Source organism: Dasypus novemcinctus, chromosome 8 (assembly GCF_030445035.2).
Source record: "Dasypus novemcinctus isolate mDasNov1 chromosome 8, mDasNov1.1.hap2, whole genome shotgun sequence".
In the NCBI taxonomy this organism is placed as follows: Eukaryota; Metazoa; Chordata; class Mammalia; order Cingulata; family Dasypodidae; genus Dasypus; species Dasypus novemcinctus.
The window spans coordinates 30,530,132-30,595,912 of NC_080680.1; the positions used below are offsets into that span (position 1 = coordinate 30,530,132).

General features: G+C 45.1%; 1 protein-coding gene across 2 annotated transcripts; it reads right to left on the reverse strand.

Moving 5' to 3' along the window:
- Nucleotides 1–25,768: 25,768 nt before the first annotated feature.
- Nucleotides 25,769–51,488, reverse strand: PSAT1 (phosphoserine aminotransferase 1). 2 transcript variants are annotated; one of them, XM_071216666.1, is made up of 10 exons: nucleotides 51,009–51,353; nucleotides 49,966–50,089; nucleotides 46,581–46,641; nucleotides 45,529–45,598; nucleotides 44,135–44,340; nucleotides 43,269–43,441; nucleotides 42,663–42,832; nucleotides 36,651–36,779; nucleotides 27,595–27,732; nucleotides 25,769–26,887 (listed from the first exon to the last, which is right to left on the reverse strand). In XM_071216666.1, the coding sequence occupies exons 2-10, from the start codon at nucleotides 49,966–49,968 to the stop codon at nucleotides 26,782–26,784; spliced, it is 1,056 nt and encodes a 351-aa protein (XP_071072767.1). In that variant the 5' UTR covers nucleotides 49,969–50,089; nucleotides 51,009–51,353; the 3' UTR covers nucleotides 25,769–26,781. The 2 variants fall into 2 exon arrangements, with proteins under 2 accessions (XP_071072767.1, XP_004477570.1); XM_004477513.5 differs by lacking the exon at nucleotides 49,966–50,089 and having other exon boundaries at nucleotides 51,009–51,488.
- Between the last annotated feature and the right edge of the window lie 14,293 nt (nucleotides 51,489–65,781).

A 65,781-nucleotide genomic window follows, 5' to 3' on the forward strand; every position in this document is an offset into this window, starting at 1 on the left:
AGTGTGCACGGCCCTCAATTTAGGAATGCAATTTCCAAGAGGCTGGCTGCAGTGAGGTTTGTCTAAGGTCAACTTGCAGGCCCATTCCACCTGCCATGTGCAAAGCAACAGACCAGATACTGGGAGGGATGGAGAATGAAGGGATGGAAGGGTAAATAAGGGGTTTACATCTTGGTGAGACAGGTGTGTGAAATTAACTGTCAGGTAAGTACTATAACTGAAGTATGGAAAGCTGTACAGGAGCACAGAAAATTGGGTGGCTAATTCTGACAGAAAAAAAAAAGAGTTTACCTCGTTTCAGACAGAGACAGGAGAGGACACAGCATACCCAAAGAATGAAAGCCCATGGTATTTAGAAGACTGGAATGAAGTTGTAAATGTTGGTGAAGGGAAGTGAAGTTGGCTCAAGTGATTGTGCTCCCACCTACCACATGGGAGGTCCAGATTAGTTCCTGGTACCTCTGAAAGAAGACAAGCAAGACAGCGAGCTGAAGCAGCGGACTGGTGTGGTAAGCTGATACAACAAGATGATGCAACAAGAGACACAAGGAGGAAAACATAATAAGAGATATGACAAAGCTCAAGTGATTAGGCACCTGCCTCCCACATGGGAGGGCCCTAGTTCAGTTCCTGGTGCCCCCTAAAAAAAGAAGACCAGCATACAACAAACAGACACAGCAAATGCAAACAATGAGGGGGTGGGGAGAAATAAAGTAAATCTTTTTTTAAAAAATTGTTTATAAGTCAATATAAGTAAAAATCAGCAAATTTGTATTTTTTTTTTAAAGCTGGTGGAGACTGTGGAGGGTTTTAGACTGTGTTTTTTATGCAATAGCCATGAAGCACCACCAAAACTATTCCTGCATCCTAGGAATTAGAAGCTCTGAATACCAAGTAGTCATTCAGGATTCCTATTATACGTTTTTCCCACCTTCTCTGGATTGATGCTCAGTTGAATCTGGAGAAGCACTTGACTTGTTGTCCTGTTCCCTGGGGTGCCCTTACTGAATGCCTGGAAAGTCACTCAACATCAAAGATTACTTTTACTGAACCTGTGGTTGGCACTGGGGTTGGTGTATGCTCAGAAGACTTGAATCTCTGGACTGTCCATGTGCCAGCTGGGTCCTGAGCCTCAGCAGAGTTGCAGCTCCTACTCTCTGGTTCATTGGACTTACTCAGGTCAGCTAACAGGGAGGTGAAGAAAGTCAACCACCACACCAGGGAACTGAGAGTGCCTACAACTGCAAGCAAGAGAATTGTATCCATCATCCATGTGGAATCTAAGCCCCCTCTCGATTTAGAGGTTGAGTGGACATCACCATCCCAGGGTCCACAGGCTGGAATAATAAAATATGGATTAGAGTGGACTGACTGGTATTATACTATAGAACTATTGTGACTAGTAATGGAAGAAATAATAGCACTGATGTGGAGAAAGTGGCCATGGTAGTTGCTGAGGGCAGGCAGAGGAAGAAGAGGTGTGATGTGGGGGCATGTTCAGGACTTGGAGTTGTCCTAAATGATATTGCAGGGACAGATGTTGGACACTGTATATCCTGCCATAACCCACTGAATGGACTGGGGGAGAGTGTAAACTACAATGTAAACTATAACCCATGTGGTGCAGCAGTGCTCCAAAATGTATTCACCAAATGCAATGAATGTGCCACGATGATGAAAGAGGTTGTTGACGTGGGAGGAGTGTGGTGGGGGGGTGGGGGGGTACATGGGAACCTGTTATATTTTCTTTATCCCCCACTCCTTGCGGCTTGCTTGTTGTCTGCTCTCTGTGTGCATTCGCTGCGCACTCTTCTGTGTTTTTGCTTCTCTCCCTTTTTTGTTGCATCACCTTGCCAAGCCGGCTCTCGGCGGTGCTTGCCGGGCTGCAGCACTCCATGGCTCCCAGGCCAGCGGCTCTCTGCAGCGTGCGGACGAGCCTGCCTTCACAAGGAGGCCCCGGGACGGCAACCCAGGGCCTCCCATATGGTAGATGAGGGCCCAACTGATTGAGCCACAGCCGCTTCCCTGAATTTTTTAAAGTAACATTTTTCGTGATCTATGTATCTTCAAAAAATATATAATTAACAAAACTGATGGGGGTGGGGTATATGGGAACCTCATGTTTTTTAAAGTAACGTTTTGTGTGATCTATTAACTTTTTTAAGAGATAAAAAATTAAATTAAAAAAAAAGACAACAAAAAAAAAACATCAAAGATCACTCAGCCACTGTCACCTTAGAGCTCATGATAGCCAGAGTCCTCTGAAAGAATTCACTTCCCAAGGCACAGAGGTGGGGAAGGCTGGAGGGAATGAGAGGACGTGGGCTGAATACAATGGCACTTCTATGGGCACTGGCTCCCAAGCAGCCTTTTAGCAGAGATGTTTAATTGATCTTCACTGAGCAGAACCTTCCCTTCTGCTTATTCCCCTCTGGTTCTATCTGGAGAAGTTAATAGCCCCAGTTTCCTCTTGGAGCAGAGACGCTTAATGACCATAAATAGAGTTTATGGCACAAAGTACAAGCCACGTTCTAAGCAGCCTTCGCCACTGAGACTGTCTCTGGCCTCTCTGGGTTTCTGGAGGGGCTTTGCCCAGCAGTAGCTGTCAGGCACCTTGAACGTGCCATGCAGGGTCCACTGTTCAATTCACAAATGCCTTCGGCAAAGAAATCTCTAGACTTTTGCCTTGGGGACGCTGTAATATGTATCAATTTGCTCTCCTCAGGCTCTAAGTTAGAGATGAGGCCCAAGAGCTAGGCAAGAATCCTTTGCACACACTGTGCCGGAATGCTTTGCAGGTATAAAAAGGATGATTTCAATACTTTCAGGATTCAGTATAAACAGAGCTGCTGCTTGGTAGCTATGACGAGTGAGTGAAAGGAAAACTAAGTAGTTATAACTTTCCAAGTCACTTTAGTCCGTTTTCAAAGGACTTTCCTGATACTAGCATAGCTCCTTGAAATAATTTTCCAATATAACAAGCAGGTATCAAGGTTAGGTTTCCAATTCACAACTAGGCAAACATGGATTAAGTGTTCCTTCTAGTCTACAATTTGAGGACTCGACTTGGCAGTAAACAGGAGGTTTGTACTGGCTGCTCCAGGAAACTTTTTTGGGGGGGGTAAGGGGGGCTGTCCTCGACTTATAGATTTGCTGGGACTTTTACTTTCCCTCTTGGCCCTCCTGTCACTTGCTGCTCCCTCCCCACCTCTCCGAGTTGCTTTCTTGGCATGGAGACCCCACGACTATATTTTCCAAAACTAATATTGGAAGCTGTTGTCTGAAAAATGCAAGGGTTCTTGGGTGGATAAGAAGACAGAGTTTTTAAAGTCATGACTGCCCAGAAAAATCTAAGATCTATGATCATTCTAATAGTGTGGCTTTAACCTACATACCTGTGGCTAGAAAGGGAGGTGGGAAGGGAAGCACGCACCATTTATTGACACAGTAATATATTTAAGGCCGGTGAGCTATTGGCTCTCTTTTCACCTGGCATCATAGGTAAACTCAGGACCAGACTGACGTTATTACTAGGTACTTGCCAAGTTTTGTAGCCAGAGGTTCAGGATAGTTGGGAGGGAACAGGAAGTTATTTTTTTTATAAAGAAAAAAGAAAACTGGCACTGGGAGCTTCTCCAAGGACCTGCTGGCATCCTCCCTCTGATCAGGCAGTGTCCTCATCAGCTGGGTGGGGAGTTTGACTAAGATTCCTGCACTTGCGTAGCTGTCAATGTGTGTCAATTCTTTCCTCTGTTTACTCTGAAAGTACTAGAAGTTTCTGCCTGTTGGCCTCTTTCCATCTTTCACATCACCAGCCCCTTAAGACAGCTCTGCAATTGGGTTCATACTTTCAGCCAGTCACTGTGATTTAAATGTGTTATCTTTTTAAGCTTTTCCAAAACCCTGTGAGGCAGGAGCTATTATTAATACCAGAGGTTCGAGGTAAGAGTCCGTGATTACAGAGCAAACTGGAAACAGACTTGGGACTTGAACTTGTGTCTCTCTGGCTTTGTCTAACACCAAAGCTTATGTGCCCATCCATGACCTGGCAGGCATTTCTATAGCCTCTCCAGCAGTGATCCTCAAACTTTAGCAAGCATCAGAATAACCTGGATGGCTTCTTAAAATATATTAATAGATTGCCGGTACTCGCCACCCCTACGGTTTTAGTTTCAGGAGGTCTAGAATGTGGCCTGGTAACCTGCCTTTCCAGTACTCCCTCAGTTGCTGCCGATGCAGCTCGTCCAGGGTGACACCTTGAAAACCACTGCACTCTGGGCCGTGAGACAATGTCTTACTCACGGAAGTGCTAATATCGAGTCTCTTGGTTATTTGTCTCTTGCCCTCCCCCAGACTCTAAGCTCTTCCTGATCAGGCTTTGTGGTGCTCAGCATGTCCCTGCTGCATGACCCTCGGCCTGGCATCTAGGAGGTGCCCAAAGAGTGACTGTGGCAGGAAGCCTGGAACAGCTGGCATTTTCACAGTGCTTGCTATAAGCTAAACAATGATCAGAACCTGTCACACATATTAACTCCCTCAGTCCTCAGCACGACCCTATGAGATGGACACTACCATCATCCCCACTTTACAGATGAGGAAACTGAGGCACGAAGAGGCTTAGTGAACTGCCCAAGTCCACATACCTGATGTTTCGAGTATAGCAGGGAGCAGTGTAAGATGACAGCTTCCCACCAAATTGAGAGGGATACACCAGACCAAAGGAAGACCTGGACAAGTCCAGCCTGGTGAGCAGCAGTGTCTAACAAGGGGCTCCCGTGGGGAAGCTCTTCCTAGGTTAAATCCTCTCCATGGCCGCAGGTGGGGAACGCGGCGGTTCCGAGGCTCGAGTCCACACTTGTCAAAAGTGAGATCTTTTTATACTGCATGTTGGCGTGTGGAAAGGAGGGCACGTGAGGGGGAGCACGATTAAGGAGTGCTCAGGACAGATAATCAAGTGTTTCCCAGCAGGGCAGAAGTTACACTTTCACAGTAACTACATAAGACAAGCATTGACAAGGCTCAAGTTACATCTTTCTACTGATAGGAAGGTGGTCAAGCAGTTCACAGACCAGATTATTCTTAGAGTTTCTGGGAGAGGAGTCTAAGCATACTTATCAGTCGTGAGCTCAGAAGCAGCTATTTCCCAAGGCTTGCTGTGTAACTATTAAGAAATGAAGTGGGGGGAAACAGATGTGGCTCAACTAATAGGGCTCCCATCTACCATATAGGAGATCCGGGGTTCGATGCCCAGGGCCTCCTGGTGAGCTGGCCCATGCGGAGGGCTGGCCCATGCAGGAGTGCTGCCCCGCGCAGGAGTGCCAGCCAACACTGAGAGCTGGTGCAGCAAGATGACGCAACAAGAGACACAGAGGAGAGAAAATAAGAGACGTGGCAGAACAGGGAGTTGGGGTTGCGCAAGAGAGCAATCGCCTCTCTCCCACTCTGGAAGGTCCCAGGATCGGTTCCCAGAGCCGCCTAATGAGAACACAAGCAGACACAGAAGAACACACAGCAAATAGACACAGAGAGCAGACAGTGAGGGGAACATGGGGGCGGGTAGGGGGATAAATCTTTAAACAACAAAAAGAAAAGTTGCGATAAGGATCCTGAGAGCTAACAACGCCCTTGACATTCACACTTCTGATGACCTAACACTTGGGGTTGGGTGTGGAGTTGGTCTTCCTCCATCCTGGGGTAAAGATTAAGGAAATAAAACCCACGCTGATCCCTCTGATCTTCTAGTCCAGCCATTAATGTGCGACAGGCATGAGGTACTAATAAGTTTCTTCTTCATAGCTGAATCAATAGATAAAAGAGCTTTAGAGCTGTGTCCCCCTATCCTTAAAGCAGGCAGTATTAATTAGAAAATAAAGCAGTGTCAGGGTGTGTGTTAATGGGCTATTAATGCCTGGCGAGTGTGCTCGGCATGATCCGAGGCCGAAGGCCAAACTCTTCCACTGCCCGGTGAGTGCACTAATAGCCAATTACACCCCATCCTGAATCGACTCCTTTCTCTTGGTCAGGATTTTTTTTTTCAATTTAAAGTCATGATGTTTCCAAGGAAGCACAGGTTTGTTTCAAAACACATTCCTTCCCTCTTCTTGCAATAAAAGGCAAATCCACCCGTGGAGGATAAGGGGGTGAGATCAAAGGAAACGGCCGGAGTGACAGGGACTGATACACTGGCCCTCTGAGCAACCCTTCCATCCTATTTGCAGGAAGCAGGAGGTCCCTGTGCGGGGCATTAGTTTCTCCACCCATTTCTTTCCTCTTGCCTTTGTACACAGCGCAGGACACCGTGGACAGTTTGTAAAAGCACAATGACACTGAGGCTCAGAGTGGTCAAGCACCCAAGGTCCCAGAAAAGGGTGTGACCAAGGCTGCATTTGAGGCCAAAGCCCCTATGGGAAGGCCTCGGCACACTGCCACGTCACTGCAGGCCACACCGTGGGCCAGGAGCCGGGGGCAGGGCCTCCAAGCAGTGTCCACACCCCCCTCCAGATACCCCCGAGGCCCACAATATCAAAGAATATCACAATATCAGAGAAGTGGACTTGTATTGTGACGTTTCAGAATTCAGAGAATTGAAGAAAAGAAAGCTTTTTTTGCGCTGGCTGAAACGGTATTGCTTGGAGTAGAGGGAGGGAATAGAGGCTGGCTCAGGGTCCCTTCTGGACTTAGGATTTAATGTCTATTTACTGAGAACCTCTTGGTGCATTGCTGAATACATCAAGATGGAGCTGTTCTGTGTGCCCTAAAACCTTATGATCAGGGGAGTGGACGTAGCTGAGTGGTTGAGCGCCTGCTTTCCATGTACAAGGTCCTCAGTTCAATCCCAGGTACCTCCTAAAAATAAACTTAAAAAAAAAAACAACCCTTATGATCGAAACAGGCCAGAGAAATGGGTAAGACATGAAAAATGGCAGAAGAATGCAACAGCCTTAATCAGACTGTCTTTGCTTTTCTTTGCTTGCAAGTCACTGGCTTTACATTTATTATACATTAAAAATAAATAATAAAAATTTTTAAGGGAAACGGACTTTGGCCCAGTGGTTAGGGCGTCCGTCTACCATATGGGAGGTCCGCGGTTCAAACCCCGGGCCTCCTTGACCCGTGTGGAGCTGGCCATGCGCAGTGCTGATGCGCGCAAGGAGTGCCGTGCCACGCAAGGGTGTCCCCCGCGTGGGGGGAGCCCCACGTGCAAGGAGTGCACCCGTGAGGAGAGCCGCCCAGTGTGAAAAGAAAGAGCAGCCTGCCCAGGAATGGCGCCGCCCACACATCCCGTGCCGCTGACGACAACAGAAGCGGACAAAGAAACAAGACGCAGCAAATAGACACCAAGAACAGACAACCAGGGGAGGGGGGGAAATTAAAATAAATAAATAAATCTTAAAAAAAAAAATTTTAAAAATAAAAATGAAATTTAATATACTATCATGTCTTTATTTTTCTTAAAGTTTTCTTTAAAAATCATACAAATATTTTCTTCCATGGCAATACTTTTATTTTCCTTAAAATGGAGTATGGTACTGTATTAGTCAGCCAAAGGGGTGCTGAGGCAAAATACCAGAAATCTGTTGGCTTTTCTAAGGGGTATTTATTTGGGGTAGGAGCTTATAGTTACCAGGCCCTAAAGTGTAAGTTACTTCCCTCACCAAAGTCTGTTTGCCACGTGCTGGGGCAAGATGGCTGCCAACGTCTCCAGGGTTCAGGCTTCCTGGGCTCCTCTCTTCCATGGGCTAGTTTCCCTCTGGGCTCAGCTGCTCTTCTCTCTCCACAAGGCCATCTGTAGACTGTCAGGGGAACAGCTTGTCTCTCTTCCCAGGGCCTCTGCTTTGTCTAACACCTTCTCTCCTTCCTCACTAATTGCTTCTCTGTGTCTTTACTTCCTGGGCTCCAGAATCAAGACGACATCTCTGCGCTGCTGTGTGGTTTTCTCTGCGGGTCCCCGCCTACCAAGGGCCCCAATCAAAGCCTTAACCATAATTTAATCAAGTAAAAGTGAAACCTCTGAATCCAATATAATCCAATATGCCTGGGGAAAAGATCAGATCACAAACATAATCCAATATCTATTTTTGGAATTCATAAACCACATCAAACTGCTACAGGTAAGGTACATTTACCCTTCTTCAGAAAATTGCTTATAATTCACCTTGCTTTATTAAGAACGTGGCTAGCAGCTTCCAGACCCCTAGTAATAAAAGGTATTTTCAGGCCCATTCAAACCAATGTAAATCTGCATTTTCAGAGTGCAAGGTAATGAAAATTCTCTAGATTTTTATATTTTACTTCTTTTAATCTGTTAATAGACCCTGAGTATCTCAGATGAAAGACATTCTAGCATGAATTGCTATTGTTAATAAAATTCCACACAAGTAACTCTTATTTATTCCAATTTCTCACAATTTGGACACTTTCACCACCTTTATAATATCTCTAGAGGGTATGAAAAAAGAAAGAGACCTCTCAAATTTATTTCTCAAAATGTACACAGAAATATAATTGCATATTCATGAGGGGCGGGTATTAGTCAGCCAAAGGGGTGCTGATGCAAAATACCAGAAATTAGTTGGTTTTTATAAAGGGTATTTATTTGGGATAAGGACTTACAGGTATCAGGCCATAAAGCATAAGTTACCTCCATCACCAAAGTCTATTTTCACGTGTTGGAGCAAGATGGCTGCTGACATCTGCGAGGGTTCAGGCTTCCTGAGTTCCTCTCTTCCAGGGTCTTGCTTCTTCCTGGACTCAGGGTTTCTTTTTTCCTGGGGTTTACTTCTCTTTCCTCTGTGAGCTTACTTTCACAGTCTTCAGCATCAAACTCCAACATCAAAACTCCAACATTAAGAACCCTCAACTCTGTCCTTTATCTTTATCTGTGAGTCCCCATGCACCAAGGGGTGGGGACTCAACACCCTAAAGACATGGCCTAATCAAAGCCCTAATCATAACTTTTTAAAAAAGATTTATTTTTTATTTATTTCTCTCCCCCTCTCCCCCTCCCCTCCATTATCTGCTCTCTGTGTCCACTCACTGTATGTTCTTCTGTGACCGCTTCTATCCTTATCAGAGGCACAGGAATCTGTCTTTCTTTTTGTTGCGTCATCTTGCTGTGTCAGCTCTCCGTGTGTGCGGCACCATTCCTGGGCAGGCTGCACTTTCTTTCACACTGGGCAGCTCTTCCTACAGGGTGCATTCCTTGCGCATGGGGCTCCCCTACGCGGGGGACACCCTGTGTGTCATGGCACTCCTTGCGCTCATCAGCACTGCGCATGGGCCAGCTCCCCACGGGTCAAGGAGGCCCGGGGTTTGAACCATGAACCTCCCCATGTGGTAGACGGACGCCCTAACCACTGGGCCAAGTCCACTTCCCCCAATCATAACTTAATCACGCCCAGGTATAGACCAGATTACAAACATAATCCAATATCTATTTTCAGAATTCATAACCATATCAAACTGCTACAGGGGGGAACCTTATAAATAATGTATTAGGAGCAATGTAATGTCAATAATAGACCCACCCATTTGAAATGACCATGCTTTTCACAAAAATGTCCCTTTACCAACACTGGTAAATTATTAGGGACCCTCAAACCGGGGACAGAGTTTTTAGAGAAATCTGTGGTGTTTGATAAGTTAAAGTTTCTGACAATCTTTGGGGCAAGGTAGCAGTTGTCTTCCAAAAGCATAAAAGTGCCTCCAAATATTCTCCTTGTCCATGCCCATCACCATGTGACTCTGTAGCTCTTCCCACCCAGAGGTGGGGTCTATTTCCCCACCCCTTGAATCTGAGTTGACTTTGTGACTTGCTGTGGCCAACAGAATGCTTGCTTGGCAAAAATGACATGTGCCAGTTCTGAGCCTAGACCTTGGGACACCGCAGCTTCCACCCGCCCCCCACCCCGTGGAGCCTTGCCTCTGGCATGGGCACCAGCCCATGTGGCCCACTCGGCCCCATCAGACCCCCAGATGACCAGCCCCCAGCCAGTCCAGCAGTGGGGCTGAATCCTGAAGAACTAATGGGGCAGACCTAGAAAACGGCAAAGGGGAGGGGGTCATGAGGAGAGAGCTGAACCCCATCATATGGGAATTTAGTTTACATAAATCCAATCAATTTTTTCTGAATAAAAAAGAGAAAAAGCAATACCATGCCAATGATTGTTTTACTATCATTCTCTCACTGAGCTTATAGTCTAGAGTTAGAGTGTGAATCTGCCATTTTTTCAGTAACCAGGGGTGCCTCTCAGAGGGGAAGCATCTCATCTTTTGCATTTTTTTCCCCAGCAACATCATCCCTAGTATAAGTTGGCCCATTCATCAGCCACAGAGCCAGTAGTGTGGACCAATGCTTGAAGAACTGGCTAGTTCCAGTTTATTGATAAACAGAATATAGATCTCCAAAATGATACTTGCCTAAGGGATTTTTCTTTTTTTTTTTTTTAAGATTTATTTTATTTCTTTCTTTCTCTCCACCTCGTTGTTTGCACATGCTGTGTATGCTCATCTTTGTTTTTTAGGAGACACTGGGACCTCTGATGTGGGAGGGAGGCGCCTAATTGCTTGAGCCATCTCTGCTTTCTGCTTTGCTGAGTCTCATTATGTTTTTCCTCCTGTGTCTCTCTTTTTTTTTTTTTTAATTTCTATGAACTTCCTAGTTCACTCTTTTTTTTAAAGATTTATTTATTTTCCCCCTTTCCCTCCCCTGCCCTGTTCTTGCTGTCTGTGTCCATTTGCTGTGTGATCTTCTGTATCTATTTCTCTTTTTTGTCTTCTCTTCTCATTTTTTATCCTCTGTGATTCACTAGGATTCGATCCTGGGGAACTGTGATGTGGAGAGAGTTTCACTGTCAATTGCACCACCTCAGTTCCTGGTCTCTACTGTGCTTCACCTTGACTCTCCCCTTCGTCTCTCTTTTGTTGCATCACCACCTTGCTGTGTGGCTCACTTGCGTGGGCACAGGCTCACGGCACTGGCACTTGGCTTGCTGCGCGGGCACTGGCTCACCATGCAGGCACTTGCATGGGCACTGGTTCACTGTGCAGGCATGCTTTCTCTTCTTCTTTTTCACCAGGAGGCCCCAGGGATCAAACCCAGGTCCTCCCATATTGTAGGTGGAAGCCCTATCACTTGAGCCACATCCACTTCCCCCTCCTGTGTCTCTTGTTGCGTCATCTTGTTATGTCAACTTGCCACGCCAGCCCATCATGTCAGCTTGTGGTCTTGCTCATCTTCTTTAGGAGGCAAAGGGAACCTCTGCTCTCTGCTTTGTTTTGTCTCTAAATTATGTTTTTCTTCTTGTATCTCTTGTTGTGTCATCTTGTTGTGTCAGCTTGCTGTGCCTGCCCATTGTGTCTGCTCACTGTCTTCTTTTAGGAGGCACCAAGAACTGAACCAGGGATCTCCCATGTGGTAAGGGGGAGTGTAATCACTTGAGTCACATCTGCTTCCCAGGGATTTTTCAAGAAAATTAACCATCGTTAATTTTTGCCTTATGTATGATTTCAAGAACCTAACCTTCACATAATACGTACTGAGAGATGAGGGGAAGACAAGTTAATGAATCAAGAGCAATGGATCCAAAGAATCAAGGGGCAGTCCCTGGAGAGCCTATGAGGAAAGCTAGAGAAAGCGACTATCTAGTAGGTAGGATCTCCACTGAAAATTGGTCCTCCTTCTATGTAAGTCCAGTGCTCCTTGCACTCAAGATGCCATCTTCTCTTCCTACATCTTCACATTCTCCTTCTCTGCAATTCCTTCCCACCTACATTTAAATAGACACAAGGCTATCCCCCTGTGAAGAAAACACCCTCCCTCTCTTCTTATGTCTCTCTATCTACCCCTCTCTTTGTTTTGGTTTGCTAAAAACTACTGGAAGCAATATACCAGAAATGGGTTGGCTTTTTTAATGGGAATTTATTAGGTTAAAAGCTTACAGGTGTCTCACAAAAGGTTGGTGGCTGGTGATCCTGGACTTCTCTCAGGTAGCAAGGCACATGGAGGCATCTGCTTCTCTTCAGGATCTTGTTGCTTCAGCTTCTGGCTATTCCGTCTGTGCCTTCCTTTGTCTTGGGTTTCTCTCTCTCCTTTCTCTTGGGTTTCTCTTTCTCTTGGGTTTCTCTTGGGTTCCTTCTCTCCGTCTCTGCAGTTTTTTCTCTGTGTGTCTGCTGCTTTCAGTCCTCCATTTATGAAGGACTCCAGCAAGAGGACCAAGACCCACCCTGGATCACGCCTCACTGCAGTAACCCAACCAAAGTTCCCCCATCTGAATCCAATCCAATCAAAGGGCCCCATTCCCACAGGAATGGATTAGCTTTAAGAACATGATCTTTTCTGTGATCCACAGAAAGCTTCAAACTGTCACACTCATTTCCCTTCACTGTTGGATTTCTTGCCCTGCTGCCAATTCCCTTTCTTCCATTTATTCCTCAGCCCATTGCAATCTGGTTTCTTTCCCCATCCTTTTAATGAAAATGCTCTCCCCAAAACCCCCAAAGACCTCTTTGTTGACAAGTCCAAAGAAATACCTTTCAATCATTACCTTATGTGACCTCTGACAATTCTGAATTTTACCTGAGATCCTGGAAAATAATGAAGGTTAAGAAATCCACTGACCACCCCCCCACCTACCCTTTGTGTTCAAGAAAATGGCTTACTGCTAAAACCACTGTGTCAGTTTAATATTATTTATGAATTCCAAAAGAGATATCGATTATGTTTGTAAACTGGTTTGTTCCTCCGGGTGTGATAACCTTTGATTGTATTAGATTCAGCTGAGATGTCTTTGATTAGATTATGTTAAAATTCGGGCTTTTATTTGACCACATCGTTAGGGCTTGCAGGGTTGAGTCCCAGAACTCTTGGTGGGCTGACAAAACAGACTCTCCTTGGAAGTAGAAACACAGAGAAGATACACAGAGGATCCTGCAACCCCAAGAAGAGAGATGAACCCGATAGTTTATAGCTGACTTTGTGGAGAGACCAGAGCAGCAGAGAAGCCCTGAAAGACAAGCCTTATACCAGCCTACAACTGAGATCGGAAGAAGCTGGACCCAGAGAGCCTGAAGAGGGAGAGGAACGCTGAGCCCTTGCAGACATTGCCCGCCATCTTATGTCAACACGTGGCAACAGACTTTGGGTGAGGACATACTTCTTAGGGTACCTTGAGTTGGACTCTTCAGGACCTTGTAACTGTAAGCTTCTACCCCAAATAAATACCCTTTATAAAAGTCAATAGATTTTTGGTACTTTGCATAAGCACCCCTTTGGCTGACTAATACAACCACCCTTACCCATATGACTTAGACTGGACTCACAGATGCCCCTTGTTTACCTGTGACAAGGCCAGACATGGACCCTCCAAATTCCCATTCTTTACCCAATGATTAGCTGAACTGCTGTCCCCACGGATCAATTGGAACAATTGCTCATTAACCAAACTTGGGTTAACTCTCTCCTTCCTCCAGGTCCCTCAACTTTAGTCAACCCTCGGCCTAAGCCAGCCTCCAGCCCCTCCCGAAGGGCCCCTCCCAGAGAATAAGCTGGCTTTAGGGTAAAACATTTTCTGATCTACTCTCTGATGATGCCACCCTTTTATCCCACTGTCCCACTGCCCTATACCTGGTTCTTTACTCCTCTCTATAAAAGAAAAACCTCTTCTGCCTAACCCTTGCAAAGCTTGCAGACCTTAAGGTCTAAGTGTTCGCCCTGTTGCGATAGTTCCCCTGCCTGACTGTAGCAGTTCTCCCCCGCCCCTTGCAATGATCCGGTCGAATAAAGTCTCTCTACTAAGTCCAGACTTCTTTTCTGCTTGAACTTCTGAGCAGAGCTGACCAGGCAAACTCTGCCTCTAGCATGAACAAACTTCTTTTGTTGGTTTCTTTGATGCCAGCCCTTCTGGTATTTCTCTCGCTCTCCATATTCTGCCAGTCTTTCTGAGCTTCTCTTTCTTTTTCATGTTTCTCAGTGCTCTGTGTCAGGCCCTCTGCTCTTTTTACTCTATGTCCTTTCCCTGGAGGATCTCATCCACAACCCTACCATCAATTGCCATTTGTTTTAGTCTGCTAAGTCTGCTGATGCAAAATGCCAGAAATGGGTTGGCTTTTTTTTTTTTAAGATTTATTTATTTATTTATTTCTCTCCCCTTCCCCTCCCCTACCCCGGTTGTCTGTTCTCTGTGTCTATTTGCTGCATCTTCTTTGTCCGCTTCTGTTGTTGTCAGCAGCACGGGAATCTGTGTTTCTTTTTGTTGCGTCATCTTGTGTCAGCTCTCCGTGTGTGCGGCACCATTCCTGGGCAGGCTGCACTTTCTTTTGTGCTGGGCAGCTCTCCTTACGGGGCACACACCTTGCACGTGGGCCTCTCTGCATGGCATGGCACTCCTTGTGCGCATCAGCACTGCGCACGGGCCAGCTCCACACAGGTCAAGGAGGCCCGGGGTTTGAACTGCGGACCTCCCATGTGGTAGACAGACGCCCTAACCGCTGGGCCAAGTCTGCTGCTGGGTTGGCTTTTATAATGGTAATTTATTAGGGTAAAAGCTTACAGTTCCAATACTGTGGAAATGTCCACATCAAGGCATCATCAGAGAAACTTTCTCAACAACGATCTTGGAGTTCTGCAGGCAAAATGGCAGCTCTCCCCCTGGGTCTGTGCCTTCTCCTCCAGGATGCTTTCTATCCGAGCTTAGCTGTGGGTGCTCAAGCACATGGCAGGGCTTGTCTCTTCATCTCTGAGCTGCTCTGTGGACCTAGCCTCTAAGGGGCCCCTTTCTGTGCCTCTGTGCTCTGTTGATGTAGAGCATACACAGCCTCTGGGACCTCTCTCAGCTTTGGGGACTTCTTTGTCTTTCTGTAGTCCTCTCTCTCACACGGTAGGGTCAAAGCAGAGACCTAACCTGGGTCATGGCTCATTGATGTAGTCCAGTCAAAGGCCCTAAAGCAAGCTAATCAAAAGTGATTCCCATGCCGCTGACAACAACAGAAGCAGACAAAGAAGAACACGCAGCAAATAGACACAGAGAACAGACAACTGGGGCAAGGGGAGGGGAGAGAAATAAATAAATAAATCTTTTTTTAAAAAAAGATTTAAAAAAAAGTGATTGAGAGGAAGCAGACTTGGCCCAATGGATGGGGCATCCATCTACCACATGGGAGGTCCCTGGTTCAAACCCTGGGCCTCCTTGACCCATGTGCAGCTGGCCCATGCGCAGTGCTGATGCGCGCAAGGAGTGCCGTGCCACGCAAGGGTGTTCCCACATTGGGGAGCCCCATGCACAGGGGGTACGCCCTGTAGGGAGAGCCGCCCAGTGCAAAAGACAGTTCAGCCTGCCCAGGGGTGGCACTGCACGCACAGAGAGCTGACACAACAAGATGATGCAACAAAAACAAACACAGATTCCCATGCCTCTGACAACAACAGAAGCAGACGGAGGAACATACAGCGAATGGACATAGAGAACAGGCAACTGGAATGGTGGGGGGGGGAGGAAGGGGAGAGAAATAAATTTTTAAAAAAAGTGATTGAATCAAAGGTCCCTTAACAGAATCTAATGCAATCAAACAGGTCTCAAACTCAATGGATTTGCTATAAGAACATAATCTTTTCTAGTATGCACAAAAACTTCAGAATGTCACACCATCTAAATCAGTCTCCACCCAAGACCACTCTGCAGCTTTAGACCTCTCATGAGGGCACCTCAATGTCCATGTCAATGTATTAGTCAATGTCCAGTCAGAAAAACAGCTCATGACACATGGTTCAATAAAGGGAATTTAATATGGTGATGGCACAACAAATAGGCCAAACGGGTTGGCAAGACAGTCCATAGTGGCAAGAGCAGGAAGACACAGCCACCCTATGGCAAAGGGGGCAAAGAAGCAGGTGGTATTACCTCACCAGAGCCCGGCTGCCAGGCCCGAGCTGGAACCACAGAGGAAGTGGCTGCTTGGTGAGGGCAGGTACTCCCCTGCTACAGCTACGTGAATGGCCTGAGCAAAGAGGGAGCAACATCCTGGCTTCTCCCTTCCCCCTGCCCACCAGCCTCCTGCTGAGGTTTTCTGCTGGCTGACCCTCCCTGGGAGTTAAATGGCAAGGAAACCTGGGAAACAGGGTTCGCAGGTCAGCCCCCTGAGGCAGCACTGAGCAGTGGCAAGGTAGGGAGTGGATCGTAAGCAAACAGGCAAGTGACCAGCACGAGACCACCTCTTCCTGCATCTTCCATCATCCATTCTGTTCCCTAAGTCACACCTTCTCTTTGTCTCATCTCCCACATCTAATCATTCACTCTCTCCATAGCTCTCGAAGGCATCCTTTGCTCACTCTTCCTCACAGCCACCGTCACTGCTCATCACCATGACCGCAACAGGCTGTGTTCTCCGGTTTTCAGGATCCCCCCTTCTAATCCAGCTGCTGCACCATACCAGAAGGATTTTCCTCCGATGCATGTATTACATCACTCGGCTGCTGCTTAAAACATGACAGTGGTTCCCACTGAGCTTAGGATCAAGTCTGGAGTCCACAGTGTGGCTTAGGCATCTCTTCACCATCTGCCCCCAGGCTGGAATCTCCCTACTCTGCAAACCTTCTCAAGCAGATGTTGATTCACCTTCCAGAAGTCCCTAGTAGAGAACCAAGGCCTGCAGCACTTTGAGGGATTTAAGGAAGCTATTGCTAATTTGATCTGGGGGGAAATCTCATCAATATCCATCAGGCATGAATGTAGATCACTTTTCCAAGACTGTCAATATTGTCATCGATGTTTAGTCAACATTTATTGAGTTTCATATATGCAAGTATGAGGTCGAGAAGAATGCAGTGTACTCAGGGCTTAATTCCAGCAGGCACAACCAGCAAGTACTGCCAGACCAGTTATTTATATACATATATACACACATATGTTGAAACATATATATATGTTTATGCTTTCCCAGTAGAGAAGAAAATGCCCTGGTGTTATAACTATCAAAATTTTTGTGTGCTGCCTCAGCATCTCTCTTACTTTGGCTAAACCACTTGCCTCAAAACTGACCTTTGGCCTAATGAATAAGCTGCTTTCCAGCCCTGGGGCACAAACACCTCAAGGCCCAAACTCACGCCTGTGTCACCATCCACACCACCACACACCTAACACTCACCCAAAACCCACAGCTGGTTCCCCACGATACACTCACCTCCCACCTCCCTTAGACCTTCACTCCCTTTCCCTTTCTGTGGGTATTTGCGGTAAACTAGCCAATCCTTGACTCCCACAGCAAATCTAACCTCTACCCTCGGACCAAAATAAAGGCTCAAGCACACGGGGTCCCTCTTGCCCTGCCTGTGCGCTCCCCACCTGCTGGTTGAACTGATGCTGCTTCCTGTCAACCCCTCGTTGCCCGCCTTGCTCTGGGACCTATAAGTGAAACAATCTTTTCTTATACATTATGGCCTCAGTTTCCCATTGTGTCACACCTAACCTCCACCCAGACCCAAATTTAAAATCCAACTGCACCCATTTGGAACACCCAGGCACTATAGTGGGCTAATGCTGGGAGCTCATCTGATCCCCTTCTCCCCTGCCTCCCCCCCCAGAAGGCTTTGGCCACCTGGGGCCCGCTGGTGCTTGTTGCAATCGCCCTCCTGTGGCCAATGTGGGAAATGCAGCTTCTGTAGGGCCTCAAAGTGTTTGCTTGGTGTTTTCAATATCACACGCTGGCTCTTTGGGAAAAAAGTAAAATGATAAATGTTCCCCAAAGATGCCCAAATTGTTCTTGCCTCTCCCTAATCTCCTGCTGTACCCCTCAGATCTCAGCTCAAATGCCACCTCTGTATTAGTCACCCAAAGGGGTGCTGATTCAAAGTACCAGAAATCTGTTGGCTTTTAAAAGGGTATTTAAAGGGTGGAAGCTTACAGTTACAAGGTAACTGAGTCCAACTCAAAGATACTTCCTCACCAAGCTCTTGCCATGTACTGAAGCAAGAGGGCGGGTGATGTCTGTGAGGGTTCAGCCTTGCTCTTCCTCTTAAGGCTCTGTGGGTCCAGCCTCTTCTGATTTCAGGAGGCTGGAGGGCTCATTTCTTTCTGGGCTCAGCTGCTCTGGTCTCTTCTCAAGGTCAGCTGTAGACTATCAGGCAACCAACTCATCTCTCCCCCGGCCTCCAGGATCAAAGCGCTCTCCTGCGCCACATCTATGGAGCACGCGCTACTTCTCTGTGTATCTCACTCTGTGCATCTACTTGAGTGAATGTCTGTTTATGTAGCCCACAAAGGGGGCAAGGGCTCAAACTGAGTTGCCCTAATGACGGGGCTGAATCAAAGCCCTAATCGATTTAATAAAGTAAAAGTGAAACCTCTGAACTTAAAGCAATCAAAGGGGGATCACGCCCGGAGGAACAGACCAGTTTACAAAAATAATCGATATCTCTTTTTGGAATTCATAAATAATATCAAACTGCCACAGCCTCCCAGCTCCTACTCTGGAATGTGTCTGTTCCCATGGCACACAGTCTCCCGGCCATGTGGCTCTATGTTCCTTTATTTTGTATATTTTATCATTTGTTTACTTGCTTATCGTCTGCCACCCTGAGCAGGCTGTACGAGGCTCCATGAGGGCAGGGCTGGGGATTGTACCTCTGCCGTCGGCTGCCCAGCATCCCTCCGTCCTGGCAACAGAGAGCAGCATTTGACGTACCGCTTAGGTGGGAGCCCATATCCAGCTGCAAGTGTGCGCCCTGCCTTACTCACAGTCGTCAGCACAGCCCTTCCTCAGCGCCACAGTAATTGTTTCCGGAACAAGGACTGACCTAAGCCAGCCCAATCAGAACTCTTGCTGGAAGCGTTGAGATACAGGCCTAATTTCAAGGTGATGTCAAGAACCACAACCGCCCTAGTGGTTGTCATGAAGCAAGATGTGAGCAAGGGCAAAGCCGCAGGAGTCCTAGAAAGCTGGACCCAAAGGCGTGGTGATATCATGAGCCTTGGAGCCAACCACACCCGGGGCTGGGCCTGCCTTTGGGCCCACCTTTCTATCAGCCAGTAAGTTCCCTTCTTTTTGCTTTATTCAGTTTGGGCCACATTTTCTGTCTTCTAACCAACAGAATCCTAATTGATAGAATAGCTTGATTGTTTGGCTTGTACCTTTCTCATAGAAGGCACTGAATAAATATCTGTTGAGTAATGTTCAGATTATAAGGACATGCTGCTAGGCATCAAAGAACATAATCAAGAAAAGACAACATACAGAAAGGGAAAAATTATTTGGACACTATTTCTCTGATAAGGGTTTAATATACCAAGAACTCCTACAACTCAACAACAAAAAGACAAACAACCCAATTAAAAAATGGGCAAAGAATTTGAACAGACATTTCTTCAAGGAAGATACACAAATGTACAAAAAGCACATGAAAAGATGTTGAACATCATTAGCCATTCAAAAAATGCAAATCAAACCCACAATGAAAGACAACTTCACACCCAAGAGAATGGCTCTTAAATAAAAAACAGAAAATACAAAAAAATAACAAGTGCTGGTGAGGATATGGAGACACAGGAACACTCAGGCATTGTTGGTAGGAATGTAAAATGGTGCAGTCACTGTGGAAAACAGTTTAGCGGTTCCTCAGAAAGTTAAACATAGAACTTCTTTATGAGCCAGTGATCCCACTTAATTAAACAACTATTTGTACACCAATGTTCATAGCAGTATTACACACAATAGCCAAAAGGTGGAGGCGATACAAATGTCCCTTAGTAAGTGAATGGGCAAACAAAATGTGAAGTATTCATACAATGGAATATTACTCAGCCTTGAAAAGGAATGAAGTTCTGATACATGCAACCACACGGAGGAGCCTTGAAGACATCATGTTGAGTGAAATAAGTCAGACACAAAGGGACAAATTTGTAAAATCTCACACGAAATAACTAAAATATGCAAATTCATAATGACAGAAAGTCAAGTTCAGGTCATCAGGGGTGGGGCGGCAGTTTCTGTCGCGATAAAGTTTTGGTGATGGGAGGTGGTGATGGAGGCACAACATTGTGAATGTAATTAACACCATAACACTACTGAATTGTATATTTGAATATGGTTAAAATGGGGAATTTTATGTTGCATGTATGTTATCACGATTAAAAAATTTTTTAAAAAGGGAAAAAAAATTTAATTTAAAAACAATTGGGGATGGCCTGATGGAGAAGCTGACAGCGAACCAGGCCCTAAATTTGAACATAGTGCCTTAGAAAACAGATAATATTGCCCTAGATTTAACTGCATCAAAAATTCTGATTTTCCCCCAATGTTCTTTGTAACAGAATGTGTGCCACCTGAGGTTATCAACCTGCTTGCCTGTCGTTCCCATTAGCTCCTGAAGATTCCTGCTTCAGCCTCTGGACTTTCAACCTAAAGAAACTATGGTTTTCAGTGGGGGGAGGGAGCTGGAAGGAATGTGTAGGCTGAAGCCAGCTTTTGCTCTGCTGGAAAAGATAATCCCTGCCCCCTGCCGCCCCCCCAATCCCTTGTACGATTCAACCTCAAGTTTCATTCCTCAGGTATTTAAGATGACTTTGGCTTTTTACCAGGCTAGATCTAAGGTAAGATTTTATTTTTCTCTTGAGGGCTATTCTGCTACGCTAGAGTCGTAAGAGACAACTTTAACTTTAGACTGTTTTATGACATTTTTCAAAATATAATCAGACTGCGATTCCTGACCTAGCTATAGGATTAAAGATCTGTGTTACCAAAGGGCGTCACTTCTAAAAGTACTAAAAGATAAACAAACTTGATAGGAAAGGAAAACTCCACAGGTTGGTCCCTATATTCCAATGTTTTTTCAGGAGGTACTGGGGATTGAATCCAGGATCTCGTACGTGCAAAGCAGGCATTTCAACCACTGAGCTACATCAACTCCTCAATGAGAACTGGGGTTTTTTGTTTGTTTATTTGTTTTTAGGAGGTACCAGGATCAAACTCAGGTCCTCATACATGGGAAGCAGGTGCTCAACCACTGAGCTACATTCACTTCCCAATGAGAGTTGGTTTTTCCATAGTTTATTTGTTTTCAGGAAGTACAGGGATCAAACCCAGAACCTTATACATGGAAAGCAAGTGCTTAACCACTTGAGCTACATCCGTTCCCTGTCCCTATATTCTTAGGGAATTCCTTTCCTCATTTCCAGGCTCACCAAACAGCACCCTTGCCCACATTATCAAAACACATTTTCACTCTCAGGGCTCATAGAGTATATGCCCTTCAGCTTTTGGCTTGTGACCTCCTCATGTACATTTTTGCACACCTTTGCTTTTATTTTAGGGTTGGAGGGGGGAGTAGTTGTAAAATACTGGTGGAAAAATAGTGGAAAAATAGGCACTTAATCACGTCACCTCCATCAAATATTTCCATCTGTATTATCTTTTTTATGGAGCATATATGCAATTTCAAATTTTGATGAAGAACAAGGCATTTACACAACCTCAAAATACCTCCCCACAAATAACTTATCGATTTAAAAGGACAAATAATAACTGTACAGCAAAGAAACTTCATGAATACTACCTTAGCCAAGAGACAAATGGACGTCACGTGCCTCCTAACAGGATGCACTGAGGGCACAAATATAATTTCTGTGGCATCCCTGCCAAAAATGCATAACCTGACTTGATAATGAGGAAACAGCAGACAAACACAAACCAAGGGGCAAGCTACACAACAGTTGGTCTATATTCTTCACATGAAGAACAAAGAGGCTGAAGAACTGTTTTATATTTAAACTAAAGAGACCTGACAATGCGTAGAGCAATGCATAATTGTGGATTGGATCCTAGACCGGGGAAAAATATCTATACAAGAATGCTACTGGTATAACTGGCAAAATTTGCATATGGACTGTAGATTAGTTAATAGAATTGTATTAATATTAAATTTCTGATTTAGATAATTGTACCATGATTACATATGAGAATATCCTTTTTCTTAGGAAATAAGCAAATTTAGAGGTAAAGGGGCACAGTGTATCCAACTTATTCTTAACTGTCAGAAAAAAAAACGTATAATAAGAAGGAAGAGGGAATAGCAAAGCAAATGAAGCTAAATGTCAGTAATTGGCAAATCTGGATGAAGTATATACAGAATTCTTTGCAACTTTTCTGTAACTTTGAAATAAACCCCAAATTATACATACATATAAAATAAACACACAATTCAAAATAAATTCACAATCCAGTCATCCACGTAAAATCTAGTCTATTCCTTGGGTATCCTACAGCAAAATGTATAGAAATAAAGGCTAGAAAGCCAAAACAGACAGAATCAGTGGACTCATTAAATAGGGCCTTTTTGACATTTCTATTAATTTATTTTTTTCATCAGAATAAAGCTTTTTAGACTTCCTTAAACATACTGCCTGTAACTTATATGTTTAAACACTCAAAAGTAAAAGTTCCATACTTTTCCCCAAGTGAGACTCCAGGTTATCAATATTCTCATGTGCTAACCAGTAGGTGAGGCTAATTTCTACAACCTCACTAGAGAGCTTTCTGTGTGTGCACATTTTTTCTAATATATCCAGTTCCCTAGTTTGTTGGGGGTTTTTGGTTTTTTCCACCGGGGCTAGGGAATGAACCCAGGACCTAGCGTGTGGGAAGCCAGCGCTCAACCTCTTAGCCACACGGGCTCCATGGAGTTGGTGTTTCATTTGTTTTACTTGTTTGCTTTTGTTTTTAGGAGGCACGGGGTACCAAACCTGGGACCTCCCAAGTGGGAAGTGGGCACCCAACAGCCTGAGCCACATCCGCTCCCCTCCCTACTTTCCTAAAAATCCCATTTTCATCTCTGAGACTTAAAATACCAAAAGCTCTGCTCTTGTCACATCAAATGAACTATTTTATTCCTTAGCTTCTTTTAAAAATTCAGTAAATCTTTGCTCACTGCTAGCTTTTCTCTTTTCCAGTATCTCTTTGATCAAGCTTTTCCAACCACTCTGGAATAATCCAGGGGTAATTATTTCTTACCTTCTTTAGCCTAAAAGAAGCCAATTTATCACAAACTGTCATGGATTCTGATTTTAAATTGCCAAGAGCCCAATTACCAACAGAGGCAAGGAATTTTCTTTCCAATTAAAGTGATTGATTTCTTAGCAGACCCAGTAGCACTTCACTTTTTAATTATGCTCATTCCGATCAAACATGAGGAAATTCTTCCTCAATTTACTTTCCTTCCGACGAGCACGACACAGCAAACATTAAGCAAGGCGTGATCGTCTGAGTTCTGCCTTAGTGGCTGGCACAAACACGCTGGCTGGGCTGGCTTAAACAATAGGAATGGCCTGGCTTTCGGGTTCAGGGCCGGAAGTCCTAATCAAGGCATTGGCTAGAAGGCTTGTTTCCTCCTGGGTCTCTGACTGGCCGGCAATGTGGGAGTTCCTTGGCTTTCCCCACACATGGCAACGTCTTCTCCTTTCTCCTCGGGGTTCAGCTGACTTCCGGCTCCAGGCTCCTCTCAGTAACTCTCTGTATTTCTTCTGGTTATAAAGGATTCCAGTTGTCCTGATTAAGACCCACTTCATTCAGATGAGCCACATCGAAACTAAAAATAACATCTTCAAGAGGTCATTTACAGTGGGTTCATCCCCACAGGTTCACGGGTTAAGACATGACTAACTTGGGGTACATAATTCAACCACCATAGTGGTACAAGGCCAGCCCTAAGCCTGCAGCAGAACTGGGTGGTGTCTAAGCTGCTAATGGGTCTTGCACACTTTAATGGGGTCTTAGTGGTTCCTTCAGCTCTAAAGGGGGGAGGAGGAAATAATTTGCATCACGGATTTCACCTAGGAGTGCACCAAACTTCCCAGCTTTAGGTATGATGTGGTAAGATGGAATTAGGTATTTAGATAAACATAGGATTGCAGGGGAATGAGGAGATAAGGGATGAAAGGAAAGCCGTTTATCTTAAGTACACAATGAATAAAATTCCCATATGGAGAGATAGCATTGAATGTGTATGTAGAACATAGAAAGGTTTTTCCTCACTTGGATGCCATTAAAATGATGATTATATGTTGTAAAGAATCTAGAAAGACAAAAACTTTGAAATCAGTTTGGAGGGAGGGGCCCAATTTAGAGCATCCAACAGAACAAGAGACCACCCTTTACACAGCCTCCGCAAGGCCCCACACAAAGATTTTGTTTGTCTGCTTCACTTTGAACGTCAAGGCCAGTGGGTTCAGGCCCCACAGCTGCTGACCTGCATCCTTGTCTCCTTTCCCACCGCCACCCATGTGATCAGCAGATTGGCATCAGCCACATTCACTGGAGACATACAAAGGTCAAGTTCTTTGCTCTGATCAACATTTTCCAGCAACCTGTCCTCCATAACCTCCCTGCTCGGCCAGACAAGAGATCACCCCTTGTACACATGCAGTTGTTGACCATTTTGTTGACTATTTTCCAAAAGCTTTCACAGTTGTATAGAATGGTGCTAGGGGTCCTCCAAGATCCTAAATTTCCTTCATGCAACCACTGAATCATACCTGGTCATTTTGGTGCAGTGCAATTGTACTGTATACCAACTTTGGGGTGCGGGGGGAACGTGCATGAGATCCTCCAAGCTCAGTTAGGAACACTCAGGAAGACCAACACATACAATGCACAACTTTTCATTCCGTAGACAATTATTGAGCACTTCCTAAGGGCAAGGTGGGATGCCAAGTGCTAGTGTCAAGAAACAGGGTTCTTCCCATAGTACTTTACTAGGGAAGGCAGATGAGGCAGATACACAGGACAATAAAGAAAACGATGGGATAAAATGGTCCCCCCCCCCCCCCGCCCCGAGAACAAGAAAAGAGCAGTGTTCCAGTGGAGGAGATACAAACCAGGTTAGGTCAGCAGGAGTCTTGAAGCAGACTGGCCTTGCTGAGTGGGGGTGGATTTCTAGGCTTCGACCATAGCATGGGCAAACGCAGCCTACATTTGAAGAGCCTTCAACACAGGCTAAAGAAGCATGGGCTTTTTTTATGTATCAGTGAGTAGCAGGAGGGGGAGTAAACTGTCTAAATGGTGGTGGTATAGAGATGGATGGGATAGAGACGAGGCTGAGGACCCCAGACCAGTCAGGAAGCTCCTGAGATGAACGGCTGTGGCCTGGCCTAGCAGAACTGGCTATAGCAATGGGAATGGAGTAACTGGAGACTCAAGAAACACAGTGGTGGCAGAAACAGGGACTTGAAACCATCTTATGAAAGGGTAGAGAAGGAGAACCTACTTCCAAGTGATACTATAATATGTGAACACTTAGTTGGTGTCCATGGACTGGCTGTCTCTTGCTATTTAATTTGTGATTACTGTTCACATCCTTCATTGAACCCTTAAGACATCCCTTACGTAAGTGGGGAAGTTATTTTAATACTCCTTTGACAGACCAGAGAACTGACCTGACCAGGGCACTCGCATTGGTGTAAAGCTGGGGCGAGAAGTCTGCATAGGGCACATTACACAATCAAACAAAACATAAAGATAGCACAAAACTGTGATATGGGCATGCTTCTGGTGTAAGTGGAGCAGAGTCGATAGAACTTTATACCGTGAGCTGTGTTGGAAGCTGGTCTGCTGATAAAGTCCATCCCAAAAGCAAATGGAAAGCTAAAACACTCTGTTAACATTTTAAAAATGGATGCACAGGACTCAAGTCGGTTGAATTAAGTTATCCTTACCGGGTGCTATTTTTAAACTCAAGTTTTCCCATCATGAAGTCTAAAGAGCACACAGAGAAATTCACAGACAACGGTTTAGATGGTTTAGTACTTTAATGTTCTTCACACAATTCGACATAAATACCCATAATGGAAAAACAAGAGGGGAAAAGGCTCTTCAGCAAAGGGTCTGGAAGTCCAAGTTTCACTTTTGTTTACACAATAACAAAGGATAAGGTAGTTTAACAAACAATTTCAGTTTGAAGGCGTAATTAGAAAACAAACAAGCAAACCAATCTTCTCCTCTAAGTATTGAAAAGCCTAAGAGTGAAGCACAGAACTTCTAAATCTCATTTCTTAAAGCAGCTTAAAAAGAATGGTTGCAACTGTTGCTAATGTAATGTGGTAAGGCTCAAGGTCAAGGATTGTAAGAAATTCTAGAAGTCCACATATACCGCTGAGAACCATATTATTAGAAATATGGATGCACAATGTTATAAACTATATGGTATTAAAAACAGACCTTGCTATATAAACATACAGTATATGTCATGTTTATCTCTTTATGAGAATAACAGTATAAAGAAAGATCTACAAAACCCTTTTGCCTGGAACTTTTAAGCAGTCACCAAATGGTCAATATTTGACCTTACTCAATGGCTACTGAGCCCAGAAGACTCCATGCTGTCGTTCTGGAAGGCTCTGGACTCAGCACCTAGCAAATGCCACCCCACCCCACCCCCAGACTGTGCATTTGTATTTCTGCAGAAATAATGGAAATTTGCACAGTATTAAATCACAGGCAATTTGAACATGGAGATCTAGCTAGAAAAAGTAGCAGCAAAGATAAAATAAGCTGGAATTCCTCAGAAAAGCAACAGGAAGATTTTTTTTTAATGCTGCTAGTTTTAAGTCAGAGTTAGAGTGGCCATTAAGTCCACTAGCTCCACAGAGCTGTTGATGTTTTGTTGTTCTTCTTTGAAAAAAAGAAGAATCTACAATAAGCACGTTCATTCGAGAAAAATACCACGTTGGTTAAGTTTGTGTAGCCCTTCCCAAGTTACTTTACGTTTTGCACACTGCTCCACATACAATGGTTAGGCTGTGTTCACAGCTGATGCATCTCTAAAAAGTTTTTCATGAAGGCCGCCAGCTTCTGAACGTCTTCGATTGTGACAGCATTATACAGAGAGGCCCGGATGCCTCCCACAGACCTGGAACAACCAAAGAAACCCTATTTGCCACCATTAAGACAAAAGCATCTCATTTAGCATCAAGACACCCGCTCCTGTATCACTGCACCTAAAGGTGTCATGTCCAACCTCCCACCTAAAACCCACGATGGGTGGCCAGGAGACAGACATTTCCACCATGAGGAAAGTCTCCCTTATGCAGTGAAGGTCTATCATGCTCTTAACTTGGCAAAGAAAGAAGATGTGGGGGAAGAAAGGATGCGTTAAATAAAGTGGGTGGTCCAGCTCACCTCACCACGCACAGGGGGGGAGCAGGGGATGAAGGTGCTACTCTCCTGTGTGAGGCCATATTTTTCATAAAGCATGAGAGATTAACTACTTTATCTGATGTTCAGGTGGAGTAATCGTGATCTGACCCACTCTGGAATGGAGAAGAGATGGCAAACTACGGTCTGAGAGCTGTTTGAGAAGATTTTCAATGGCAATTTTGACAAAACCCCCAGAGAAGATGTGGTTCCAGGCACTCTGTAGGTGAGAGAATCACCTTAAGGGACATTGTAGGTCAGAGAATCGTCTTAAGGGATCTATGAGGAAAAGGAAGGTTTACCTCTGTGACAGCTGATTTTTCCTAAGAAGTTACATAACTGCTATTCCAGGCTGAGCTGGCCCCGACAAAGTTCATTCCACATTTGAAAAACTAACCCAAACTGGACTGGATGTGCACTCACCTATGCCCTTTCAAGGAGACCATGTTGAGCTCAAGAGCTTTATCGAGAAATCTTTTTTCTAAAGCATCGTCTCCTTTGATGCTGCCAATGCGGAATGGAATATTCATCTTGCTTCTATTCTGGGGCTCCACTGGACATCTGAAAAACATGTTTCTTATTCCGGCTTCTTTTCTGAAATGGGGGGCTGTCATTAACAAATCAACAGACAGTTTTGTTTCGTTTTGTTTTTTAACTTTTTCCAGATGTGAACAGATTTTTTTTAAAAAGTAGAATCTGCCCCCAAGATATTTATAATTTACTTGGGGTGACCAGACACTTGCATATAGAATAGTAAGTTAAAGTTCTCTTGTGTGACCTGTACTTAATTTGTATAAGCCCAAGTATCCTCATCTAAAAATTAGGAATAATAATTATACCACCATTTCAGACTCATGAGAAATAAACAATAAGCTGGTCCTAATAGTGGCTGTAAGACTTAAAAATAAGGACTAGCAACTTTCAAAGCACTTATCACAGTGTATTGTCCCAAGCAGTGTGGCCTTGAGCAAGTTGTTTAACCTCTTGGTTGTGCCTCGCTTTCCTTATCTGTAGAGTGAATATAACAATGGAACCTACCTCACACGGCTCTTGTAAGAACTAAATGAGTCAGTATAAAGAATTTTTTAAGGAGGTACCAGGGATTGAACCTTGTACATGGGAAGCAGGCACTCAACCACTGAGCTACATCCACTCCCCAATGAGAGCTGGGTTTTTGTCTGTTTGTTGTTTTTTTTAGGAAGTACCAGAGATTGAACCCAGGACTTCATACATGGGAAGCAGGCACTCAACCACTTGAACTACATCTGCTCCCAAAGAATTTTTGTGGTATGTTTAAAAATGGCCATGAATTCTCCACAGCCCCTCCCAGTAAAAGATGGGTCTACCTCTCCACTCCATCTTTTGAACCTGAGATGGTCTTGCGACTTCCTTTGACCAATAATATGCGACAGAAGTGATGCTGTGCAACTTCAGTTCCCTGGCCTTAGGGCCTCGCAGCCTCACCTCGTGTCCTCGGTGGTGGACTGACTCGCAGCTCCCACACACATCCAAGTTCTAACCCCCAGTCCTGTGGGTGACCTCGTTTGTAAGTAGAACCTTCCAAGATTCTATTTGGATGAGGCCAAATGAATCAAGGCCTTAATCTTCTAACTCCTTATGATGCAGGCAATTGGATGCAGTTACAGAAGCCAGAGAAGCAGCAGGATCAGCACGTGACAGAGGACTTCTAGAAAATCACCATCAGAAGGCTACAGGCTCTGAAGAAAGCATGGCTTTGCCGTTACTTTGATTTTGGACTTCAAGCCAAAATCAGAACTGTGAGACAGTAAATTCCTATTGTTGAAGTCAGCCAGGGTGTGGTGTTTGTCACAGCAGCCCTGGCAAACTAAGACTCCCTCTTAAAACAAGGGCTGCTATGTCAACAGCCTAAGCTAGCCTGAAGGTGCTACGTGGTCCAGCCAAAAGGCACCACCAATTATGCCACCAGATAACTTTAGTTGACAACTTCAGTCGCTGGGACCAGCAGCAGAAACAGCCAGCTGCATTCAACTCCAACTGCTGACCAAAGAATCATGAGCAAATAAAACACTTATTGTCTTAAGTCACTACGGTTTTATGACTGATGAAGAAACAGATAACTGATACAAATTGGACAAGTTTCTGGAATATATTCAATGATACATACCTGATAAATACAATAAATTCACCTTTTTCTTCCCAATACCTTGCTTAGGGCCTAGTGCATACAGGCTCACAAAAAATGGATATGTGAATTTTTATCTAGAAAAGGTTAATATATGACTTCAGTTTCTGATTTGAAAGACAACCAGGTAAAGTTATTTTTTGTTGACAAGCACAGGAGCCAAATGAAAGAAGAGCCAACCTGCTACTCTGTAATAAAAATAAAGGACAACGTGTAATAAGCTTTTCTGTAGCACACCCTATTGTACACTTCCACAGGATCAAATTAAACAGCCACTAACATCCATGTGAGTAAGGGCCCACCAACGAGGACGCTCTCCCCTAGGACATATACACAAATAAAGTTAAAACGAGTCCAGTGCACACCTTCAGGCAAAAGACTTACAGGAAGTCCACCAAATAGCTGGTAATGGACTGTGAGACGGAATTCCTGCCCCCAGCCCCTCCTCACCACAGTAGGTTTCAGAGCTGACTAATACACTTGCCAACGCGAAATGATACCTATCAGAAGCCAAACTGTATCTCCTGGTTTTAATCTGCATTTCCTAAAGAACTAATGAAACTGGGCCTCTTTCCTCTTTAGCCATCTGCATTTCTTCTGAGTCTTTTGTTCATGCTACACAACCCCATTTAAAAATGCTGTGATCCTTTTTCCTTGACTTACGGGAGGCTGCCTATATTAATGATAGAATTGTTCATGTTGTCTAGTGCAAAATTTTTCTCCAAAATCTTCCACTTGTTTTCTCTTTTATGAGGTCTTAAGCTGTACAAATTTCTATGTATTTTTATGTAATTAAATATGTCCATTTTTTACTTTACGGAGTTTTATGGCTTGCTTAGGATTACTTTCTATTCTTAGATTTAAATAACCTTTTTCATTTAATTTGAAATGCAATTCTCAAGTCAACATGGACCACTTTCTGGACTTTCCTCTGGCTCCACTGAGCTGTCCCTGTGCCTATGTTTAAATTAATATGGCTTTACAGTGTTTTAATAAATCATACGTTAAGCACCCTATTATTTTTCTTTCTCGAAATACTTTCAGCTATCTTGTGGCATTGACTTTTCAAGATAAACATTTGAAAAATTTTTTAAATTCTAAAGTAAATCCTTTAGAGATATGGAGAATACTTTTATCTTTATGAGTTTGGAAAGAACAGACATCTTAACAATTTTGAGTCTTTTCTTTTAGAAGCACAGTGTGTCCCCCCAATATTCAGGATTTCTTTCAGATTTTTAAAAAAGTTTCTTTGGTAAGGTTTTATATTTTTATAAAGTTTTGTAATTTTTTAAGAGTTTTATTCATGTTAGGATTCATAAATTTCTTACTGGTCTATTTCTAGATACTTTATCATTTTTGTAGCTATTGTTTACTCCTGAAGTATTATGGATATGCACTGATTTTCATATATTTAGCCGTAACTGGACACTAACTCTGCAGTTGATCATTTCTAAGTTTTTCTGTTGATTCTTACACATTTTTTTTTTTAAGTACAGGTGCTGGGGATTGAACCCAGGACCTCATATATGGGAAGCTGGCACTCAGCCACTGAGCCACATTGGCTTCCCTGAGTTGGCCCCTTCATTTGTTTGTTATTTGTTTTCAGGAGACATCAGGAATCGAACCTAGGACTCCCGTGTGTGAAGCAGGCGTTTAACCGCTGGAGCCACACCCACTCCCTAATTCTTACACTTTTAAAATGGAACATGGCATCCCCTGGAATCTGAGATCTTTGTCATTTCCTTGGTATAGTTGTTAAAGAGCAGAGACTCTGGAATTCGGGTCCCCAACGAGCCTCTCCACACTCCCGTCCTGGCTGCTCCCACTTACTAGCTGCAATCTCATCACCGCCTGTGTCTCTGTAAAACATGTTAGTACAGGCAAAGTGCTGAGGACACTGCCTGGCACAGTGCCTGGCACATTTGGCAAACGTCAGCTGTTATTATTCCTTTCCAGTGCTTTATTTGATTTCAGAGTCTTAACTAGATTCACCACAAAGGTAAAAAAGATGACCTCAGGTCGAGCTATAAACTGTCCCGGAGCCGTCCTTGTAACAGTGAAGTAATACCTAACATGCATTAAGCACTGTGTGTCAGGAACATCTGAGTACTTCACCTACTAACAACCTCAAGCGTGCTAACTTAAGGAACGCTGGCTACGTGCCAAGCGCTGTGTGTGGTACTTCATACGAGCTCCCCAGCACCCCAGCCCATGCTCCTAACCTCCCGAGGTGAGCCTCTTGATTTGTACGCATTTTTATTTAATTCTCATGACAGTCCTAAGAAGTATGATTATGATATCCATTTTACAGATGAGGACTGAGGCTTAGAGCAGCTCATTTGCCCAAGGTCACGTGCTCCTAAGCGGCACGGCTGGACTTCTGAGCCCAAGGTGCTACACTACCCACACACATGGCCTTACCTTGGGGCAGCCAGTGCCATGTGGCAGATGAAGTTAGATGGATATACGGTGTGTTAGTCAGCCAAGGGGGTGCTGATGCAAACTGCGATACAAACTACCAGAATCTGTTGGCTTTTTTTTTTTTTTCTCTTCCTTTTCCCAATCCCACCCCGCCACCCCCCACTTGTCTACTGTGTTCATTTGCTGAGTGATCTTCTGTGTCTACTTGTATTCTTGTCAGCAGCACCTGGAATCTGTGTCTCATTTTTTATTGCATCATCTTGCTGCATCAGCTCTCCGTGTGTGCGGCATCACTCCTGGGCAAGCTGCACTTTTTTGTGTGCTGGGCAGCTCTCCTTACGGGGCGCACTCCTTGCATGTGGGGTTCCCCTACGCGGGGACACCCCTGCGTGGCAGGGCACTCCTTCTGCGCATCAGCACTGCATGCATCACACAGGTCAGGAGGCCCTGGGTTTGAAATTTGGACCTCCCATGTGATAGGTGGATGCCCTATCCATTGGGCCAAGTCTGCTTCCCTCTGTTGGCTTTTATAAAGGGTATTTATTTGGGGAAGAAGCTTACAGTTACCAGGCCATAAAGCCTAAGTTACTTCCCTCCCCAAAGTCTGTTGCCCCGTGTTGGGGCAAGATGGCTGCCGACGTCTGCCAGGGTTCAGGCTTCCTTCTTCCCTCTTAAGGCTCTATGGGTCCAGCTTCTTCCTTTCTCCGCTGTAGGCTTGCACAGGGCTCATCTCTCTCCCAGGCCTCATATGTTTCTGGGCTTAGCTGCTCTGGTCTCTCTACAAGGTCAGCTCTAAACTATCAGGCAAATGACTCATCTCTCTTCCGGGGGCCTCTGCCATGTCTATGGAGCTCAATCTTTTTGCGATCTTCTCTTGTGTATCTACTTCTGTGTGTGTCACTTATACAGCTCACCAAGGGGGCGGGGACTCAACCCTGCATGCCCTAATGGGCGAATCAAAGCCCTAATCTTGATTTCATCAACTAAACGTAAAGCCTCTGAATTTAAATCAGTCAGAGGGTATCATGCCCAAAGGAACAGACCAGTTTACGAACAACCCATATTTCTCTTTGGAATTCATAAATACTATCAAACAGCCACAGTGGGGTTCTCTTAGCCAGTCTCAGAGTTCTCTGCCAGGGTCATGGGAAGCCTCCCACAGTGGCAGAGGTGCTGCACCCATAACCAACCACCCAGAACTCACGAGTCGGGGAGGCATGGAGGAGGGAAAGGCCAAAAAACAAAGCACAAAGGGGTGGTGAGTGGCAAATGCTAGATTACGAGGCCCTCCTCTTTAGAATGGTACCTCCCCTTTGGAGCCATTTGACTGAACCGTCTCCACAGACTGAAAGAAAAGTGAGGACCTTCCTGAAACGTCACCCGGATCAGCTGGTGAGCAGCTGTCTACTGAGGAAGAGAGGAAGCTAAAGCCTGCTCTGGGAACTGTGCCACAGAAATATCTGAGCGCTGGATGACGTTTTCTAGGCAGGCGGCCGTGAGGGCAGAATGGACACAAGAAGCTCCCAGAAGGAGATTTATTTAAGAGGAGGCGAGTCCTGGGTCAAGGCTGTTCCTCAGTGGGTGCGGTGTTTGGGGTGCGAGGGGCGACGGGAAGAGCATCCGATTCGCCGGGAAGGCAGCCTGCCTGCTGCGCTAGCCTCAGCAAGCTGCCTCCTGGGGAATGCCTAGGCAGGGAGCCGGAGGGAAATGAAGCTCTGGAAAGAGAATTCAGGGGCTTCCCAGCCATCCCTCTCCATTCTCTTATTTCATCTGCAATTCCCAGGATTTTTTCCAGCAGTACCTTCATTCTTTCTGCCTACAAATGTCCTGAGAAATACCTGGAGCCAAAAGCTACTAGAAAAACCGGTCTCCCCTCCACAACAGCCCCCCAGTACTTTCAGTCTCACTCAGGTTCTGAACAATCCTGGGGAAACAGGCAGGGTCATTTATTCTTCTGTGTTTCCCTGGAGCCTGCGACAAGGCTAACCCAGAGGGTTAGCTCAGGAGCCTCTTGCTGAATGAATGGATGGGTGGAAAATTAATGAGCAGATGAGGAATGGATGAATGGATGGAGGAGTGAATAGGTGACCTAAACATGGCCTCAGACCATTCTGCAGGCTTTCTTTCTAATTCCAGCCTAAGCCACCCCCTCCAGCCCACTCTCTGCTCCCTGTACACACAGTGCCTTGTTCCCTCTAAGCTCCTGTAGCAGTTTGATATTATTAATGAATTCCAAAAATATTAGATTATGTTTGTAAGCTGGTCTTTTCCTCTGGGCATATTAGAGTGTTTGTGATTCAGAGGTTTTATTTTCACTTTATTAAATAATGATTAGGGCTTTGATTGGGCCATGTCAGTAGGACGTTGAGTCCCCGCCCCCTTGGTGGGAGGGGACTCACAGATGAAACTACACAGCAGAGCAGTTAGTTAGAGTTAGTTGGAGTTTTGAGCTGGAGCCCAGGAAGTAAGCACACAGAGGAGCAGAGCAGATGAGCCCAGAGAGAAACGAGGCCCTAGAAGGGAGGAACCCAGGAAGCCTGAACCCTGGCAGACATAGGCAGCCATCTTACTCTAACATGTGGCGATAGACTTCAGTGAGAGGAGTAACATGCTCTGTGGCCTGGTAACTGTAAGCTCCTACCCCAAATCAATACTTTATAAAAGCCAGCAAATTTCTGGTAGTTTGCAACAGCACCCCTGTGGCTGACTTATACAGTTCCTAAAACTACTTCTATCCTCTTCTCTGCCTAATTCTACTCATACAAGATCTGGCTCATTCAAAAGCCTTCCCTCCCTTCCAGCCAGAATAGTATCTCCCTGTTCCAAGCACATGGAACATTCTTGAGCACTTGGCTCTGAACACCTTGGACCGTTTCCTGTTAACTGTGCATGGCAAAATGGCTGCAGTGTGCACTGGTGGGGTACGCAGGCCTTCCCGCTCACATCCAGGGCCTAGGGTGGAAGCTTCTCTACGACTGAGCCCTCCGCCTGCACAGAACAAGCAGGCAGGAATATAAAGCGTGCACCCCTGTCCCCAGCTGGCACCCAGGCCCTCGGACGCCAGACGTGGGAGAGGAGCCCAAAGGCCAAGACGTCTAGCCAAGCCCAGCTGCCCCAGGGCCTGAGGCTGGACAGTCACTGCATGCCAAGAACTCTCAGGAGCCCACAAGAAGCATTTTAAGGGCAGAGGTAACCATAGCATCCCAATTTATCCTAGATGTACAAACAATACAGCCCTCTGCATGAGTGACTATGTAGTGTGTTAGGAAGTCTTAATTAAAGCATACCATTCTATGTTAAGATTGGGGCTTCCTTTTGTCTTTCCCCCATGTGGCCCATGAAATCTCAAATGGAGTGCAAATTCCCATTGCCTGCTGGACTTCTTTGTGCTTTACAACAAAACCAAATCCCAAAGAGCCGTGGCCTCTGAGAAGGGGCCCTGCCTTTGGTTACTGTGTGTAGGCGTTTATGTATAGGTGTATTATGTGTATATAGCAGTTTGGAACTGTTTATGAATTCCAAAAATAGATACTGAGTTATGCTTATAAATTGGTTTGTTTTTCTGGGCATATTAAGTTGTATCATCTTCAGAGGTTTCACTTTTACTCGATTAAATTATGATTAGGTCTTTGACTGGGCCACATCAGTAGAGTGTTGAGTCCCCGCCCCCTTGGTAGGAGGGGACTTACAGAGAAAACTACAAGGCAGAGGAGTTGGTTGGAATTTTTTGATGCTGGAACCCTGGAAAGTAAACACAGGAGAAGAACACAGAGGAATAGAGACAGCTCCATAGACATGGCAGAGGACTCCGGAAGAGAGACAGACAGATGGTCTACAGCTGACCTTGTGGAGAGAACAGGGCAGCTGAGCTGGAAAGAAAAGAGCCCCGGGAGATGAGAATTATCCCAGCCTACAGCTGATATTGGAAGAAGCTGGGACCACAGAGCCTTAAGAGGAAGAAGTAGAAGGTTGAACCCTCATAGATGTCGGCAGTCATCTTGCTCCAACATGGGGTAACAGACTTTGGTGAGGGAAGTAACTTATGCTTCATGGCCTGGTATCTGTAAGCTCCTACCCCAAATAAATACCCTTTATGAAAACCAACCAATTTCTGGTATTTTGCATCAGCACCCCTTTGGCTGACTAACACAGTGTATAAATATGCAAGCACACACCCGTTCATGGACACACACACATACAATGTCGAGTTTGGTCTTTGTACGCCTGTACCCCCTTGAGGGAAAGGGAGAGCAATGAAGGCCTCCTTTGTTAAGCTTCTGTGTGTGCCAGGCACTGGGCCAGGGGCTTCCCATCTGGCATTCCGATGAGAGGCCTGTACATTTCTGTGCCCCTCACGTGGACTGGCCCAGCGGTCAATACAGATTTGTGAATCATTGGGTCATGAAAATATCTACCCCATCCCAGAGCCAAATCCCTTCACAAATCACAGGCCTGTCCTGTCTTAAGGGAAGCAGTGAACCTTCTAAAGAGGGTAAACAACCCAGAGGAGGAGGCCGAGAGTGAGGATTTACCCCCAGGGTCTCCAATAGGAACCCTCGGGTCAAGCTGAGCGCTTCCAGCAACTGGACATGTCTTCTCCAAGCGGAGAGACAGAAGAAGCAGGAATGGGGGACGGGAGTGGGTCCAGCGAAGACCTGAGGTTCTTCCCAAGGGCAATGCTGGGGGAGGCATCGCCATCCCCTCCAAGAGGGGGCCAAAGCCTGGGCCTGCCGGGTGGGGATGCAGGGGGACAAGTGTGCGCCTCCTGCTCGTAGAGCCCCGGGACCACCCGGCCAGAAGTGGAAGGGAGGCACCCATTTCTCCAAGGTGCACAGCGTCCACAGGACATATTACACCCCAGGAGACAAACGTGAGATAAAACCCATCAACTCACACGTAGAATCCCTGCGAGTGATCGATGATATCGTAAATCATTTGCGATTTGATGGTGCTGAGCTTCTCCATGGTCGCTGCACCGCCGTTGTTCTTAATCCACTCCAGGACCAAGCCCATGACGTAGATGCTAAAATAAAGATTGAACAGAGAAAAAGGGGAAAGTCATTCCATTTTTGTTTACATTGTACTGAAAGACTTAAAGACTTGATTAGAGACGGACAAGATGAGAGCATGTCATGAAGCAAGGAGTAGGATGAATCCAAGCTTAGAGGCGAGGGCCAGTTAGGAGGTTTCATCAGATGCCTTGCTGGACTCCGCAGCAGTCCCTTCCTGCCCAGCTCAGGTCCTGAGGCAAACACTTCAGGACAGCTGGAACGCCCTCCCACTTCCACCTGCTGAAATCCATTCCTCAGACTCCCCATCTCCCCACCTTCAGATACAGCGGTCACGCGTCACTTCCTTAACTCGCTTGGCCAGTCCTTTCCTTGCGGCTTTTTTTCATTTGCTCCTTTATTGTACACTTCCGTGTGCCTGTGTTTTGGATGCTGTCCTCTTGGAGGGCAAGAGCCCACGTGATTCACCTTGTGCACGCTAACTCAGGCCCTTCCACCCAGCCGGGGAGGCAGCAGGGCTGCCTGTCAGGAGAGCGGGCTGGTGTCCCAGTTGTCATTCTAGCTCCCTTTCCTAGCACTGGCTTCCCCATCTGAGAACAGGGACACCTACCTACCAACACCCACCTGCTGTGGACACCTGGCACTCGGTCTGCTCTTCAAGTGCCACCTCCCACCCAACGTGCGGACCCCACTGAACCAACCAACCACCCCCCACCTCGCTCCCCTGGGCTCAGAGGTGCACACGGGAGACAAGTCGGAACAATCAGAGCCTTCCCAAGGATTTTCTGAGTTGCAAGTGAAGAGAAAGGGGCATACCATGTGCTGGTGAAACTGTGAGGGCATGTGTTTCTAGGAAACGTATGAAGGTGGCACAACTGAAATAAATAAGCCCCAGTTGCAGGGGGCAGAGATCAGAAACAGAGTGGGATCTGCTTGCCTGGGTCCAACTGCACCTCTCTCTTTCCTGCAGCTCGGGATCATTCCTTTCTGAGCCAAACAGCTCAACTTTCTGTCCCGTGCAAGACCTCTGGGCTCTCCGTGGGATTTCAAGAGTTGGGTTGGGTCACCCGTCGAGCACAGGGCCTGGCACGTGGAAGGTGGGGCAAGTGAATGGAAGTTACTAGAACCTTTACTCTCAGGTGCTCAGTACTGGGGAAAACACCCAATGTTGAAGGGCAGCAGATGATATTTCCCCAGGGGTCTTCTCAAGGCCTCTCTTTAAAAAGGCGCTGAGGTCTCCGCTGAACATAGAAAGCCAGTGGGGTGGGAGCAGAGGTCACCTGGGGAAGAGGCTGGGAGTTTGGGGGTCTGCTATCAGCCACAACCGCTCCACAAGGTCCCCTCTGGGGATTGCTGCAAATTAAGTTACCAGGAGCCAATGCTCAGCAAAGGTCTGGGTTGGGAACATGGAACCCAGCTGCCTGTGTTTTAAAGGGTTCATGCCTTTGCTTCTAAAATGCCATAAGCAAACCACATAGCATAGGCTTACAGACCTAAGTCCATCTGTTAAATGATTACGTAAATCCCAGTTCATCCGTTCTGTGGGATATCATGCAGTTATTAAAGGGAAAAAAAGAAGGTAGGGAGTGGAAGTGGCACCTCCGCATGGGAGGTCCTGGGTTCAGTGCCGGTACCTCCTAAAGAAGACAGACAAACAATGAGCAGACTTCAAGCAAAAAAATCAAGCAGACAATGAGCAAAAAACAACAATCAAAATAACAAACAGAAAACAAACAAGCAGGGAGCAAATGTGGCTTAAAAAATTGAACGTCTGCCTCACACATGGGAAGTCCTGGGTTCAGTTTCCAGTGCCTCCTAAAGAAAAACACAAAGAGCAAAAACAAGGAGCAGACAATGAGCACTGACAATGAGCACAAACAATGAGCAAACAGACAAGGTGCCATCTTTCTAGGGGCAGGGAGGGGCGGGGCAGAAAGGCAGGCTTTTGAGCTGGCATGGAAGAATGTCCACTGGTGTAGTAGAGGATAGAAAAGAGGAAGTTCCAGAGCAGTGTGTATGTATGGTAAAGTTCAAACCCACGTGCATAATTCAATATATGGCTCCACATATTTGCAGATGGCTGGCTAAAGGTCTGTTTAGGACATACAACAAGCAGTTAACAGTGGTTACTCGGACAACTTGACACATTTCAGAAGTCTCTGCTGTGAATATGCATTACTTTATAATTTTCCTTAAGCCCATATCAAAATATTCTGTTGATTAATGCTTAGAAGAGTACACAAAGTCCCCAGGAAACCTCTCTCTGGCTATTCTGAAGACTCTGACTCTGCAGGAGAGCTTCTGGTGTTGTGACACAATTTTGCCAGGAATCGGTGAGCGTTTGGGCTAGTCTACTGTCCACCTCTGCAGACCCCCAGGCAGCTAAACCCCCTGGGCATAAGCCCCATTCTAATAATGCAGCCAGGGGTAATGGTTTTCTGTGTTGTCTTTTTATTAGTTACCCTACCACACAGTGTAGGTCAAACAAATTTAAACCTGTGGGTTAGTTCACCATGTTAAGTAAAAAGTTTTTGTGTTCAGAAGGGGCGTTCAGGCATCTTTTTCTCTCTTCATTATTTGGGCTTAGTGTGTTCCACTGCAGGGTTAAACCAAAACGACAAGTTGGTCCTTTATTCTACCCCAGCTCATCGCTCAGGGCTAGAGCCCAACTATGTGAAGGTCTTTTATCCAGCACAAGGAAAATAAACTTCCCCGGGCTACTGCCCTACCCTCTGATGGAAAAAAACAAAAACAACCAAGAAAACCCAACTTCTTTTCAAACTTGGGACCTTTCCAAGGACTTCCATTTTGTGGCAGAAAGCTCTGTGGTGTACTGGGTGCCTTAATCAGCCTGCATTCAACGATTGAAGAGGGCATTTTACACAAATCTTTGAGTCTATTTGGAAGATGCTCTCTCTGGGTGAGCTACAACTTGTAAACTTGAATGCTTAAGTACTGTAAATGACCTTTTAATATTTCAAGTAATAAATTTATAGTAATTCCCCAATTATAGAGAACTTTCTTCCTTCTCTTCTTTCCGAGTAAAAGAAAAAGCAGCAACTGCCAGAAGGTAGCCTGGGGGCAGAATATATTTAATCCAGTGCCCTTCATCTCCTAGTCTACACGATCCTAATGAAATGTGATATTCTAATCGGTCTGAAAAAGAAACTTCACCTGACCCATCTGGTCAAAGTCAAGGGCAGGTTAAGACAGGGGCTAGTTTGAGGAATGCCCCAAAACTCTGCTTTGACGATTTCTAAGCATCTTGAGCTGTGATTCCAGACACTTCAAGCTCACACTGTGTCCACTGGCCACTGTTCAGCTTACTATTAACAGTCATTTTAACAGCTCAAAACAGCCATTTCATTTTTTAAAAGTTTGCATAGAATTACCTCTAGGAGAAGGCTCACCCACTCCTCCCTGATCAGAACTGGTTCACCTTGGGTCACACTCCACAGACAATGCTCCCTCTGCCCTGTCGGCCTCCTCACTCTCCTAGCCTCTGCCTCCCCCTGGAAGACTCGCCTGCCGCGGCCCCACCTCCGCAGGTGAGCACAGCCTCTCCTCTACCACCTGCAGCCTCACCTCTTCCCAGCAACCCTGCACCCGAGGCTCACAAACCACCTTCACCATTTAATTCACCCAGTTCTCGCTTCCCAGCTGGCCAGGATCGCTGGTGTCCTCCCATTGCCCAGAGCCCCCAGTGTGAGACGGTGAGTGAGGAGTCGTTCTCAGGGCCCCCACATCTCCAACATGCACCCAGGCTGAAACGCAGTGGGCTTAACGGGTTAAGTAGAAGAGTTAAAGACGCAAAAGGATGAGCTGCCCTGTATCACGTCGAGCGGTCAGGGAAGTTTCCATCTGAATTCTACGTTTGGAAAAATAGCCTTTCTCTCCTCTGGTAAATTGTGTGGAAGGGATTTTCTACAGGCAGCACTGGAAGAAAGAGCTCTTAAGTCCTGATCCAGAGGGAATTGCCGACCACATAAGCCCAAAGCCCCTCTTTTATACTTTTATAAGATCTTTCACCCAGCGTGGAAAATGCCTCCCATGTGGAAGAGATGGATTCCAGTCTGAAGACAGACTCCTTCAAGAACACAGCCATGCTGGCTGCTTGACTGCGCAGCAGTGAGGAACACAAGCCTCTGTACCCAGGCTCTGGTGCCAGGGGACCCCGGTTCAAATCCCAGCTATGCTGCTTACTAAAAAGAGGACCTCAGATTTGTCACTTGCAAGTTGGGAGTAATAACAGTACCTACCTCTTAAGGTTGTTGGGAGATTAAAGCGGTCACATGCATAGAGCATCACTGTTCACATCGTTAGCTCGTGGCTGCCCTGGAAAGAACATCATAAACCCTGCCTCTTCCCGAGCCCTCCCCTGTTGAGGCTCTGGGAACTACAACAATAATAATATAGCTGCTAGGATGTATCTACCACCAAGTGCCAGGCACGAAGCGCATCACCTGCATCCACTGATCGAACCCTCACAACCACCCAGCGAAGGGGGTGCTAGTCTCCTTCCTGAAGGACACAACTTGCCCAAGGTCACACAGCTGGTCGGCAGTAGACTCTCGTGGGCAGTTGTGAAACCCTAGGTGTCATGATCTTTACCAAAAGTGCTGCCCTGCAGCCTCCCACGCAGCTAACAGGAACCAGGCTAGCAGGACCCCTGCAGACTGGGTTAAAAAGAGAAAGGTGTTCAACCATGCAGATTTGCTCTATAGCAGCCAGCTTCATGCAGCTCTGGCAAGGAAAAAAAAGAGAGAACAGGGGCCTCTGAATGTTTCTCCAAAGCAGAACTGGTCATCTGACAGGCAGGCCATGGCACTTCACCTTCAAAGTTCATGCTGAAACACCAGGGCCTGGACTGCCAGGACCAAACAAAAACATCCGTCAGAAAAAAGGAGCAGAAAGGGCAAGAAAATAAACTGTGGTCCTGACGGGGGATTTGGGGCTACTGGGTCACCCGTTCATGGAAACATGAACTGAATTATGAACTCCAACAAAAGGCACATGCTTAATCTTCATCTACATCTCTGTATGAACCAGTCTGTAAGGAGGACCATGTCAAGATTTTATGAGTTAAGGTATGGCCCAACTGAAGCAGGGTGGGTCTGAACCAGAGAACTAGAGGCCTCATAAGAAAACAGATGCCAGACCTTAGACAAGCTGGTGGAAACTAGAAGAGCAGTCACAAGAAGAGAAAGGTTGCCATGTGATGGAGACAGAGAAGCAAGGCAAGGAATCCCAGGACTACAGCCAGTCAGGGCCAAAACGCTCCAGACTTCGGGTCGAACAGACAGTCTTGCTAATGCTTTCATTTTGGACTTCTAGCCTCCCAAACCGGAGGCAATAAATGCTAGTTGTTGAGAGGGGCGGCAGACCTGGCCCAGTGGTTAGGGCGTCCGTCTACCACATGGGAGGTCTGTGGTCCAAACCCTGGGCCTCCGTGCCCCATGTGGAGCTGGCCCACAAGCAGTGCTGAGGCACACAAGGAGTGCCGTGCCACGCAGGATGTCCCCCGCACAGGGGAGCCCCACGCGCAAGGAGTGTGCCCCGTAAGGAGAGCCACCCAGCGCAAAAGAAAGTGCAGCCTGCCCAGGAATGGTGCCGCACACATGGAGAGCTGACACAGCAAGATGACCCAACAAAAAGAAACAGAGATTCCCGTGCTGCTGACAACAACAGAAGCGGACATAGAAGATGCAGCAAATGGACACAGAAAACAGACAACTTGGGTGGGGGAGGAAGGAGAGAGAAATAAATAAATAAATAAATCTTTTTTTTTTAAAAATGCTAGTTGTTGAAGCCACCAATTGTGTGGTATTTTGCCATAGCAGCTCTGGTAAACTAAGACGGATGGGAAAGGGTGAGGCCCTGCCTCCTCAGCTGGTTACCTGAAGCTCGGAGGCGTGTTGTACAAGGAGTTGTTCCCAGCTTGCACTTTGTACTCCAGGACAGAGGGGCACTCTCTCAGAGCAAAGTCCAGCAGGTCATCGCGGACGATCACCACCGTGACCCCTGCAGAGCCCACATTCTTCTGAGCACCAGCAAAAATCACCCCAAACTGGAAAAAAGAAAAAGGTGCTGTTTGGGAGCACTTGACCATTGTGCTTAAACTCATTCAAACTTCCCACTGTCTTTCCATCGCAGTTTCTACAAGGAAGTGACTCTATCCCTGTTTCCAATGCATTCTAGTCTCTAAAGGAATCCCCACCTGGACAGCAAATCAATATGTCGCATTCAGAGGCTGGAGAGTGCATTAGACAGGACACAAATGGCCATGCAACAGACGCATCAGAATTACGTATTGCTACAAGCCACCACCAGAACACCACAGGCTCCAACGACTCACCTGCTCAGGAAGAGCTGCTGTGCCTTGGGGGCTCTGCTGGCCCAAGACGCCCACGGCCTTTCCTAGCCTAGTATATATTAACATCTCCATTCCCCCCAAAGAAATCGAGACACTGGGTTCCCCCAAAACAGCGTCTTTTACACCTTACCTTAGAAACATCCACTGGCTTGGACAGGAAGTTTGAGGACATGTCACAGACCAACACTGCTCCTTTGACATCAGGTATAAAATCAAACTCTACTCCGTGCACAGTCTCATTCGCACAGTAATACACGTAGGAGGCATCTGGGTTGAGGTTCCAGGTGCTTGGATCTGGAATTTCTATCACAGAAGACAGGTTTGAGACTTTCCACTTCTACTCCCCTCTTTCCTTGCGTAAATGGGAGTCACCAGATTGATAGACGTCCCCTAGTAGTTACAGAGAAGCTGCTTCCAAGGCATTTCACATGTAATCATGACCATTATTTGGGGCAAAAAAAAACACAACCTCGAGAACGGTGTGACGGATATTTGCTTTTTCTTGTCACCCAGCATCCATCCATCCTCCCTCCTTCGGGAGCCCCGGCCCTCCCCCACTCTTAGCCCACGTGGTTCCAGTGCCGCCAATTCCACCCCCAGCCCCACAGGAGAATATGAGGCACGGCCGCAGCAACTGATTCCGAATCAGGTATATGAGGCATCGGACTGTTACTGGAAATATTTGGACAAAAGCATTAAAACTGTAGTGGCTGCAGCCAAACCAGAGAAAACGGTTCTCCTGACGGTTCTCCTGACTGGAGCCACAACAAACACACCAGAACAAGGAGATGTTGTTGGGACCCTGGATTGGGTCATTTCAGTTAGATGAGCCTATAAACCTTCTCTCTGCATAAGCCAATTAATAGTCTTAACTAGGACGGCCAACTGCCCAACCTAAATGTTATCAAAGAAACTACTCTGGGCAGGGGCCACCCAACAACCGAGGAAGGCCCTCCCAGTCGACATTCACCAACCAGCTCAGCTCCCCTCACTTACTCGTGTAACTCCCAAGTTTGGGGTAGACAGTATTCACAGTCCCAAACTTCTTGGCTTCTTCTGCAGCCTTAGCTGACCAAGCTCCCGTCACCACGTAGTCTGCACACCTTCCAGCTTTCAGGCCGATCAGGTTTAAGGGGACAGCGCTGAACTGGCCAGACCCACCTCCTTGCACAAAAATCACCTTGTAGTTGTCTGGAACGGCTCTGAGCAGAAGCAGAGGTGGCGGTTATTACACAGACTCACATGGCCAAAGATTGAGAATGAGTGATCCTCTACCAGTGCTTTCCCTTCGGTGGATATACTATAAGAAATACGGTAAAATCCCATTACCACTAACTGTCCTCCCCGATCCAGTCATTTATCGATCCATATCTTTGGTTGATCCTCAGAGCCTCCTGACCCTGTGGTGAGCTGGCCCACGTGCAGAGCTGTCGCGCGCAAGGAGTGCCGTGCCACGCGGGGGTGCCCCACACGCAAGGAGAGCGCCCTGCAAGGAGAGCCACCCCATGTGATAAAAGCGCAGCCCACCCAGGAGTGGTGCCACACACACGGAGAACTGATACAGCAAGATGACATAACAAAAAAGAGATGCACTTTCCCGGTGCCACCGAGGGTGCAAGCAGGCACAGAAGAACACAGTGAGTTGACACAGAGAGCAGACAACGGGCCGGGGGGAGAAATAAATATAAAACTTTAAAAAAAAAAAGAACCAATGTAATAAAATATAGTTAATTATAATGACAATGATCATTTTTTTGTCACTTAAATCCCTTTTAAGCCAGTTAAACTTTCACAGTCCTGAAATGCTTAGAAATATCACACAAAATAAACACGAAAATGCAAGATGGGCAACAAGTAAAAAAGCATTATACACTGGGAAGTGGGTGTGGCTCAAGCAGTTGGGTGCCTGCCTATCACACAGGAGGTCCCAGGTTCAGTTCCCAGTGCCTCCTAAAGAAGAAAAGCAAGACAACAAGCTGGCATGACAGGCTGGTGTGGCAAACTGATGCAACAAGATGACGCAACAAAGAGTCACAATGAGAGACACAATAAGTAGTAGCAGAGGTGGCTCAACCCATTGGGCACCTCCCTCCTACATGGGAGGTCCCACGTTCAGTGCCTAGTGCCACCTAAAAAAGACGAGCACATAACGAACAGACACAGAGAGCAGACAGTGAGTGCAAGCAACGAAAGGGGGGATATAAATAAATAAAAATCAATCTTTAAAAAAAAAATTATGTACTAACTGAATTTCAGAGGCTCTTAAAAATCTTTCTTTTAATTATGGAATAGTCTAAACATATGAAGGCATTAATAATGGAACAGACACCCCGGTATATGGAGTATCAAACAAGAGTAACACAATTGAGTCTTCAAAGTTTTAAACTTACAACAATTCCCGCACAAGAGTCTCTGTGGTGTTAATAATCTTCAAGAAATCTGATGACCTGTGGCTCATTTCTGTGGAGAGAAAGATAACCAAAAAAGTTCCAGTTTAAAACCAAACTTACCAAAGTAACTTTCGAAGAAACTATAAAATTTGCAAATAAAATAACACAAAGAAGTTGCCGTTATTTTGCATTCAAATTTTATTTGAGTCCCAAGACTCACTCAGGTTAGAGGAAGATCCAAATTAACTTTCAAATTGCAAATCTGTTAGCCTAACAGTCACAGCAGAATAAATCCCCAAATGGCATCACTGAATGAATCATTAACTAATTCATCATTGGATCTCCATGAGTCTTCTCACTCTCTTTTTTTCAAGACTAGGAATCGATGTGCAATAGCTGCCATTTAGGACAACAGCACAGAATTCCATGCTAAGCTCTCATGTCACAGAAACCTAAGCATATGTCCCAAACCCACAAGGACAAACTCGAGAGCAACAAGCATACTCTATGGCCTCTTAATACTATGTGCCCTTTGGAACTACCAATAAATAATAACACAAACAAGGAAAATAAATTTGAGACTCAGAGGTCTGTCTTCTCTGATAATATAGGGGAGAGAAACCTAACAATGAAATTATTGACGTGCAAGGTCTTCTCAAAAAGCTTGCGCACTCTTAAACTTCGATAAGTTAATATTCTGGTATAATAAAAACTGTACACTGAAATAGGAAGCAACGTTACCAATGCTTTAGGGCACTACTATGCAAATGCACAATATCTTCTGATTTCAGATCTTGAGATTAGCAAAACCCAATCAGCCAACAGGAGGCTGAGATGCAGGACAGGCTCACCAGCTCAGAGAGGACGTTTAGCTAGCCTTTAAACGCTGGTTTCAAAATTGTTTCTATCAAGTATGCCATTGAAATGATTAAAGTTTAAAAGAGTAACTACAAAGGCCCATTGGAAGAGCCTGTAGTAATTCTAGGCTGGATGAGTTTTAATTGGTTCCCTCTGAAACCCAAACATTCACAGAATCCAAAAGTAAATCTTACCAAGAACACTTATCCCAACTCCTTTGTAGTCTAATAATTCTTTCTGTATCTCTAACAACACCTAAAAAAATAATAATAAATGATAAAACATCTCAGCATGCCACGCGCAGCTCGCTCTGTACTGTCCCCACCACTGCCCAGCCCCAATCCCTCTCTTCCCACAGTGCCCTCGAGCCTGCTCCTGCAGCTTCCACACAAGCTGGGTGTGAAAATGCGCAGCATCATAACGTTTGTTCTTACCGCATCAATTTAATTAGATATAACAATTCACTTGAGGGGAGTGGGTGTGCTCGGTGGCTAAGCACCTGCTTCGCATGTACGAGGTGTCAGGTTCAATCCCCAGGACCACCTAAACAGTTTTTTTCTTTAATTAAAAATTACTTGAATTTTTGAAAAAAGATCAAAAGATGAGACGTTAGAAAATGCCCCCTCTAAAATCTCCAAGTCTGTCCCCTGTACAAATCTCCAAGTCATCACTCTCTTAAAGCTAAAGTACAGAGTGCATAAAGCTCAGGGAATAAAAAATCTATTAGAGGGTTCAGGGAACAAGAAAAAATCAATTAGGGGGAGTGGATGCAGCTCAAGTGGTTGAGGGCCTGCTTCCCATCTTCCCATGTACGAGGTCCTGGGTTCAATCCCCAGTACCGAAAAAAGAAAAAACCAATTAGGCCTAAATCACCTATATGGATAACTCAATTTTCAAAAATCGTTTTTATCTAAAACGCTGGACCTGGAGAGGTGGGGTGGGCAGAAAGAAGGAAGTACCTGTTGTGAGGTAAAATCTGACCAGGGATACTGATCCTAACAACAGAGCTGCAAGGATGAAATTTTTTTTTTCTTTAATTTTTTCTTTTATGGTTCCCTTATCTGTTTGCTTGTTGTTTTTGCTCATTGGTTTTGTTTGTTTTTGTGGTGTTTTGGGGTTTTTTTTTTTTGCTCTTTGTCTGTTTTTTCTTTCAGAGGCACATGGAACTGAAACTGGGACCTCCCATGTGAGAAGCGGGCACTCAACTGCTTGAGCTTTATCTGCTCCCTCCTCATTTTTGTGTGTGTTTTTTAAGATTTATTTATTTATTTATTTATTCCCCCTTTCCCCTCCCCCTCCCCCCACCCTGCTGTTTTTGCTATCTGCATCCATTCACTGTGTGATCTTCTGTATCTATTTCTCTTTTGGTCATCTCATTTTTTCTCTAGGATTCATTGGGTTTTGATCCTGGGGACCTCTGATGTAGAGAGAGGTTCTCTGTTAGCTGGGCTACCTCAGCTCCTGGTTTCTGCTGCGCTTCACCTTGACTCTCCCCTTCGTCTCTTTTTAGTTGTGTCATCATCTTCCTGCATGATTCACTTGCACAGGCACTGGTTCACCGCACAGGCACTCAGCTCACCGCACAGGCATTCAGCTTGTCACGTGGGCACTGGCTCGCCACGCAGGCACACTTCCTCTTCTTTTTCACTAGGAGGCCCTAAGGATCGAACCCAGGTCCTCCCATATGGTAGGCACAAGCCTTACCACTTGAGTCACATCCACTTTCCCCTGCTCGTTTGTTTTGCTCATTGTCTGCTAGTTGTTTTTGTTCATTGTCTGTTCGCTGTCCATTCTTTGTTTTCTTAGGAGGAACCGGAACCAAACCCAGGACCTCCCATGTGGGAGGCTGGAGCTCAACTGCTTGAGCCACATCCACTCCCCCTTGCAAGGATAATATTCTTATTTCCAATTTGCAAGTGAGGACTCTCAGCTGAAGCTCAGAGGGCCTGAGTGAAGTGACCTTGCCCAGTGCTGGGCTCTAATTTGGACCTGGCCATTAGTTACCTGCAGCTTCCTGGCTCTACCATGTTGAGGTGGTTCCTAATCACCTTCTACATCCCAAGGACAATTGGGCAGGCTGGACTGAGGTGACTGGCCAATCCCACAGTGCCAGGCCATGGGGGATAAACCACGACTTATTGTTTCCCTTGCAAGGAACAGCTCACTTTTTCAAGGTTAAGTAAGACTCATAAAATACTACCTAAAAAAAAAAAGACACCTATCCTTATTTAAAAAGAAAAAAAGGGGGGGGGGGGTGGGACACAAAGCCCTTATCAGTTAAAGATGTATGCTGAAATATTAATGTGTTAAATGACATGCTATCTGGAATCGGCTTGAAAATCCTTGGGGGGAAGAAAAAAGGGAGGATGGTATGTGGGGCGGCGGGGGAGGGGAGAGTGCTGATACAAGATTGGCAAAATGTTGATAGGTGTTCAATCTTTGGAGATGGGTCTGTGGAGGTTTGTTATATCATTTCCTCTCTACGTTTGTATATCTAAGAATTTCCATAAAAAGTAAAGCGAAAGAAAAGTTCTAAAAATGAATACAAAATGGGTGTAATAAGTCCTCTGCAGAACTACTACACCATCAGAGACAGTCCTTAAGGTTTCCTTAAACAATAAAGGCTAAGGAGGGTGGAATTAAACATATAAGTTGGGCATGGCTCATCTGGAAAAGCTGTATTTTAACAATACAAGAATTAGACAAAAAAAGATTCCCTGAGCAATGGGTTCAAATTTATCAGTGTTTTACAAACTGTTGAATGTTTATTCCCACTGCCTGATTAAATAAACTTTAGTGAATGCTTTTCTTGAGTAAATGGAAATATTCTTCTTTTGACAGAATCATCTTTGAACTTCTGATTTCATTTGTCTTATATAAAGTATTCCCTAAAACGGCATCTATAAAAGTTCATAACTAAGTGAATCATTAGTTTTAGAAGACTTCAACACACACACACAAATGCCCCTCTAAAGCAGCACTGTTGTTGGTTTATTCCCCCAAACTCCATCCAGATTGAAATCCTTTTGTGGAACACAACTAATTTTTTTTTAATGAAGCAGAACAGATTAGAATGGAATGGAATACTGGAATACAACATAGTGTATATCACAGGTAGTACTATTTCATAAAACTTTTGCTTAAATTATAAATATTATGCACTGCATCCTTTTGTAAAACGTTTTTCATTGTAGGGTACAGTCGAAAAAGCTCAAAGAGCCTCTCCTTATAATCAATTTAATAAAGAAGACACATAAAAAGTAACATCTGCTACCCAGGCTAGAGAGCATATCTGAGGACAAAATTTGTTATGAAAACAAATAAAAATGGTCCTACTGATGATAACTGCCATTAAAATAAGCACAGACTACTGGGAGATCCCAAAAACGTAGCGGCGGCGGGGGGGAAGGGGTGGTGGTGGTGAGTGGGAGGAACAGGAAAGGTTCCCCAGCTCTAGCAGAAAATCGCACCTAAAATGAACTGCAATAAATGAGAAAAAAATAAGCCCTGCTCTCTCAGCCTACCCACAAAGCTCTCCCTAGAAAAGCTCTCTAAAATTGTAATTCTCTCTGTACTTACCATAACACAGAGGCGACTCTGTAGTCCAGGGACATTTGTACTCTGTTCTACGCTGTTCAACAATAGATTACTGTAAAGTACTTGGCTATGACCCCTGTTGCTACAACATATTATCGGATTTATCCTGGTTAGAAAAATAAAAACATAACAGCAAAAGTGACAATTTGTCAAGGAGCTCGAAACACATTACAGGTTTTGCCTTCTTCACGGGTGGGGATGGGGTGGGGGGTGGGCACGCGCGACTCCAAACTGCTAATGGGGGGAGGGTAGGAGCCGAAACCAGGCTAGGGGCATGGAAGGCAAGGAGAAGTTTCAGAACTTGCAGGCTCCAGTTGTGTGGTCCGGGGAAAATCCAATTAATTCATTTGCTCCACAACACAGTGAAGAGAAATGGGAAAGAAAGAAGAAGAAAAAAAATCTAAGCAGATGGGGAAGAAGCTTTAGGGAAAAGTAGGTACTATGGGGAGAAAGGGCAAGAAGGGACAGGCTGAACTGAGGACTTTCAAATTCAGATCTGTGAAAAGCAATGTTTCCAAGTGCGGGCTAAGCAAAACCAACGCGGGCCTCCAGGTTGCAAGCCCCTGCAAGTCAACGCGGTATACAAACTCCGTCATCCATTCATCCATCATTCTGGCGCACTCTCCATTTACGCATCCACTCCACGCGGCTGGGCTCGCAGCACCGCCTGCTGGGTGACACGAACGCTGAGCTGAAAGCTTCCTTTTCTCCGCGGCACTGGGTGGGGGTCGGGAGAAGCCCTGGAGGCGACAGACGCGTAGCGCAGGGCGCTAACAGCGCGCCCAGGCGGCCCGAGCCGTGCACGCCTCGCGGGGCAGTTGGTGCTGGGGCAGCTGCACAAGCACGCCTCGCCGAGCTCCTTCGGCGAGGTGCATTTTTCCCCAACGCCGCCCGCGGGACGTGCTGGCCCCGGCTGGCACGCGGGTGCAGAGCGTTTGCAGGCATTCGCGGCGGAGTGGGGCTTCGAGAGCCCGCGTAGAGATGTAAACCCACCCGCGCGCGTAATCGCCGGGACCGGCACTTACCGAGCGTGGCAGCTTGGCAGGCCCGGGCCCAAAGTTGACCACCTGCCCCGGAGCGTCCATGGTGCGGCGGCGCGGGCTGCGAGTTAGACCGGCAAGACAGAGCGCCGGGACAAAGCGTGTCTGCAGCTCGGCTCCAACCCGCGGCCTCCTTCCAACTCCCGTTGGCCTGCTCCGTTGCGGGCGCTGATTGGCTCCCGCTACCGGGCTCGCATCTCCATTGGTCGCGCGGTCGCCAGCCAAGGTCCCGGGGCGCAGTTGCTCCTCCTCGCGTTTACTCTTTCAACCCCCCTTTGCGATGAATGCAAGGCGCGCGGGTGATTGCACCATCCAGACTTGCCGGCTGCCGCGGGAGGTTGGTGGGCGGCGCGGAGAGGCGGCCCCAGCGAACCAGCTTTCGTGCTTCTGCGCCCTCGGTCAGCCCAATTCCAATCTTCCAACCCTGACCTCAGCCCCTTCTTTCTTGATCGGACGGGGCGATGCCTAGAAAAGTAATTCCCGCGCATTCACCCACTGTTCCACCAGTCCCTGGGCTACGATCTGAAGCACTTGTTCCGGAACCAGCAGTCATTAATTCACCAAACTTTTCTAAGCCTCACCCCCGCCCCCCCCCCCCCCCCCCCGCACTGGGCGCCAGGTACTCCAGTGAAAAGGAAGAGCTCCCAAAAGGAAGGAAGTGAAGATTGGGCCGGGGTGGAGGGTGGGCGGGGAGAGGTGCTGTTCTTTTCACTTAGGCCTGAAGGATGAAAGGATGAGGGTGGCCGAGGTCGCTGGAGGGAACAGCACAGGCCTGGAAAGCCTGCATACCGGGGTTCCATTCCTGTCTCCTGGTGCCCCACCTAAAGCCTTTTTAGTCTATGATTCTCCATTACCTTCTTTATTAAACTGGCAAGCCTGAACCACAGCGGCAGCTCTCAAGTTGCGCCTGCGCCTACAAGCTGTGAGTTTAGAAATGTGAGGAGCCGATCACCAAAACCAATACCCACCTGAAGCCGCAGCCAAAGCCAGAGAAAGCCCCGGGCCAGGCCCAGCGCAGGGCTAGAGCAGCTCAAACTTTTCCAGAAATGTCCATCTCAAAAGAACGCCAATGGAGACCAGATGGGATCCTGAAACAGGCAGTCTCCCTTCCCTGCAAGACAGAAGTTCCTTTAGAGTCTGGAGTTTCATAAAAATCATGTGGATTTTGCATCTTTTTTTTTTTTAAAAATCAATTTTATTGATACATATTAATAAAGCATACAGTCCATCCAAGTGTACCATCAATGGTATTTGGCATAATCACATAGTTTTGCATTCATCACTTCTATCAGTATTAGAGCATTTTCATTATTTCAATAATAATAAAGAAAAAAAGAAAAAAAAGCTCTACCGCTTAATAATCACTTCTCAATCTCTCTATGCTGTGCATAACTGCTATTCTGTTTCTGTCTTTCTAATTTATTTGTATTTATATTTTGTATAAATAGAGTCAAACAATATGTAGTACCTTTTGTCTAATTTCTTTCACTTAGTATATTTCCTTTTTTTTGGAAGAATAGTAATATATTGCTATACACTACTGTCTGTATATTACTTTGGTTGTATTTATATATATATATTTTATTTATGGTTGTATTTTTGCCTGATAGTAACATCATGTAACTTACATTTAACAGACATTTGTTCAGTTTCAAATAAAACAGTCTTATATATGCAATATTACCCATATTTATATTTCACATGAGGTTTCACTATGCTATACAGTCCCCTGTTACATTTTTTAGTTTTCTCTCTAATAATATACATGACCTTAGACTTTCCCTTGCAACCACTGTCATAACTGTATAATAGGACCACTAGTTACAAACAGTATGTTGTGCTTTCACCTTTTCTACTCATTTCCAAAGATTAACACGCAACTTTTTAACCAATTCTGTACAAGTTAACCCTCAGCTTTCCATTCTCTAATCTCATTCTATTTTCTGGTGACCCATATTCTAGGTATTAAATCCATAAGAGTACATAATATATTTCATTCATAATAGCTTAATCATACAGTATTTGTCCTTTTGTGTCTGGCTTGCTTCACTCAACATAATGTCCTCCAGGTTCATCCATGTTGTCATATGCTTCATGATTTCATTTCTTCATACAGCTGCATAATATTTCATCATGTGTACACGTGCAATTTGTTTATCCATTCCTTGGTTGATGGACACCTGGGTTGTTTCCATCTTTTTGGCAATTGTGAATAACATCACTATGAAAATCAGTGTGTAGATGTGTGTTTGTGTTACTGCTCTCAGGACTTCTGGGCATATACCAAGTAGAGATATTACCAGGTCACACGGCAAATCTATATACAACTTCTGTAGGAACTGTCCTCCACAGTGATTGTACCATTCTACATTCCTACCAGCAGTGAATAAATGTTCCTATCCCTCCACATCTTCTCCAACACTTACAGTTCTCGGTCATTTTAACAGTAGCTATTCTAATACATGTGAAATGATATCTCATTGTAGCTTTGATTTACATTTCCCTAATCGCTAATGATGTTGAACATTTTTCATGTGTTTTTTGGCCATTTGCATTTCTCTTTGGATAAATGTCTATTCAAGTCTTTTGCCCGTTTTTCAATCAGGTCATTTGTCTTTTTATTGTTGAGTTGTAATATCTCTTTATATATCATTCTATTAAACCCTTATCAGGTATGTGATTTCCAAGTATTTTCTCTCATTGAGTTAACTGCCTTTTCACACTTTTGACAAAGTTCTTTGAGGTGCAAAAGTGTTTTAATTTTGAGGAGGTCCCATTTGTCTATTTATTCTTTTGTCGTTCATACTTTGGGTATAAGGTTCAAGAAACCACCACCTACCACAATATCTTAAAGAAGTTTCCCTACATTTTCATCCAATAATTTTATGGTCTTGGCTGTTACATTTAGGTCTTTGATGCATTTTTAGTTGATTCTTAAATAGAGACTGAGATAGGGATCCTCTTTCATTCTTTTGGTTATGAATATGCACTTCTCCCAGCACCATTTGTTGAAGAGACTGTTTTGTCCCATTAACATGGACTTGGTAAGTTTATCAAAAGTCAGTTGGTGGAAAAAGACCTTGACCAAAAGAGGGAAAGGGTAAAGACAAATGAGTTCATACGGCTAAGAGACTTGGAAGTGAATCAGGAGGTCATTCCAGAGGTTACACTTATGCTTGTCTCAGCAAGATCTCATTGACTGCCACAGTAAATATTGTGTCAGATAGTGGGACTCCTTAGGGCTCTGAAGACATCCAGACACTGTAGGCAGGGCTGACAGCTCAGGAGTTTGGTGCCCTGCCAGTGGGCCCTACTTTGGAATTTATGCTCCCCAGTGTGACAGAGTTGGACTCAGCAGTGGTTTCCCTACACATGGCTCTTCTGCCACTTCTATTTGAAACTATAGTTAGTACTAGAGTTGATAGGTTTATGCCCAAGAGACTTAAATCTTTGGGTTTTCTAGTTGGGCCCTGAATCTCAACAGAGTTGCAACACCTATTCTCCAGTTCATTGGACTCACCCAGGACAACTAACAAGGAAATGATGACGGACAATGACCATCCCAAGGAAAAGAGAGAGTCTACAGCTGCTAGCAAGATGGTCCCATCATCTGCCCCATGTGATCTAAGCCCCCTTTCAATTAGAGGCAGAGTGGGCATCACCACTCCAAAATCTTCAAGATCGGTGAATGAATGATGGACTAGAGTAGACTTACTGTTATTCTACTATAGACTTATTGTGATCCTAGCAATGGAACAATTTTTATCATTAATGTGAAGGCAGTGGCCACTGGAGATTCTGAGGGGAGGGAGAGGGGGAAATGGGTGTAATATGGGGGCATTTTCAGGACATTGGAATTGTCCTGAATGACATTGCAGTGACAGATACAGGCCATTAGATATCTTGTCATAATTTACAAAATTGTGCAGGAAAAAGTTTAAACTACAATGCAAACTATAATCCACCCTTAGTAGCAATGCTCCAGTACATTTTCGTTAATTGTAATAAGTGTATCACATTAATGAAGGATGCTGTTAATGTGGGAAAGTGTGGGAGGGATAGGGAGTGGGGAATATGAGAACCCCCTAAATTTTTTATGTAACATTTATGTAACCAAAGTATCTTTTAAAAATCAAAATAAAATAGAATAATTTTTAAAAGGCAATTGGCCATAGAGGTGAGGGTCTATTTCTGGACTCTCAATTCTATTCCATTGATCAGTGTATTTACCTTTACTCCAATACCTGCTGTTCTGACCACTGTAGCTCTGTAATATGTTTCAAGGTCAGGCAGTGAGAGTCATCCCACATAGCTCTTCCTTTTTTTGATGTTTTTGTCTATTTGGGTGCCCTTTTCCTTCCAAATAAATTTAATTGCCTTTTCTATTTCTGTAAAGTAGGTTGTTGGAATTTGGATTGGTATTGCATTGAATCTATAAATCAGTTTGGGTTGACATCTTCACAATATTTAGTCTTCCAATCCATGAACACAGAATGTCTTTCCATTTGTTTAGGTCTTCTCTGATTTCTATTAGCAGTGTTTTGTAGTGTTCTGAATATAGGTCCTGAGTCTTTTTGTTGCTATTATAAATGGAATTTTTTCCTGATTTCCTTCTCTGATTGTTCAACACTAGTGTACAGAAACATTACTGAATTTTGCATTTTGATCTTTTGTCCTGCCATTTTGCTGAACTCATTTATTAGCTCAGGTAGCTTTGTTGTTGACATTTCAGAATTTTCTAAATTTAGAATCATGTCATCCAAGAATAGTGAGAGTTTTACTTCCTCTTTTCCTATTTGGATGCGTTTGTTTTCTTTCCTTGTCTAATTACTCTAGATAGAACTTCTCACACAGCATTGAATAAAGTGGCAACCATGGGCATCCTTGTCTTATTCCTGATCTTAGGGGCAAATCTTTCAACCACTGAGTACAGTGTTGGCCATGGGGCTTTCATATATGCCCTATATCATATTGAGGAATTTTCCTTCTATTCCCAACTTCAGAAGTTTTTCAATCAAGAAAGGATGCTGGATTTTGTTGAATGCTTTTTCTGTATCGATTGAGGTGATTGTGGGGTTTTTTTTCTTTTCAATTTGTTAATGTGGTGTATTACATTGATTGATTTTCTTATGTTGAGCCACCCTTGCATACCAGGAATAAATCCCACTTGGTCGTGATGTATGAGTCTTTTGATATGCTGTTGGATTCTTTTTGCAAGTATTTTGTTGAGAATTTTTGCATCAATTTTCATTAGAGAATTTGGTCCGAAATTTTCTTTTAGTTTCTTTACTTTGCTTTGATATTTGGGTGATGTTGGCCTCATAAAATGTGTCAGGTAATTTTCCCTCCTCTTCAATTTTTTGGAGAGTCTAAACAAGATTGGTGTCAATTCTTCTCAAAATGCTTGGTAGAGTTCACCTGTGCAGCAAGACTAGACCTGGTCCTAGTCTCTTTTTTGTTGGGAGATTTTTGATAATGGATTCAATCTCTTTAAATGTGATTAGTGCGTTAAGTTCTTGTATTTCTTGTAGTATCAATGTCAGTTGTTTGTGCACTTCTAAGAATTTGTCCATTTCATCTAGGTTGCCTAGTTTTTTGGTACACAGCTTCTCATAAAATCCTCTTACAATCCTTTTTATTTCTGTGGGGTCAGTCGTAGCTTCCTCCCTTTCATTTCTGATAATATTTATTTGCACCTTCTCTCTTTTTTTCTTTGTTAGTCTAGCTAAGGGTTTGCTAATTATTGATCTTTTCAAAGAACCAGCTTTCAGTTTGGTGGATTTTTTCTATTGTTTTGTTGCTGTTGTTCTCAATTTCACCTGTTTCTGCTCTAGTCTTTATTATTCCTTTCCTTTTGCTCATTGATTTTATTTAGGGGACTTGTGTGAATCTTGTTAATTAGTTGTCTCAAATCCTGTGTCTCATCTGGGGGTTTGATATATTCCTTTGCTTGGGTCGTATCTTCCATTTTCTTAGTATGGCTTGTAATTTTTTGCTGATGCCTAGGCATCTGATTATGATGGTGAGTTTACTCTGAATCTCAATTTTTCTCTCTTAAGTAGGGATTTAGTGGTAGGAGGCTGTGTGTTAACTGCCATTCTTTGGTTCTTGGTTCAACCTGTTCTAGTTCTTTAGGATGATCCCTGTTTAGTTGCTCAAATTTGGACCATAGACTCGTAATGGGTTGCAGACCAGCTTTCAAGGACCTTGGGGAGGGAGACTGTAAAGGCCCAAAAAACCTCTCTTATTTATTTAATTTTTATTTCCTTACATGCACTTTTCCAGTCCACCAGCATATGGCACTCCTTGGTATCCCTCTCACTTGAAACCCTTGTAGGGATGTGTTCAGTGTATCACCAATTATAACACTGTGATAGAGGATCCTGCCTGAAGGCTATTCAGAGTCTTGCAAATCAAACTTTCTCAGATGCTGTTCTCCAACCTTTGCAGCACGCCCTTTTCCTGGGTAGGAAATACCTCCTACCTGGTCAGTAGAGAGGGTGCTTGTGAGAGCTGGATCTTTCTTCACCTGCCAGCTACTAGGGCAAACAATGGTGCAGTCCCACCCAACCTGGAAGGGCTCCTGGGACAGAGCAGACCAATTTTGCTGGCCAAAAGCTGAATCAGCCTTGGGCTGCATCCCTCTCTCTCTCCTTTCCTGGGGAAGTGGACCCCTGCAGCCCCTTCTGACCACAGCTGCCAGCCAGAAACCAGAGAATTCAAAGCTGTCTGCTCTGAGGGTGGGGGAATGGGCACAAGCAGCTGCAGCTGCCACTGCCACTTTTAATCATGGAGTTGTCTCATCAAGATTCTTTTCCTTTGCCCCCTCTCTTCTTGAAGGTGTCCAGACATCCCCGGGTGGCCTAAACCTTAACACATTTTTTTCAGGCCATTTCTGCCTGTCCTCTAGCTATCTTTTTCTGGGAGAGAAGTGAGTCTGTGTCTCTCTTGGATTTTGCATTCTACTCCATAATTTAGCCTGATTTCTTTTAATATAAAAATACTTTTCCCAAGTCTTTGAGTAAAATGAATGCTCCAGGAATATACAGAATGCCTATTCTAGGGCTTTCTGTAACCAACCACAGTGTCAGCTACTCCAGTCTGAAAAGGTGTTTGACCTGTCAGAGTGTGTGCTTTTGTTTGCTTTTCTTGTGGGGAATATTTGGGCAGAATGGGGCTGGGAGCAGAGGTACTGCTTTGGGTCTGGCAGTTGGAGGACAAAGTTTCCAGAAAAAGCTGAACTGAAAAGGCTGCTGCCTTCTTCAGCACCTAATTCAGAAAGTTGCAAAATTGAGTAGAGGGTATGAATCTCCATTTACAAACTCAGGCATGTAAGATTTGTCACATATCCATTATTTTATATAATAACTTAACTTCAGACCCCACACAACTGGTCACCTGGGGTTGTGAGGGAGTAAACCTTCCTAACCCAGGGGTTTACACAGTCCCATGGTGGGGGGTGTGTGGAGGGAGTTGTTGTATGGTGCATTGTGGGAACACTGATTCCAGCACAACAGAAACCCTCAGCAAATGACTGCTTTAGTACTGACACAGCACCAAGGGTCCAAGAGAGCAGAGGAAGTGATCCCACGGTGGCCGGCTTCCCAGGGAAGCCAGCTGCTTGGGTCAGGATCGGTGGCTGGCAGCTCTGCATGCCCCAACACCAATCTGTTCTGCAGAGGGCAGGGTATTTATTCAACCCAGGGGGAGGGGGCTCTGCCACTAAATCTCCTGCCCTCAGGAACTAGGGGCTGCTTGTTCCTGGTTTCCAGGATCAAGGTATGGCTGGTCTTCATTAGACCTAACATCTCCCCTGGGCTGCAGGATAGAAACAGACCGAAATAGCTGCACACGACAGAAGATAGAAGGTGGGGGTGCAATTCGGTGAGAGTTGGAATATGGCTGCTGAGCATGCGACTGTGACTTCCTCAGCAGGGCGGGTGAGGGAGCACACATCCATTTGGTCCCCAGTTCCCCAAAAATATGGCTGAGTTGTCCACTGTCCAGGTTTAATTAGTTCTCCACTCCTTCTGTGCCACAAGAGAGGCATAGGAATTTGGGGTGGGGTTGGGGGCTATTGTCCCATCTGCCAAGACATGACACACAGCTATTTGCCTTGGAGTGCTGCAGTTTCCCAGATGGTACTACAAGCACGTACCTTCTGCCCAAGACCACAGACCTTTGTCTCTCTCTTCCTCCCAGCACAGGGGAATCTCTTTCATTTTAGGAAAAAGCCACCCCCTTTCATGTTTCTTCCTCCACTTGCTTTGTCCACGGACACCTTAAGGCAGGGACACAAATTAAATGGCTGCCAGGGCTGCTCAGGCATGCAAAAGGCACTGGTGGAGACTGTGGTGAATTGGCATGCGTGTGCCCATTTGTGGCAGCGTTGACTGACTGCCCATTGCACGTGTGTGCTTCCCCTTCCATGGAAGAGCACTGCTCTGAGGAAATGGCTGTACAGCCAGGCTCCATATTTCCCAGCTCCCCTTGTACCTAGGTGGCCCACATGACTGGTTCCCACCAATGGAATGTGAGCAGAGGTAATGTGTGTCACTTTCAGGCCAGAGTGGTTCAGAAACTGGTGTACTTCTCCACTTATCTTTTTCCCTTCCACAGGCTGAAAATGGAATATTCCAAGGCCCTCATAGATGATGGAGCTACATGCAGGGTGAAAGGATCCCTGTATCTCTGAGTTGCCTGCACTGGACTGTCAATATGTGAGAAATCTACTGTCTTGTATTGTGCCACTGAAATTTGAGGGTTTCTTTGTTACAGTGGCTAGTATTACCTACTTAATACACTGATCTGAGTGCAACAGCTGGGAAGTGGATTTGGCTCACCTGATAGAGCCACCTACCACATGGGAGGTCGGAGGTTCAAACCCAGGGCCTCCTGACCCGTGTGGAGCTGGTCCATGCGCAGTGCTGATGTGCGCAAGGAGTGCCCTGCCATGCAGGGGTGTCCCCCGTGTAGGGGAGCCCCATGCACAAGGAGTGCACCCCTCAAGGAGAGCCGTCCTGTGCGAAAAAAGCATAGCCCGCCCAGGAAGTGGTGCTGCACACACAGAGAGCTGACGCAGCAAGATGATGCAACAAAACAAAGCACAGATGCCGGGTGCTGCTGAGAAGAATACAAGCAGACACCGAAGAACACACAGCAAATGGAAACAGAGAGCAGGCAACTGGGGGAGGGGTGGGAAAGGGGAGAGAAATAAATAAAAAATAAATCTTAAAAAAAATAAAAGAAAATAAGTGCAACAGCTGTGCCTCAGATTCCAGCCGGTATTGGCAGGTGGGCAACCTAGGTTGCTAGAACTATCTTCACATTTTAAAAGAAAAGCCAAAAATACAGATTTTTCTGTAAAGTCTCCCAGTTTTTAAACATCTATGAATTTAAATTTCTGAAAACACTGTATAGATCAATATAATAAGGGGCCAAACCCAGCTTACCTGCAGGCCTGCTTCCATCTGCTGGTCCCCAGTTCTCCTAAGGACTGTTTCATAATCTTCTGCCACATACTTCCCACAAGGAACACTGCTTGAATAAGTGAATGAGAAAGATGAAACACTGGGGGAGAATAATTTAATATCTGTTATTCCATAAATAGATAAATGGGTATTTGGATAGATAGAATGATATGGAAAATGTGGCACAATATTAAAATTGGTAAATCTGTATATCTGGGTGCAGGTTATGTTGAGTTCTTTGTATGAGTTTTGTATTATTTTTGAGACTGTCAGGTTTGAAATTATCTCAAAATAAAAGGTTACAAAAAATATATTATTCTGTTACCTTGCCCTTTATGTAGAGCAGAGGTATAATGACAACCCCTCACCCCACAAAAAAGCATCAGGATGTTTTTTAACATGAAAATATATTTATTACTTTTTCTTTTTCTTTTTTTTTAATTTAAGAAAGGAACAAAAGCTCCTGACAATCTTGGTAGCATGTAGACAATGGTATACTCCCCATTGGACCCTGCTGGCCCAAGTCCTATATGTGCATATTTTGTATCACCAGGGTTCCAGTGGAAGAAGGAAAATCTCCAGAGCACGTGTTTCATGACCTGTGCGAAGTCGGCATGTGCCTATTGTAGACAACCACGACAATAGAATGACTATTGTAGTGTTATAATTATCTGTTGGTTGCTTCATTTTTTTCCCTTTTCTGATAGGGGCCAGAGAAAATACAAAGACAAACGAAGGAGTGGAGCAAAGCCAGGGATAATGGGCATGTTTTAGTTTCCTAGGTTGCTGAAAGCAGATTCCATTAAATGGGTTGGCATGAACGATGAGGATTTATTGGCTTATAGTTTGAGGCTGAGAAAATGTCCAAATCAAGCCTTCATCAAGGTGATGCCAGACTCCTAGACCCAGTCTGCTTGCATTCACTCTGCTCCCTTAACTATCTATTCTCCCCAGAGCAGCCACAGGCATCTTTAAAAAGTGTACATAGAATAGACCATGTAACTGCCCTGCTTTGTACCCTCTAACAGCGTCTCTTTACACTTAGAATGACAATAACAGGCCAACCAGACCCTAGGGGACTGGTCCCTGGTCACCTTTGCGCCTCTCCACCTCCAAACTGCCCCTTCAGTTACAGGACCCTCTCGAGCTCTTCCCTGCCCTGGCATTCTCCCCCTCCAGCCTTCCGCAAACTGGCTCCTCTGCTCCCTCAGCTCTCCGTTCAACACCATTTCCTTGCGTCTTGCCTGACTGCCTTATCAAAAATATGCACCCTGGAAGCAGCCATGGCTCAATCAACCGCTTGGGTTCCCATCTCCAATATGGGAGGTGCTGGGTTCGCATCCCAGGGCCTCCTTGTGAAGGCAGGTTCACCCACATGCCACAGAGAGCCAGCAGCCAGCAAGCACTGTGGAGAGACAACTCAGCAAGGTGACGCAACAAAAAGGGAAACAAGTAAAAACACAGAAGAGCACACAGCGAATGGACACAGAGAGCAGACAGCAAGCAAGCCGCAAGGAGGAAGGGGAATAAAAAAGAAATATGCGCCCCCTAAGCCCACCCTCCAGTTACTCTTTTTCATCTTTCGCCTGTTATTTCTTTCATAACTTACCAGTATCTGAAATAAGAGTTGTAATGATTTTTTTTCCTTCCTTCCTTCCTTCATTTACAAACAAATGTGATCATCAGTTTTAGATGTCACCTTGGCTAGGGTATGGTAACTGGTTGTTTGGTCAAATACTAGCCTAGATGCTATTTTGTAGATGATTAGCAACTACAATCAGTTAACTTTCAGTAAAGGAGATTATCCTCCACAATGTGGGTGAGCTGCTTTAAGGCAAATGGGTTCTTAATTTAAAGGTGACCTCAACATCAGCTCCTACAAGTTTCCAGCCCCTCCCTACAGATTTCGGACTTGCCAGCCCTTACAATCAGGTCAGGCAATTTCTGAAGGTAAATCTATTTATATTATCGGTTCTGTTTTTCTAGAGGACCTTGACTGATACACTAGTGCACTTATTTATCATCATCCCCTACACACTCTAGACCATAAATTCTCTGGGAGCAGAGACTGCATCTGCCGTGTCCACGGTTCATCCCCCAGCATCCAGCATAGCAGATGCCTGATAAAATTCTTTTAGTGAATGTCTCGAGCAGGAAGAAGGAAATAAATGAAAACGCTAAAAGTATTTTTGCTGAGAATTGTGTAGTTTTGAGAGAGAACTGCGGGTATATTATTTCTTCACTTTTCTACACTGAACATTGAAAACTTTAATAATCACCTTTTAAAAGGTTGGTTATTTTTAAAGAGTGGTGTGAGGACCATCAAGAGGCCCTGAAGATTCTGGACACACCGCCTTGCAACTTTTGGGAGCCTGTGACGGCTGGGGGGCCATCCCCATGTGTCATTTCTGCTGAGGCCGAGCGTCTCATCCTGCAGCCAGTCCTAACACGTCGCCGTGCAGTCAGACTTTTAGGTCAATGTTGTCACTGGCTATTTGATGATGTCGGAGATTACCAAAGAGTTCAGTTTTAGTCAACCCGCATTCGATCCAGTCCTACTTCCCTGACTTTGCACAAGTACCCAAAGTTCACGGCAGGCCGTGGAGTTGCAGGTTGACACAGGGATGTGTTCATGCCCGGAGGGGGGGCGGGTTAGAGGAGCAGGGGCAGGGGGCAGTGTATGTTTCTTTCTCAAGCTCATATGGCTGGGAAAGGAATCTTTGAATGCCATCTAGAATCATCTGTCCACACATTCTGAGAGCCAGCTTCTCTCGGCATTGTACTCAGGCAGTGGGGAGGAAATTTTGATTTCCCTGAAAATAAGCATAAATCCGTTCACAGATGCCTGCCTCCAGGATTTGGGTGGAGGCTGGCAGAATTGGGGAATAGGATGAAAAGAATTAAAGTGGCTCTCTTGGTATTGATTCTGTATTTCCTAGCATACCTAAAACTTGTATGGCCAAAATGGAACTGTTCGGTAAAATAGAATGACCTCGGGCTCGCCTCCTGAGTCCCAAATCTTTAGACGTGGATAAATTTCCTTAGACGTTTAAGTTGACTAATGAACTGTGTAACCAGATATACTGATCATATGGAATTCAGGGGAGAAAATAAACTGTATTCATCTAAGCTCTAAGGTTATAGATGGAAGAAAATGATCAAATGTGCTCATGAAAAATAAAGCCAGAAGCACCCACTCTCTTTCAAACAACAGGGCATCATTTTCATGTATCAAAATATGAAGTATTTCAATATGTCCTACATAGATTTTGGGGTGTTTGTTACTGAACCATCAAATTCAAATCACAGGCCTCCTTCACAGGTCGGGGATGTTGCAGGGCTGGGCCAGAACCTTCCATCGGTGGCTCCGCAGGTCTTTCTCCTGCACTCTGCTGCTAACATTTTCCCATTCTGTAGAAGTAAACTCTGAAACCTTGGTAAGTTCAAGGATTTGCCTAGGATCACCAAAAGTCTGGTAATCAAACCCAGGTGAGGACACCAATCCACAGTATTTTATTGCAGAGAATATCACCCTTCAACTTATACACACTGCTTCTATTTCTAAAAATGATTTAAAGGTGTCAGTAAAGTAATTCTCCCAGAAGACAGTAGCTCAGGGAAATACAAGCTGAACCTGTTTGGTCAGACTGAGATCTAAATAGTACAGGGCGTGAGCAGAGGAAGCAGTTGCACAAGTCCATGACATGCCTTGTCTCGTCCTGTTGCTTCGGGATCCTGCCACTCCCTCAATGAAATGCTGCATACTTTTAAATATATATATATATATTTTTATTTTATTTTATTTATTTATATATATATTATATATATATATATATATATATATATATTTTTTTTTTTTTTTTTAATTTATTTATCCACCCCATTGTTTGTCCTTGGAGGCACTGGGAAACCAACCCGAGACCTCCCATGTTAGGGGGGAGGCACTCAATCACTTGAGCCACCTCCACTCCCTGCTTGATGGGTCTTGCACTGTGTTTCCTTGGAGTGTCTCTTTATTGCGTCATCTTGCTGTCTTGATGGTCTTCTTTAGGAGACATTGGGAGCCAAACCGGGGACCTCCCATGTGGTAGGCAGGCATCCAGCTGCTTGAGCCACATCTGCTGCCCTGCATACTTTCTTAAGAGCAGGCAATGTTCCCCCCAGCGCGGGACATGACACCCGGGGATGAGCCTCCCTGGCAACGAGGGACCACTATCAACTACCAACTGATGATGCAACTGGAAAATGACCTTATACGGAAGGTTCAATGCGGATCAGCAGAATAGCCATGTCTACATAAAATACCATGACTTTAAAATGCTGTTTGACCTAAAGTAAGGGGGAAATGGAAAGGAGAAATGAGTTTATATGGCTACGAGTTTCTAAAAAAGAGTCTGGAGGCTGGCAGAAGGTTTGCCCTCATGCACAACTGAGCAGAGTCAGAGAGACAGATAAAGCAGATACAACCCCCAGATATTGGTTCCTTTGAGGGCTAAAGAGACCCATGGGAGTTATGGTCATGGCCGATGGGGTTAACTACCAGGGCAGATGGCCCCTCTTTGGAAATGGTGTTTATGTGTGATGAATCTGGACTCAGATGGGATCTCCCTTCATAAGACTTTCATGCTAATGTGCTGGAGGTGCAGTTAATGTTGGGGTTTAAGATATATTTAGGGGATTTGAATCTCTGGACTGACAATGTGATAGCCAGATCCTGAGCCTCAACAGACTCCAGCACCTACAATCTGATTTATTGGACTTACCACACTCAGCTAAGATGGAGTTGAAGAAGGACAACCACCACACCATGGAGCCTAGAGTGATTACAACTGAAAATGGGAGGATTGCATCCAGCATCCAGGTGGAATCTGAGCCTCCTCTTGACATAGAGGTGCAATGGACACAACCAATCCAATGTCCACATAGAAGAGGTGGCATTGGATTGGGAAAAGTGGACATAATGGACAAAGGGTATGGGGAAAGGCAGGAAGAGATGAGAGTGGAGGCGTCTTCGGGACATGGAGCTGCCCTGGATGGTGCTTCAGAGGTAATCACCGGACATTGTAAATCCTCACAGGGCCCACTTGATGGAATAGAGGAGAGTATGGGCCATGATGTGAACCAATGTATATGAGGTGCAGAGGTGCCCAAAGATGTACTTACCAAATCCAATGGATGTGTCATGATGATGGGAACGAGTGTTGTTGGGGGGGGGGAGAGGGGGGGTGGGGGGATGGGGTTGAATGGGACCTCACATATATATTTTTAATGTAATATTATTACAAAGT

Excerpts from the sequence above, each read along its gene's own strand:
- PSAT1 (XM_004477513.5), bottom strand. The coding sequence starts at position 51,068 with ATGGACGCTCCGGGGCAGGTGGTCAACTTTGGGCCCGGGCCTGCCAAG. Across the intron at positions 46,642-51,008 it reads CTGCCAAGCTGCCACGCTCG|GTGTTGTTAGAGATACAGAA; the intron begins GTAAGTGCCGGT and ends TTATTTTTTTAG. Across the intron at positions 45,599-46,580 it reads AGTTGGGATAAGTGTTCTTG|AAATGAGCCACAGGTCATCA; the intron begins GTAAGATTTACT and ends TTCTCTCCACAG.